Raw genomic sequence first — 72,089 nt, forward strand, 5'->3', positions numbered from 1 at the left:
TATTCCTGTAAGAGTTCTGTTCGATTCAGGTGCATCACATTGTTTCATGTCTAGACCATTTTCTCTTAAGCATGATTTTAATTCAGAAATATTGGGTAGACAGCTAGGTATCTTTTCTTCGGGTTTAACCATGAGAGCTATTTCGGTGATTCCATATGTATCTGTTAAGATGAGCAGTTATTACTTCATGGCTTCTCCTTATGTTCTTGGAAATTCATATATTGATCTAGTTCTTGGCATGGATTTTCTCGTGATGAACAAGGCTTATGTCCATTGTTCAGCGAAAGAAGTCATATTGCCTCATCCTTTAGAAAACATGATCATTTTTGCTGCTCGCGATGATACGATTCGTCTATTCTCTCAATGAGAAGGGTGAAATCTCAGTCATTTCTCAAGTTCATGTTGTCCATGAGTATGAAGATGTCTTTCCAGAAGAATTGCCAGGAATGCCTCCTCACCGGCCAGTAGAGTTTGTGATTAAAATTGAGCCTGGAACTGAACCGGTTTGCAAGCATCCTTATAAACTTGGTCCCGAAGAGCTGAAAGAGTTGAAGAAACAGCTAGATGAACAAGAACGTCTGGGTTTGATCAGACCATGTCCCTTCGGTTTGGAAGCGTATCACCCCTCAGGGCCTTGTGCTTTGTATTAATAGAAAGTCATGGCTTACAAGAAACAGGAGATCGCTAGGATTCATCCTGGAGATTTACACTAGGTCGGTAGAGAGATTTGGAACAGAAGAAGGAGAGATATAATCTAATTACAATTAAACAAATTTCATATCTCTAACATACTATTCTAACTGTACTAAGTTATTGATTTCTCCTTTTTGTATCGCGAGTAAATGCCATTTGAGAGTTTAACTACACCCATATCTTTTATTTATATTAAACTATTTTACCTCTTTTATTTCTAACCTATGTTTCTGACATATGATCTTAACTAGTATTTTTGTAATTAAATTTAGCAACTTTCTAATTGTACAACTATTTTAAATTTTGGGTTTTTGAATTGACAAAAGATAGTATCCTTTATGAACCCACATTGATAACTACGAAACTGCATTTTTCTTTGATAGGTAACTCTAGTTTTTATCACTGCACATGTTTTCAGCTAAAATGAAATTATACTTCCACAATGTTAGTTTTTTTTCGTAAAATTTAGTGTGGGGCTTCTTAAAGATAAAACAAACCAAATCTATGCCTTTATAACTAATTTTGAGAATGCGATAATCAGAATTCTTCCACTAATTAATTCATATTACTTATATACATATTTATATTTATATCTATTAGCAGTGTTTTTGGTGTTAAATATTGGTTGAATGTTCCATGGAGAATAAATATCTCAATTGATACTTCTAGAGTTTTTGTTGTAAGCAAATACCCCGTACCCTTATTTTCCACTTACTATCTTTTCCCACTTTTTTGAGTTTTTCCGCAGCTTTAATCAAGCAATCATGGGTACACAGGGCCGGCCCTGAGGGGGGCAGGGGGCGGCCGCACTGGGCCCCAAGTATGTATTTCCTTGCATTGGACCTATAAATTCCTGGTTGCAGTAAAAGAAAGAAAAGGTCGTTGGGGCTGGCCCATCGTACAAATAGTAGGAGCGGTTGATACATCGTCCTAACTCACGCAACGAGTAATGCTACATCTACAAAAGCTTACTTAAAGATTTTACGTATAAACTGATGTGTAGGATTGTGATTGATAATTGGGAGATGAGGGGCCTCATCCCCACTAAAAATCAGCAGGGAGAGAGGAATTAGTTTGAAAGGTTAAGTAAACATTTGTAAGTCTTTGTAGGTCTAGCATTATTGCTCACGCAACAACTCGTGGGATCCATCAGGAATCCACACATGCATCGCCATCATGTACGCAGCAGCCTCCTCCTTAGCTCCTCCTGATGCCCAGATTATGGCACATGAATCAAGAGAGCATGCTCAAGGAGGGGTCGGGATATCAAGGGATGGGTGCGCCGGAGATAATTGTCTATAACACGTTTCGCGGGATCCATCGCCTTCCATAGCCGGACAGCGTGATCGCGGGTGCAGAAAAACATCAAATGAGCCCTCCGCCTCCCTACCACACACAGGACATGTCGTGATTATCTCTAGTTTTCTCTTTGTCTTGTTCAAACATGTTGTTAGTCAATCAATACCGAAATGTCGTGCAAATATTTGTATCTTTGGGGGTGCACTGGTCTCTCAAATATAATTCAATCCTTCCCTTGTACCATCAGGACGAGTACGTACTACTGTTGTATAAATGACATAATTGTCTATAAACAATACACGGGATCAACCTTGAAAATAAGTTCAATCCGCAAATAACAATAATTATATAGTGTGTGATTCTACCATGACCTATTTGATTATACGGTTTTCTATGTTTGACTTGTAGCTGCGAGCGCTTGTGCTGTACAGTGGGGTCTGAAAATTGGAACGATCACTTTATTTTGCATAAATTGGACCCTCTACTATCTTGTACTCCCTTCGTTTCTAAATATAAGTTTTTATAGATATTTAACTAATGGACTACATACGGATGCATGTAGACATATTTTAAAGTATAGATTCATTCATTTTGTTTCGTATGTAGACACCTAATAAAATATCTTAAAAGACTTATATTTAGGTACGGAGGGAGTAGTTCCATCTTACTTGGTTACTACTTCCTCCGTTCCTAAATATAAGTCTTTCTAGAGGTTCAACTAATGGACTACATACGGATGTATATAGACATACTTTAAAGTATAGATACATTTATTTTGCTTCGTATGTAGACATCTAGTAAAATATCTTAAAAGAATTATATTTAGGTACGGAGGGAGTACGTGCGAAGCCAGTGAAGATTAATAGTGTTCCCCAGAGCATTGAAATAAAGTAGTTCCATTTCCGTTTTTATTTTTCGAGAATTAAACAAACAAGTGTCATGCGTGCAACCAAATAGCAACCGGGTAAGTGGGCCGGCCAAACAGTGTGCGTGCTTGCTCTCCGAATAGCAGGCCCGATAGAATAGGTCCCACGGAGGAGGACCCCGTACCCGGCGTTCCTGGAGAGGCCTGCGGCCTTTTTACCGCGTGACGCGCCGGTGGGTCACGGCGAGAGTACGCGTGGTGCGTGGGCGCGGCTGGCATGCGGGCGAGCGCCTCGTGCCACCCCCGTCCCCTCGGCCGTCCCGCACGCGCCGGATTCCCTCCCTTTCCACTTAGGGCATGTACAGTCATGTCCAGTCAGTCATCTGTAATACAGTCCACCTAGGAAATTAGATGATGTGGTAAAGGAAGAGAAAAATAACGGCTTAGCCTGTCTGTAGAAATAAAGACGGCCTGGTAGCGTGAAAGTCGCTGCTTACCAACAGCCTTTCTGCCATTGTACGGAGAACTGGTCAGATGGGATCCCATCTTTGAGGAAAGTTACGTTTTAATTTCTCATAAAATTTGGTTGTTAGTGACAGGCAAATGGACTTACTATTGTATGAACCATCGCTTAAGCTTTCTATACGTGACGCGGAGAAGTTTTACAGACACCCATCATCGGAACGATTGTACATGCCCTTACTGTAACGTCACGTTATGGCTCCAAGATTTCGGGGCCTCGCGTGACAACAGGCCGTCCTTTTCTCTATAGCTCGGTAATCAATGGGTATTCAGCGAGACACTTAGAGGGTGTTTGGATCCAAGAGACTAAAACTAGTCTGACTAAAACTAGTCTTTTTATAAGAAGCTAAAGTTCCAGGCATTCCTGACTAAAGAAAGGCTAAAACTAGTCTTGAGGTTAAAATCTTTTAGTCACGGGTACCCCTACTAAAATGTGCATTAGTCATCTATCTCCTCAGGCAAGTTCTCGATTGAAGGGTTTGAAGGATAATAAATGATCATTAACTTGATTTTAGTCTCTTTAGTATTTGGATCCAAGCATGAGTGAAGCTAGCAAATTTTAGTCTCATTACTTTTAGTCATTGAACTAAAACATATCCCAGCACCCTCTTACTAGTATGATCGGTCGCGGCCTGATCTTGACGAACCCCTTTTCGGCTTTCTCCCTTGAGCATCGGCATCGGCATCGGCACACACGGAGGGTGCGGCTGGCACGGCAAAGCGCGCGAGCGCCGCGTGCCGCCCTCGTCCCCGCGCGTGCCCAGCTCCCGCGCACCACGCGCTCTGCCGGGTCGCGTTTCCATCAAGGCATATCTGATATCATATCATTTCATCCCGCCTTTGCGGCTCGGAATCTGCCGGAGCACCGACCGACCGTCGGCCGGGTGCCCGGCTTTTACGCGACCCACTGCCCACTTCGATCCACTCTCTTTCGCGACTTTCTGTATCAGGTCGATTCGGCAAGGTTTTCATACATATACTTCGTCTTCATGCATGTATGCTCGACGTGAGAGGGATATCGTTTCTATTGGGACGAAAAAAAGGTGCTAGAGCATACCTACGTACTCCTGAGTACAAATACAACCGGTGACTGTGGGTTTTCAGAGAACGTCCAAAGATCCCGCCGTGACCGTCGCAGTCATGCATGGTGAAAAAGCAAAGTGTGGTCTTACTCCAAACTAATCAATCAACTGCTGCTTAAATTACTGGTGGTCGTAGCGTGCGTCCAAACTTCAGCTAGCACGCTCAAATCTAGCTTGGCTGTCACCGTCACAGTTGGCATGTCCGTTGTAGCCCGGATTTCTTACAAATGCCTGACTGGTTCCGTTTAATTAATCTGTTTTGTAAAAATCGTCTGAAAACTGAATTTGGGTCAGATTTTGTTTGTGAAGTACTCCTTCCGTTCCAAAATAAGTGTTTCAACTTTGTACTATCTCTAATACAAAATTATACTAAGCTAAAGACAGTTATTTTGAAACGGAGAAAGTAAGAAGGAGGCGCACGGAACGTCAAGGCTGCCGTACGCGGCCGCGCCCGATGGGGGAGGCTGAGAGGAGGGTGGGCCGGCCGTACGAAGAAGATTGGACACAAATCTATTTTTTCAGGAGGGGAGACCAGAGGAAGAAGACATGTGAGTTGAACCGCTCATGTTTTATCTAATGACTTAAATTGATCGTAGCAAATCGACTCACCCAATTTAAGTTTTCAGGCGACTTGCGGTCAGTCAGTCCTTTAAGTAATAGCCAGCAACCATATGACCAATTTGGTTGATCGGTCATAAGCTCGCAATGGCTACAAGTTTTTGTAGTACTCCACAAAACTAGGTATGAGGAGGTTGATATGGTGGTGGTGGACGCTCACCAATCAATCCACAAACGTTCGTGAACCCATTAACTCAACCCTTAAACATACATCGTATATTTTGCTTGTATTTTTGTCAGCTGGTTCGTAAGTTTTCTTCGAGAGTACGCGCATGGATCGGCTGCATGATTCAAGGCAACATGTAGCACATATATTAAAAAATATATTTCAATATGAATCTTACTTTGCGATAGGATTTCAATAGGCCTTCAAATATGTCGGATACCGATCGAATGCATGACAATCGTTCTCGCAAAAAAAAAAAGAATGCATGACAATTGTTTTTTCTTTTTTTTACTTCTACGCTACACGACAATTTTCACTATAGAACATATCAAATACTTAGACATAAATATGACATTTCTATCTATTTTTGCATGACAATTCTGACTAGATTTTTAGAGCTAAAAACTGTGGTCTGAATTTTAACATTTCCACAAATTTAAAGACCTAAACAGGTCATCAAGTTCATGCATGTTCTCAATATGCCGGTACCTGCCATTGTCTTTTATGTGACCCATCGAGCGGCCACGTCCGCATGGATTTTTGTTCGTTTGCTGACCCTGGATTGAGCTGTGATTTATATTCCGTCAGTGGTCGACAGGGACCTTCCGGGTCAGGTCTATTCAGGGAAGCGCATATGCTCTAACGTAAGGGAATACCTGCCATATTAGTATTTCTTTTTGGCCCCATGTGCATTGCTAATTTGACTGGCATACCAATATAAATTAGTTTAATCGATTGTAGTAACCATAGGTTTCCCAGAGGTTTCCACTCGGAAGCAATCCAAGATCCTGCTAGCTATTGCCGTCATGGTGAAAAGCAACAGGGTTTTATACCAAAGTAATGACGAGCTGCTTAAATTACTGGTAGCTAGCACTGTTGTCACCGTCACCGTCACCGTTGACATGTTCGCCTTGTATCGCAGCAAGCGTCATATGCCCATGCATAATGCCATTGCCATGCACGCATCATTGACCATCGCATCAATGTACTCCCTCCGTTTATAAATATATGTATTTTTAGAGATTGTCCTAATGAACTACATACAAAGCAAAATAATTAAATCTACGTTTTAAAATATGTTTATATACATCCGCATGTAATCTTTTAATAAAAAATTTAAAACTATTTATATTTAGAAACAGAGGGAGTAGTTTGATTATGAGCTCGGACGACGTTACCCGCCACACATGCATGAAAGAGCGTGCTGGCTAATATCTGAACAGTCACCCTCTTCGAGTAAGATCGACGACATTGCTAGCCCGCGTTTCGAAAAAAAAAAACAGAAGATATTGCTGGCTAGCTTTGGTGGGTAACAATAGTTTATTTTATCTTGAAGCCGTTTCCATTTAGTATAAGACGCACCCGACCTAAAAAGGTTATCCCGGGTTGCACTTTAGAAGGATAGCACGTTGGGCAGCATGAATACATGCACATAGGTCCATTTCATGACCTAACCACCACCACCGCCCAGGTTAATTATCAAAAATCCAGGGCACATGCAGCTACGACGTAGAGCATGCACTAGCACGTGGATGGAGCCCTTGCCGGACTAGCTAGCATAACTGTTAATTAACCAGCTGAGACGATGTCCTCTCTGCCATGCAATGGGTTTAATTACATACCCACGCCTCGGTTGGGAGAGCACACGCCGCCCGTACCCAACACAAATAATAGTTATCGATCGGTTAACCTATCTGTCTCTCCCACTATCTGGCCCGACTAATTAACAGTTGCACCTGCCATCTGCATCTCAATGACCATCACAGAATAGGGTAATTAAGCTAAATTAAGCACCCTTTGGGCTCGCGGAGGAGGCAAACAGGGCGCGCTGCCTTTCCATTCATGGGATCCGACGAGGAGCTACGTATGGTTGTTTATCTTAAATTTCTTGCATGATTGAGGAGAGAAACGCTTGATTACCTGCTGTCTGTATCGTCGCCGTGTAGCTAGATTCGGTTCATGCCATCGATAGGATTACAGTAGTATATCCTGGGCCGATTATAGATCGTGCGCTGGCTAGATCGGCTCGGCGGCGCGACACACGCCTTCCTTTTTATGCTACTACGACGACGATCCAAGGAGCCATGGCGGTGTGCATGGATTTGTCCCCAAAAGAGACTTAATACATGCTTTCTTAACACTACCAGGCCATAGGATAGTCAGGTTTGATTAATGTTGACAATGCGGCATTTACATATGCCAATATTTGTCTCCTTGCAAAAAAATATACTCCTTTCCTCCGTCCCGAAATAACTGTTTAAAGCTTAGTATAATTTTATACGAAAGCTAGTACAAAGTTGCGACACTTATTTTGGGACGGAAGGAGTATAAGCTTTTTAGAGTTTTTTACTAGAAGACTACATATGGATGTATATGGACATACTTTAAATTATAGATATTTTTATTTTGCTTCGTATGTAGTCTTTTAGTGAAATTTCTAAAAAAAATCATATTGAGAGACAGAGAGAGTAAAATCCAACGCATTCGCCTATGACCAAAAAATAATATGGATCACAGGGGAGCTCTATTTTTTTTTTTATGAACCAAAAACATCCCTATATAAAAGACATGAGGACGCGGAATTAAACATCTTGTTTTTGTACGGAACTGCATTTTGTGTTTAACCATTGTATAGAGTCGAAATATAGATGCACCGCATGACAGCCCAGGAAAAAAACATGGAGATGGGGGTAGAAGGGTCAAAGACAATGAGTGCACATTTTCTCACCTCAAGAAATGCAATCTCACTGGCTAGTGGGACCACGCAGGCCCACGAGCCCACAACGGACACTGGCGCCGTTCCACGTCTGATTGGCCACCACCACACAGAAAAAGCCCAGAAAACCACACGAAACTGCACGAGAGAGAGAGAGAGAGAGAAACCCACCCAGCCAGCCAGAGCCAGACGCCCGTACACACACCGAGCAGAGAGGAATGGCGCCGACGCCGATGGCTGGGGACGGCCCGATCGCCGCGGTGGCCCCGCGCACCCCTCCCCCGCCCTCCTCCTCGGCCGAGGCGTCGGCCTCCGGCTCCGGCTCCGGCGCCACCGCGGGGTCGGCGGCCGAGGCGCCCGTGCTGATATTCGTCTACTTCCACAAGGCGATCCGCGCGGAGCTGGACAGGCTGCACGCCGCGGCGGTGCGGCTCGCCACGGAGCGCGGCGGGGACGGCGACGTGGCGGCGCTCGACACGCGCTGCCGCTTCCTCTTCTCCGTCTACAGGCACCACTGCGACGCCGAGGACGCGGTACGGTTGTTTATCCATGGCGCGCCCCGAGCCTCTGAGCTCGCTCTCGCGTTCCGATTACTTTTGTCAGCGAATTTGCGGCGGATAACTGTGCTGCGATGTGTTGGAATGCGAAATTACGGCTGTGCAGGCGTTTAGGTCCGCGGAACTGTGGGGTAGGTTCCGAATTCTCCGAGGATTTGGGGTTTGATTCAGGGTTCAGAGCGAGGCGTAACACTGCCGTTATCTGAAAGTGGATGGAGTTTGTGGGTATGGTGTCATGATGATATGCTCAAATAATATGGGGCACGCTTACGATCTTGCATATACTTCACCGTGTGATAGTGAACTATTCCCTGCATTCTACATTATCCTTTTATTACTGCATTTCCTCAATTTTACTAGCATTTTGTTGCAAACGCCTAGGCATGTCTTAAACTGAACCGTTGAACCATGGCCCTTGAGCGACTAATCACAGGAGTCCATCTCAGAGTACATAATTTTCTCTTTACATTTGTCATCTGCAAAAGTAAAGGTTGCGCATTTAATAAATTGTTCACTTGGTATGGCCGTATGGGTATGAGTGTTTTAACTGAAAATGAATTTTCCTGGCATTTGCTTCACTTGGTATGGGATGTGCCTGTGATACGTTAACTGTTCAACACATATTTTACGGGGAAGGGATGTGCCTGTGATATGTTCATTGTTCAGAGCATGAGCTTTACGGCCTGGTATCATTTACTCTAGACCGACTTCCTATCTTATATTGATATATTTGTGAAATTTTGTGAGCCAACTTTAATTAACTATATGTTTATACTGTACTGAAATTTTGGAGCTAATATTTGCCTTTGATGATTGCAGGTTATCTTTCCAGCACTCGATATTCGAGTAAAGAATGTAGCAGGGACGTATTCCCTTGAGCACAAAAGGGAAAATGATCTCTTTTCCCACCTATTCGCTCTATTACAGCTTGATGTACATAACAATGATGGTGCCCGTAGGGAGATTGCATCCTGTACTGGAGCAATTCGAACATTTATAACTCAACACATGTTCAAGGAAGAAGAACAGGTTTGTCCATTTCCTTGTTCTGCTATTTTTACGCTGTTTGTTGAAATGACACTCAAAGGCGATTTCATTTCTCTATCAGGTAGCAGTATAAGATTTGTTGCCATAGTTGTAACTGGCTAACTGGATGTGGTATGAAGTTCCGTATTAGGAAGTTTTGAGTTGCCGAATCAAACTAACAAATTGTAATTCAAATCATATGCTGGGAAGTGGGATCTTGGGATGTACTTTTGCCTCAAGGGCTTTAGCATTGAGAAGACGTTATGTAAGAGTAGAAGCAATAACATACGTATCTAGTTACAGCTGCTGTTAGTTATATCCACTCCTTTTTTAGGCATTTATGCCTTTGGCACTCTTTAGTTACTTCTACTGCTTCTGTAGTAAGGTAGTTTTCCTTTTTGTCTACTCTAATTTACATTTACAAACAACATAGTGAACTACGGGACAAATATGATCACCATTTTGTACAAAACGATAGAAGGTTAGGCACATGTCGGATGATGTTTCTAAGTACTATTTTCCTGCCAATTGACAATCTGCTCTGTATCCACCGTTATGCTCTAATATAAGGGTCACATCACGTCACTGGGTATGCAGTATGCTGGTATAACAAAACCTAAACGCTGCTTCCAAGTATGCATGCAACTTGTGGTCTGCTGAAAAGACTTCATAATCTGGAAGCCACCTTTTAGAGTACTATAGTATCTCTAGAATAACAATATTGCTGTGCCCTGTATAAGAGATTTTTTTTTGGCATTATGTGCTCTCTGTGCCTGCTTACCGTACTGCACAGCTGTGTAAAGCCATGTCCTGGTAGGAGCTTTGATTAGAGTGTCTTTTACAGCTCAGAGAACTCAATGGTGAACTTAACTGTAAATACGGAAGTTCACTATGAGAAATTTCTCTTGGGCTTTTACAATGCTGCATAATTATTTTTGGTTATGTATTCGATACAATTTATCACTCGTGCTATGTCTTCATTAAATCATTATATTAGTGTCTCCTCTGTCATTATTTGTTCCTTTCAGCATAGTGGCATACAGTTTTGGTTTCTAATCATTGGAGGATGTTTCAGGTCTTCCCATTGCTTATTACAAAGTTCTCATATGAAGAGCAAGCTGATTTAGTCTGGCAGTTCATATGCAACATCCCTGTAAATATGATGGCAGATTTTCTTCCATGGCTTTCATCTTCTGTTTCATCTGACGAACACCAAGATATTCTTAACTGCTTACAGAAAATAGTTCCTCAAGAGAAACTTCTCCAACAGGTAAGCATTAATTATCGTGCATCTTCTAATCACTGTGATCTTTATGTTATTTAATTTTAGTTTCAAAATTCTTATAGGTTGTATTTGCATGGATTGGAGGGAAGGCAATAACAGTGGTACAAGATTTTGATAATCCTTGTACAAAAGGCAGTTATAGATGTGAGGGTATCTCTTATCAAACAGACAAGAAAATATGCTCACATGAGAATTCTACAATTGGAAAGAGAAAGTATGCAGAATCTGATCATAGCCAACTTGTAACACATCCTATAGATGAGATATTGTATTGGCACAATGCTATTCGGGAAGAATTGAGTGATATAGCAGAGGAGACAAGAAGGATCCAGCAGTCTGGAGACTTCTCCAATATATCAGCCTTCAATCTGAGGCTTCAGTTTATTGCAGATGTGTGCATCTTCCATAGGTGTGTGTGGCTTTGAACGTCGACTCATCTGCACCTTTGTTTCAAATCTTGACGAGTAGCCAGTCATCGTAGCTGATAATGATCTCTTTCTATTATGTTGGACATATTGGTACCTTGTCAGTTATACATCATTGCTTACACAGAATTTGACAACAAGCTACTTTTATATGAACAAGTTGATTTTATATTCATCATTGTGTACAAATATAGATGCATCTAGCAAAATGTCTTGACATCAAGTGGTGCTTTAGGCACGCAACTCATGTGAATAACAGTGAAGTTGTGAGAACACGAGATACTAGCAAGCACAGTGAATGAGCAGAATCACGAGCATTGTGAATATGTTCTTGTGTTCTTTGCTTTGAAGTTTACATTGTTTTCCTCAAAACAACTGGTTCTTTATAGATCCCATTTATCAGTTTTTTATTTTATCATGTGAAGTGGCCTAATCTGGCATCCTTTGTTTGATCAGTTGTTTCTCTCTTTTGTTCATCTGCAGTGTTGCTGAGGATCAAGTTATCTTTCCTGCAGTTGATGGTGAAGTGTCCTTTGAGCAGGAGCATGCTGAACAAGAACAGCAGTTTAACAAATTTAGATGTTTAATTGAACAAATCCAAACTGCTGGAGCCAGATCAACGGCGGTGGATTTTTACTCCGAGTTATGTTCACAAGCTGATCAGATTATGGAGGAAATTGAGAAGCACTTCAGCAATGAGGAAACAAAGGTTATTTTTTTAAGAAACAAAAGTATAGCCTAGTAGTTGAGAAGCTGGGACCATTTCCCTCTCAGTCAGAATATTGCATGGTAGACCAAGTGATTAGCAGGGTCTCATCTGTAGTTCAACTTCTTATCTAGGTTCTTCCTCAAGCTAGGACAAATTTCTCACCAGAGAAACAAAGAGAACTTCTGTATAGAAGTCTTTGTGTCATGCCGCTGAAGTTGTTGGAGCAGGTTTTACCATGGTTTGTATCAAAGCTGGATGATGTAAATGGACAGTCTTTCCTTCAGAATATGTGCTTGGCAGGTACCTTTTTACTTTAAGTTTACAATTTGTTCTATGCCTCTATACCACACTAGATCTTTTAAAACATATCATTTTTTGCATGAAACAGCACCTTCCTGTGAAACTGCACTGGTTACTCTTCTCTCTGGCTGGGCGTGCAAAGGTCGTTTTAAGGATAAATCCAACTTGGGTAAATTCATATGCTTGCCATCAGGAGCGCTGAGCTGCCCATTGGATGGAGACGGGTTAAAAAGATGTCAGTCATTCTGCCCATGTTCATTGGCCAGCTACGGAACCTTTTCAGCACATTTGCAAACAGAAAATGGTTCAAGGCCAGTCAAGCGAGGAAATCATGCAGCATCTAGTACCAATATTAATGGAAGTCACTGCTCACAAATTACTGACATTGAAGAGTCCCGATGTGGCAGCAAACCTTGCCACATTCCCGGATTAAGAGTAGAAAGTAGCAACGTTGTTGCTGATTCATTTGCTTCTGTAAACTCTTTTCGCTCGCTGTCTTGCAGTTATTCTGCACCTTCGTTATACTCGAGTCTTTTTTCATGGGAGACAGATACATCATTTTCCAGTCCAGATAACATCTCTAGGCCAATTGATGCTATATTCAAATTTCATAAGGCAATTCGCAAAGATTTAGAGTTCTTAGATGCTGAATCTGGAAAGCTCATTGATGGAGATGAATCTTGCCTTCGCCAGTTCGTCGGAAGATTTCGCCTACTGTGGGGTCTTTACAGAGCACATAGCAATGCTGAAGATGAAATTGTCTTCCCTGCTCTTGAATCGAAAGACGCACTACATAATGTCAGTCACTCGTACACCCTTGATCACAAACAGGAAGAAGAGTTATTTAAAGATATATCGATCATACTGCTTGAGCTTTCACATTTGCGTGATGATTCAGGTCATCCCACTGACGAAACCGATGAAGCTGGAAAAGGCCATATTTGTTCATACAGTGAGATTGATTGGTCCAGAAAGCATAATGAACTTTTGACAAAGCTCCAAGGAATGTGCAAGTCTATCCGGTTTACCCTGTCTAATCATGTGCATAGAGAAGAACTTGAGTTGTGGCCACTGTTTGATAAACATTTCTCTGTAGATGACCAAGATAAGATTGTAGGCCGTATAATTGGATCTACAGGAGCTGAGGTTCTACAGTCAATGATACCTTGGGTTACGTCAGCACTTAGTCTAGATGAACAGAACAAGATGCTGGATACGTGGAAGCAGGCAAGTAAGAATACAATGTTTGATGAATGGCTAAATGAATGGTGGAAGAGTTCACCAACTTCATCTGGACCCTCAAATGAGAGCTCCCCTTCAGAAGGTCTACTCAGTTTTTTTTCTTCTCTTCAAACTCTTTCACCATGTTTTTGTTCGGTGTATTTACTATTTACTTTCTTCCATCTGGTAGTATATTTTCCAAGTCAAATATGTTATCCAGGACCCACGCTATGTTGTTTTTGATAAAGCAGATAGTTAGATGCTCTGTTACTTAAGTAAGACATGCTACCTATTTTTCCATAAATAATGGTGACACGGTTGAATACTAAGTTACAAGCAGCATGTTGGTATGAATGGTTTGCATGGACAAAGGGAAATATTAGAGAAGATTCCAATTTAGGGCAAAGAAGATGGGAAAGGTATATTGATGCATCTCTTTGCAACAACTAAAACTGACAATATGGACTCCCTGGTTTCTCTGAGCTATTTCAGTGATCTAATCTAGACATTATACAAATCATGTCTGATGTAAATTTGTGACAAAAGGGAACATTCAATGAGAATGAAGTTGGACAAATCATACATAACAGCAACTGACTAGAAAAACACTAGTCAGGGAAAACTAAAATGATGTGATTGGGGTGTACATTTATGATGAATGGAAAAAATAATCCTCTACACCTCTACAGTTTTATTATAACACTGACCTTTTCTTTTCTTTTGCCCTGTAGAAACTCAATTCGAGGAAAACCTTGACCAGAGTGACCAGATGTTTAAGCCTGGTTGGAAGGACATCTTCCGAATGAATCAAAGTGAGCTCGAGGCCGAGATACGAAAGGTTTCTCAAGATTCTACACTTGACCCAAGGAGGAAAGCATATCTAATCCAAAATCTAATGACGAGGTTTGTCATTTTAAAGTTGCAAAAAATAAGTTGTAGTGGCTATCGCTGATGTTTTGCCCCAATTTTTTTCGTAAAGTAATTGGAATGACTGTTGTATATTTGATATTGTTAATTACATTGATTTCAGTCGCTGGATAGCTGCTCAGCAGAAGTCACCACAACAAAGACCAGAAGATCACAGTGGATCCACTGAAATACCTGGATGTTCTCCTTCTTATCGAGATCCAGAGAAACAAACATTTGGTTGTGAGCATTACAAAAGAAACTGCAAGCTTGTTGCTGCCTGCTGCAATAAGCTGTTCACGTGCAGGTTCTGTCATGATAAAGTTAGTGATCACACAATGGAAAGGTAAACTTAGTACAACCAATGTCTTCTGTGTTGTGCAGTTTAATACTCCCTCCGTCCCAAAATAAATGTCTTAAACTTAGTACAACTTTGTATTAGAGCTAGTACAAAGTCAAGACAGTTATTTTGGGACGGAGGGAGTAATTCTTACAGCAGCAGGATGCTCAACACCCATTTTTAACACATGATCAATAAATAATGAGATTTAGATAAGCTTGCGGTTAATTTGCTCTCGTTTAAAGCAGCAAGGTGACATGATTAAATATTAATTTAGGCGCTTACTCATCATGGCTCTTGTACTATCTTTTCTTTTTTCTCTTTAATCTGTGTGTTCCCAAAGTTCCATTCACATGGAAAAAATTGTTTGAAGAAGCTTCAAATGGACTAAGATTGGCCCTGTGAACTTCTTAGCTTCCCTGTTTGTAGCTTTTAATTGCTGTGCCATAGCTATGTGGTAGTCTATAAAAATGCATTAGCTATATAAGGGCAGAAATCATATTATATTGCATACCTTTTCTGTAGTAGCATTGGTTGTTAGATTTGTTGTGAGATAATAAGCTAATATGATATTGCTCACTTTGCGGTACTGCAAATTTTAGGAAAGCAACTTTGGAGATGATGTGCATGCTATGTATGAAAGTTCAACCAGTTAGTCCAAATTGCCGAAGTCCTTCTTGCAATGGGCTATCGATGGCAAAATATCATTGCAGTATATGCAAGTTTTTTGATGATGAAAGGTAAAGACTTAACTTGTTTGCTAGGTTTCAGTTTATCTTGCTGAGTTTTTCCTTGTAAATGAATGTTCGCTCCACCATTCGCAGGCTAATGTAGTCTTTGATTTTGGGTGATTATCTCTATCCTCACATATGAAACCAAATATTGCACTCAACCATGAATATAATATAAGGTTGGACATAAATATATCAATATGATATTAGTTAACGTTGTTAAGTTTCATGCACTAGCCAACACAACCAAAAGTCCGAACTGATGGAAAGGGTTAGGCAATCTACATATACACTCCAACGTCCCCTCTCACGTGTGACGTGGGAATTCAACACGTGGATAAACTCAAAGGTATGGTTCAAGAGGCCTATATGTGGACACAAAGGGGGGAACGCCAATTTTTAGATAAATTATGAAAGCCAGGACTTGAACTCAACACCTTGGACCCTGATACCATGTTAAGTTTCATGCACTAGGCAACGCAACCAAAAGTCCCGAACTAATGGAAAGGGCTAAGCAATCCACATGTGCACTTTAACAAATATGACGAGGCATCTATTGTAATTTTGGGAACTAGTTAATCTCTAGAGGGTTCACTAATTGTAGGAAGACACTTATACCACCTCCTTTTCTTGTTCCCTGTCACTCCCTAAAGCCAAAATGTGGAATACCTTACTGATGGATGGTGGCTGAACTGTAATTACCAATCCTCAAATACTTACCACTTCTGTTAGCTTGCTTGGAATTATACATCACAATAATGCATCATCTTTGTAATGTAGATACATTTATGCTATGATAAATGCATCATGTGGCTCATGTCTGCCTTTTTGTCTGCAAAGTAGTGCTTTCTTTTCTTTAGACTCAACAGTTCAATCCTCCTGTGCATACCCTTTTGAAGTTTCCATTCGGTCCAAAAGTACAAGCTAGTCACTAGTAGGTTCCGTTTGGTGTTTTATGTAACGTGCTGTCCATCTCCATAAAATATTTGCAGACGCCTAATTACGTGAACTTTACAGGAGTGTGTATCATTGTCCCTTTTGTAATTTGTGTCGTCTTGGAGAAGGATTAGGCACCGATTTCTTCCACTGCATGAAATGCAATTGTTGCCTCGGCATGAAACTGAAAGAACACAATTGTCGGGAAAAGATGCTTGAGATGAACTGTCCAATCTGTTGCGACTTCCTATTCACATCGAGTGCAGCAGTCAGAGGGCTTCCTTGTGGCCACTTCATGCATTCAGCTTGCTTTCAGGTATGATAGTCTAGTCAGTCGCAAGTAACCCGAGGCGTTCTTTTCATGTAAACTTTCTGGGATTCTATCCTGACAATATTTGTCAACTGTAGGCATATACTTGCAGTCACTACACCTGTCCAATCTGCAGCAAATCCTTGGGAGATATGACGGTAAGTTACGCCACTTGATACCAAGACTGTTTCTGCTTTTCATACCAATGATTAGGTTCGATTTTGCTCTACATCTTCTATCTTACGGCAGTTTGAAATACCAGAAACCATTGCTTTCGTATTAATAAATTATGTCTGTATGAACACCACTTTACCTTTCCAAAACAAAGTCGAACAAAACAATGTGCAGAGTTCTTATCCTCTCGTTTTCTTCATATAGGTGTATTTTGGCATGCTCGACGGCTTGCTGGCTGCGGAGGAGCTTCCCGAGGAGTACCGCAACCGGTGCCAGGTACGCCGTTTCTCTCGTCCTGAATTCGTTCTTCCCATTGACTGAATGAAGGATTTACGCTGCCGCTCCGCCTGATTGTTCCAGGACATACTCTGTAACGACTGCGGGAGGAAAGGGCTGTCTCGGTTCCACTGGCTGTATCACAAATGCGGCGCCTGCGGCTCGTACAACACCAGGGTTATCAAGACCGAGGCACCAGGTTGTTCCACGCCGAATTAGCAGGCGAGGCGTTTTCTGTTTTCTTCTGCTCGATTCTTTTGGAAATCCGCCTCTGTAATGTGTCTCGATACAGAGGAACATTGCATATGTATAGCCGTGGGATGCTTAATGAAGTCGGTTCGGAGCATGAATGTCACTTTTGGTTAGCAGCGCAGTTAATAGCCAGTTTATTTACTGTAGTAAACGCTAATAATTCTACTACTCCCTCCGTACCTAAATATAAGTCTTTTAAGATATTTCACTAGGTGTCTACATACGGAGCAAAATAAGTGAATCTATACCCTAAAATATGTCTATATACATCCGTATGTAGTCCATTAGTGAAACTCTTAGGAAAACTTATATTTACGAACAGAGGGAGTATATAACAGCCATCCGGACCCGTCCCTAGGAGGACAAATTTTGTGTTTTGACCGTTTTGAAGAAGTTGATCCACATCTGACCTTAGTTTGCAAAAAATTTGAAATCTGATCCTTTTCTTACCGCGGGACCCTTTAACGATAGGGTATGACAACCTATCGTCGAGGCCCCTGGCGGTAGGAAAATGGCCTACCACCGTAGCGGCTGGCGGTAACATGTGTAACCCTATCGTCAGATGGTCCAACGGTAGGCACGCACGCGCATTGTATCCGTAACTTAGAATTTTCTTATGGTGACGTGCAACCCTATCGTCAGGGATCTCGACGGTAGGTTGTTATACCCTACCATTATGGACCTCAGCGATAGCAAATGGGTCAGATCTTGAAATTTTTGAATCCTAGGATAAGACTTGGTTGAAGTTCATAAAAAAGTCAAAACACGAAAATTGTCCTCTCTATGAAGGATAATGCTTTAGGACAGTCTGTTTGGCAGTGCAAGAACTGGCAGTCTGGCAGCGTGGATGGAACCGAGGCTGCCTGTCACTGCGCCACCCTGCATCACCCGGGGCCGCGTTCCCCGCTCCAACTGGCCGTTTCTGTTAAAACTAATTATGTAATTAGGGGAAAATCTCCCCTTAACCAACCGTCAAGCGGTTTCCTCCTGCAACGACGGTTCTCTCTCCGTCTCTCCTGGAACCGACGCATCCCTTCCGATTGCGTCTCCTCCCGTTGTATAAAAGGGCAGATCTCTGTCATCATTGAATAAGAATCTCATTTTATTCAAACACGTTATCAGCACGAGTCTACCAGAAAAGGAGCGAATAGAGAAACAGAGAAGGGAAGAAAGACTCGACGCTGGTGAGATGTCGCCCCTGACTACTTTCTTCCTTCGTCTCGTCAAGGAGGACAACCGCCGGAACCGCCTCGTTGCCCGTCGCCCCCGTACCCTCACTGGACGCGGCCTGAACGCTGGAAGCGGCCGGAACGCCACTGCACGTGGCCGGGGTGCCACTGGACGCGGTCAGAATGCCGCCGGTAGCTTCGCACGGGGCGGTTACCGCGCCACCAGGCATGCGGGTGGCCAGCGCGCCACAGAGGACGCCGCCCAGGGCGCACCCGTCGGCCTTGGCGCCACCGCGCCTCCTACCAACGGCCTCAACCCATGGCTGCTCGCCGGCCACGCCGTGCCGATGGTGCACGCGGACCCGCCTCCGCCCCCTCCTCCGCCAGCGCACTGGCTGCCTCCGCACACGCCAACGCCCGCCGCCGAGGATGCCGGCCCAAGTCGATGCCCGCCCGGCTACTTACCTGTGCCGATGCGCCCTGTGACCGCGGAGGAGGCGCTCGGCTTCGTCTCTGCGCCCACCGGTGCCTCCGGTGTCGTCCGCCTCGGAGCAGGAATGGAGGGCGTCGTGGCCAATGCCCCACCACCGCAGGAGATGAACGCGGGCCCGAGCAGCCGCGCGGAGCGGCGCTTCGGCCGCCTCTTTGGGCGCGCCGTCGCTGCCCTCGACCGCCAGGCCGGCCGCCGCGCCGGCTCGTGGGCTCCGGCGAGCCTTGGCCTTGGCTTTGGCGCCACTCGCCTGGACCCCGTCGCCGTTGCGTCTTCTTCTGACGAAGAGGCCCCCCCCGTGGGGCGCCGGTGATTACCGGTGCAGTGACGGGAGGAGGGGCTCTCGGTCCTGGTGCCGCCGCTGCCTGGTTTCTACGGTTTGCTGGCGAGGTGGGAAAGAAGATGCGAGATGAAGAACGAGAGGTGGTGCTGCGGCTGGTCACTGCCTTATCATCTCGATTCCTTCTCCTTCTTTTATTCTATGGTGGTGATGTCCGTGTAATGGCTACAGCCTGGCGCATTCATTGCTACGCTGGCTTCACGCCATGCAGACCCAAGCCGAATTGGCTGGTAGTGTTTGTCTGTTTAAGTACTACTAGTACTAGTTTCGTATTTATGTATGAGCATACCATATCTAGTATTAGTTAGTACTAATTATTGTACATAGTATAGTTTTAGACTATGTTTAGTATTACTATTTTAGTACTACTATTTACACTTAGTCTAGTTCTAGATTTACTCTAGTTTAAGATTTGTGTAATTATAAGTGTGTTTATATTATGCAATGGATTGATGATATAAATAAAGTACCGTATTTCATCTGGGAAGAATGACATGTTCTATGTGTTTACCACATATTCAGTTCGCTTGAACATGTGCTTGCGATTGAAATCATCTTCTCTCGCATCTCAAACTTGCAAATTTTTGAATATTTCTCCCTCGTCTTATTTGGAATCACAAGGTAATGAGTTGTGATCTACTGCACATGTGCAGACTATCCCCTCTTACTGTAAGGTCTACGCTTTGTCAATCTTGACATGCGATTACCTTCAATGTGTATTCCTTTATATCTAAATTGTAGCATACACAAGGTAATGGACATGCAGCCTATTACTGTGAGATCTAAGTGATCTTCAATGTGTTATGTTCACACAATTGAGGTTGAGATTTTTTCAAGTTTTACACTTGACTATCAAATTTTTGCATTCTTATTACACAACCATGATGGTTTTTAATTTACCATCCGTAAATTGATTATCTCTGGTTCCTCATGTAGGCCAAGATGACTGCCAAAGAATTTGAGGAGCTTGCCCTCAATGGCCACAATTACCCTACATGGGCCATGGACATCAAGATCAGTCTTGCGTCCCGTGGGATCGCGTGCAATCCAGCCCCCGGAGACTCCTCTCCCGGCTGGAGCCACGCCGCTGACAGAACAGCAGAACTATGCTGCCTTATACATCATAAGGCACCATATTCATCCAGATCTCAAGTCTGAGTATTTACAGGGGGAATCTCCTAGTACTCTGTTTCTGGCCCTCAAAACGAGGTATGAACAGCAGAAGGCAGTGGTCCTGCCTGAAGCACTCCATGATTGGACTCATCTCCGCCTTCAGGATTTCAAGTCCATTGGTGAGTACAATCATGCTGTTCATAAGATATGTTCCAAACTGCGTTTTTGTGAGAAGGAACCTACTCAGGGGGAGATGATAGAGAAAACTTTATCTACTATGCTCCCTTCTGATAGGATCCTCCAACAGCAATACCGTGCTCGCAACTACACTGTCTATTCCGAGCTTATTCACATGTTACTTCAGGCTGAAAAGCATGATGAGCTACTCGCTAAGAATGGCTCTCAGCGCCCAGTTGGGGCACAACCTTTACCTGAAGTTCATCTGAATGTCGCGAATAGACAGAAGTTTAATGGTACCTTTCGAGGTAAACATTCCAATTCTGAGCACAAGCACAAGCGCAATGGGAACAGAAAATTCAGAAACATGGGCAAGGGCAAAGGCACTGCAAAGCCAAAGTTCGATAAAACTAAACTTTGCAACAAGTGTGGATGCTACTCGCATTCTACTGAAAAGTGCTCAATGCCCAAGCATCTGGTCATGCTGTACCGGCAATCTCAGGGACGCAAAGCACCTCAAGGGAAAAGGCTTGAAGCTAACTTCAACCTACATCCGCATAGCGCAAATGGAGCTGGCGATTCACAGGATATTCCTCCTGGACCAAGCAACGCCAAGATTCCTTATCCTCTTGAGGACCTTGCTGAAACGGAGGCCATGTTACTTGAGTACACCTCAAACGATGTGTTTGGCGACTTTGACTAGTCCCTCGACCTCCTTAGTGATCTATTTAACTATGTCCATTTGTGATGATTGTAATAAGAACATAAGTTTGTTGTTGTCTTTATATTGTATTGTATCAGCGCATTTGATATAATAAAGATTGTATTCTATGTATTAACATAAGGTTTTCTTATTGAAAATTCTCTCGTTTTTATATAGTTTTTCTACGGGGACAATCCGATGGAAGAGGAATTATGCCTTGTGGACAGTGGTACCATAAACTCCATACTGAGGGAGATAAAATATTTCCAAACTCTGAAAAAGATGAATGGAGATATTCTAACTATTGCTGGACGCGATACAGTGATTGTTGGTACTGGACGTGCCATATTCACACTCCCAAGTGGTACACAAGTGATGATAGAGGATGCTTTATTGTATCCTGACTCATCACGTACCCTGATCAGTTATCGAGATATCCGTAAGAATGATTTTCATATTGAAACCCATGAAGACAACAAAGAGGAGTATTTACTCTTTACTAAAGATCACGGATATGGCAAAAAGGTACATGAGAAAATTCCTTCTCTATCGTCTGGTTTGTACTATACGTACATCAAACCCGTGGAACATGTTGCATACAAAGTAATTTTTCAGAATGTTGACGCATTCCAAACCTGGCATGATCGCCTGGGCCATCCCGGAATCGGGATGATGAGAAAAATTACTAGCAATTCCATTGGTCATAATTTGCTTGAGTCAAAATTTCCTCAATCTTCTGATTTTGTGTGCACATCTTGTGCCACGGGAAAGCTAATTTTGAGGCCCTCGCACCTCAAAATACAAGCTGAACCACTTCAATTCCTTGAACGTATTCAAGGAGACATTTGTGGTCCCATTCAGCCATTATCTGGACCTTTTCGGTATTTCATGGTTCTGATTGACGCATCTACACGATGGTCACACGTGTGCCTTCTATCCACACGAAACCATGCATTTGCCAAGATAATGAGGCAAGTCATTAAGTTGCAAGCCCATTATCCTGAAAGTCGAATTAAGACAATTCGAATGGACAACGCTGCAGAATTCTCCTCACGTGCCTTCAATGATTATTGCATGGCTTTGGGGATTGAAGTTCAGCACTCTGTTCCATATGTCCATACACAAAATGGTTTGGCTGAAGCATTGATTAAGAGGATTAAACTCATTGCAAGACCTTTGTTGATGAATTGCAACTTGCCAACCTCTTGTTGGGGTCATGCAGTGTTACACGCTGCTGACTTGATACAATTGAGGCCAACTGCATATCACAGTTCTTCCCCTCTAGAATTGGTACGTGGAAATCCTCCTAGCATTTCCCATCTGCGTAAGTTCGGATGTGATGCATACATCCCGATCTCACCACCACAACGGACATCTATGGGCCCACACAGAAAGTTGGGGATCTACGTGGGGTACAAATCACCGTCGATTATCAAGTACCTGGAACCCCTAACTGGGGATCTGTTCACAGCCCGTCACGCTGATTGCATATTTAATGAGGAACATTTTCTGGCATTAGGGGGAGATTTCAAGTACCAGAAAGAATGCCCGGAAATTGATTGGAATGCTCATACCATTTCATCCTCTGATCCACGTACCCATGAGACCGAACTTCAAGTTCGGAAGATCATTAATTTGCAACATCTTGCAAATAATCTGCCAGATTCATTTACTGATCTAAAAGGTGTTACAAAATCCTTAAATCCGGCCAGAAACGCGCCAGAAAGAGTGGAGGTACCAATAAAAACCACTCAACTCCCTGTTTCTAAAAAGAGGGGGAGTAGTATGGCTTCTGACCTGGAGCTAGCTTCTAGCAAGCAGCAAAGGAAATCGAGGAAAAAATCCTCGGAGTCAGTAAATGCAGGTCAACTCAACGTTGACAAACACCTGATGGGTAGTTCAGACCCAGTGGAAGGGCAACCTTCACAACCCAGCTCCAGTGTGCACAAACTAGCTGGAACATCGGAACACCTAGACTCAACCGTATTGGGAAATCACGAAGAGTCTCTAGGGGTGCAGGAAATTTCCATCAACTATGTTGATTCTGGAGAATCATTTGACCGTAAGACTACGACTGTCGACATATATTTTGCTGAAAAGATTGCAGATACCCTTCTCACTGATCATGATCCAAGGTCTATCGTCGAGTGCCAAAGGCGCTCCGACTGGCCTAAATGGAAGGATGCAATCCAAGCAGAAATTGCCTCACTTAACAAAAGGAAGGTATTCACTGAAGCAATACCTACACCTCCCAATGTTTTCCCCGTGGGATTCAAATGGGTTTTCCTCCGGAAACGGAATGAGAACAATGAGGTGGTGAGATATAAAGCAAGGCTCGTAGCACAAGGTTTTACGCAGAAACCCGGCATTGATTTCAATGAAACATACTCTCCAGTAATGAGTGGAACCACTTTCCGATATCTTATATCTATGGCGGTGCAAAATCGTCTATCTATGCAGTTGATGGACGTCGTGACCGCATATCTTTACGGGTCACTAGATTCGGACATACATATGAAGGTTCCTGACGGAATCTCCGTCCCGAATAACAATGCAAAACGCAACATGTATTGTGTAAAGCTGAATAAGTCATTGTATGGCTTAAAACAGTCGGGGCGGATGTGGTACAACCGACTAAGTGAGTTCCTTCTTCAAAAAGGTTACTCCAATAGTGATGATTGCCCATGTGTCTTCATCAAGAAGTCCTCTATAGGATTTTGCATCATTTCTGTGTATGTTGATGATCTCAACATCATTGGCAGTGCACCAGACATTGATGAAGCACGCAATCACCTAAAGATGGAATTTGAGATGAAGGATTTGGGTAAAACCAAATTTTGCTTAGGTATTCAACTTGAGCACCTTCTCTCGGGAATCATGGTACACCAAGCTGCCTATATCCAGAAAATATTGGAGAAATTCAATATGGACAAATCCTATCCATCTAAAACTCCTATGGTGGTTCGATCTCTAGACGTAGAGAAAGACCCGTTCAGACCGAGGGATGATGGAGAAGAGGTGTTGGGACCTGAAGTTCCATATCTCAGTGCAGTTGGAGCGCTTATGTATCTTGCAAATTGCACAAGACCTGATATTGCATTTGCAGTGAATCTACTTGCTAGACACAGCGCAACTCCCACCAAACGACATTGGTCTGGAGTAAAGAATATCTTTCGATATCTCCAAGGCACAAAGGATCTTGGCCTATTTTTTCAGTTCCAGCAAAATCTGGACTCTGATATGACTGGGTATGCAGATGCCGGTTATTTGTCTGATCCCCATAATGCCAGATCTCAGACCGGTTTTGTGTTCCTACATGGTGGTACAGCTATATCATGGAAGTCTTCCAAACAGACTCTAGTGGCTACATCTACCAATCATTCTGAAATAATTTCATTATTTGAAGCGTCATGTGAATGTGTATGGCTTCGCAGAATGATAAACCACATACAACAGTCATGTGGAATTGGTTCTATTGAATCACCCACCATTATCTATGAGGATAATGCGGCATGCGTTGCACAGATGCAGACAGGATATATCAAGAGCAATATCACTAAGCATATTTCTCCTAAATGGTTTTTCCCCCACAATCTTCAGAAAAGCGGGGAAATAAGCATTCTGCAAGTCAAATCATGTGACAACCTTGCTGATTTGTTTACTAAGTCTCTACCAAACTCAACATTCCAGAAATATGTTCACGGAATTGGTATGCGACGACTTAGAGACTTGCAGGCAACAGGGGGAGTTTCTTCTTGAGATATCCTTGTTCAAATAACATCACATTCTGCTATCTCTTTGTGAGTTTACATTCCAGGTTCTCATCAAAGTCTTTATGAAGAACTTTTGAAGAAGAGTTTTTGAGATGATAAAGCTTCCTGGACAATCATGAAGATAACTCCACATGGTCAAGTGTAGATTAGGGGGAGTGTTAAAACTAATTATGTAATTAGGGGAAAATCTCCCCTTAACCAACCGTCAAGCGGTTTCCTCCCGCAACGATGGTTCTCTCTCCGTCTCTCCTGGAACCGACGCATGCCTTCCGATTGCGTCTCCTCCCGTTGTATAAAAGGGCAGATCTCTGTCATCATTGAATAAGAATCTCATTTTCTTCAAACAGTTTCGACTTTGCGTCTCGACTCTTTTGTACTAATAAATGACCTTTGAAAAAACTTATTTCATGGTAATGACCCTCTACAACCACGTCAAATAATCTGACACTTATAATACACTACATGCTGCCGGTCAATCTGATGGGAATAGATCTGAGGTGACAATCATGCCTATGATCCTTAAAAAAAAGACGGTCATGCCTATGTGGTAAGAAATTTCAAAGAAACCAAATCTGTAGGCGTGTCATACATTTTTTAGAACCTATGTGATATATGTAGAAAGATTTGGCGTCTTTGATTTTTTTTAAGTGCATCTAGTGTCCCTTAATGACTTTAATGTATCAAAAATTTATAGGTTAAGTGATTAATATGTTTGTGAGTGTATATAGGTTCTATAAGTCGTTGAGGAGTTTGATATATCCGAAAAAAGTTGATCCCTAAAAATGAATATCTTTAACTGAAGACTTTGATATTTTCCTGAAGACTTTGAAAATGAGGAATTTGGTGTGTCCTTGAAGACATTAATGCGAGGACTATGAAGCGTGAAGACTTTTGTTTTCGTAGTTTTAATTCCTTTTGAGTCATATAAACAACGTATTAAGGAAAAAAATTCAAGTGATGCTCATCTCAAAGCCTACACATATTCAATTCTTCGAATGAAGCCTTTAGAAATCTTTTACAGTTCAATCAAATTCTTTAGTGATAGAAACGATGTTCTTCTGGTCTCTGAGAAAATTAATCTGATTGAGAAGTTGGGATTTCGCGTGTGCGAATTGCCTACAAGTGAGGAACATGATAGATCTGACGACTTCCATAGTTTAAAGTTTCGGCCGTTGTTGTGCTTCGCGCTAGCTGTCCCTAAGATCTTATCCACATAACGGTCATATCATCGAAGGCATTTATGTCTTATCATGTCGGGTCATATCATTGGCATTTATGTCTTATCATGTCGGATTGCATCCTGACTATAAATAGCTACCCTCTACAACCACTAGCGGGTTGGATGCTCCGAGAGAGAACTTAACAAGTGTCATTTGAAAGCAACACATCCTCCGAGGACTTTGAAAGAAAATCATCAGCAAGGAAAATCCCAAAATCCAGACACCTGAAACCCAAAGTGATTGAGCATCACTAAAGAGATTTTTCCTATGTGAAACCGACGCTTGTTACATTTAGACCGTGCATCTTTTAGATAATTAAGCGTCATGGTCTAGAGCATCCAAGAAGAAATTGTGGATTGTCGGATGACCGAGTTTGTGATGGTTTGGAATAAAACGTGAGTACTTATTCCGCAACATGTACTTCGTCACTTAGCAAATTCCTCAACTAGTAATGCTTGAGCGACGAATTTATAAAAATTGCCTATTCACCCCCTCTAGTCGATATAACGCACTTTCATCTTGCTAAGTAGGCGCAACTGTCATCTCGGATCTATTGTCGTCAGATTGACCGGCGGCACGTAGTGTATTAAATATGCCATACAATTTAGCGTCTTTAGAGGGGTCACGCCATGAAATAAGATTTTTTGACGATCCTTTAAGGATCATTTAGTAAAAAAAACTCTTGTTTTGCGACGATCGGAGTCAGAGCAACGCCCATGCCCGTGTTGCACGGTATGCTTCGTGGGCAGCTCGCGCCCCAAACTAAACCCGGGAATGAGCAGCTAGGCCCGAATCCGGCCCGGGCCAGATCAGGCTTTATTTTTTTTGGCCCGCCATGTATTTCAGACCGGACTCGGGCTTCATAAATTAGGTAGTTTACACAGAGGCCCGATCCGGTCCGATCCGAAACTGCTCTTTTTAGTCCCTTGTGACTGGGTTTTTACCTATTTTTCGTTCGTTTTGATTGGGTTGGGCTTGGCTCAGGTCCCTTTTCTTGTCGTGCTTATAAGCTTGACCCGAAAACCGACCCCGAAAACCGACCCGGTCCGAGGAATGGCCAGGTTTACCGCAGACTGCGGAAGTGCGGAGGCACTTCATCAACCGGCCGATGGATGACGATGGTGGAGTGAAGTCTAAAATAAACCTTGAAGTTGTAGGCTGTGACTGAAACAAACCTTGAATTTCAAATCCCTGAAATATGTACCCTATCTCATTGATCCAGATCGATTTGAACCTTGAGGTCATATCCAAACAGATGGTTCCTACATGTCAACCGAAAAGACCGGAATTGCTGAGTCAGCCAACACCAGGTGGGTGCCATGAAATTGAACCCCGTCAGCCAACTGCGTCACCGTAGAGGGCGATGCACTACTTGGAGAATAATTCAACCTCCTCGTCGAGAAGCTCATGGAAGCGGGAACCGTCCGACGATGACGAGCTAGTCTCCCAGCCGGGAGTTAATTGCAAAAGACTACCACAATTCGGGCCGTATTCACAAGTTGGTGCCATCTTTCAAAATTTTTGCAAATATGTACCAAGATACAGGCCGTATTTTGCGGATCCTGTATTTCTATGTATAGATGCTCTTTCTGACACACATGACCCACCGGTCAGTCTCTTACAGGGAAAACCGGCCCGGACCGCTTCGATCCGGGAAAAACCGACTCTCTCTCTTCAGCCGGACCGGACAGGCAAAAAAGAAAAACCCTTCTTTTCCTCCAACCGAGCCCACCCTGCTCCTCCACCCCGCCTCCCCCTCACCGCCACCACCGCCACACCCTGCCGGCCACTCCCTCCACCCCACCGCGTCGCGCAGGGCCAGCCGGGGTCCGACCGCGTCTTGGCCTGCCTCGCCGCCGCCACGCTGCTCGGCCGCATCGTGGATGGGTGCGCCGGGGTCATCGTCTCGGACGAACACCAGGGCGGCCACGCGGCCGCCGTGCGTCCAGTCCTTGGCGTCCATGGTGCTGCAGCGCAGGTCGTGGAGCACGGCGAACACCTCCGCGAGCAGCCCCGGGCGGTCGACGCCGATGAGCTCGAGCAGGCAGAGCGCCTCCTTGGCGGGCGGCAATGCGTCGGGCGCGGCCGCCGCGGTGGCGAGCGAGGACTCGAGGCGGACGAGCCATGGCTAAACTGGACTCTGAGACTTGGTACGTGCGTGCGTGGGTGCGTGCGTAGATAAGTGGGCGGGGTTCGCGGCGAGGGTGTCGGGCGAGTGGGATGGCTTCGGCGCGGACTTCACGGTGGCCGGCGAGCCGGTGGAGCTGCCGGCGAACGTGGTCCCGGACGCGTACCGCGAGTGGGGGGTGCAGGTGTTGGACTGGCAGACGGAGTGCCCCACGCTGGCCGACCCGGCCGCGCCGGGCGCACTCCACTACCGCCTCGTCCGCCTCCTCCCCACCGTCGACTGCGAGGCCGACGCCACCGCCGTGCACACCTCGCACCAGCGCCACGCCTCCTCCGCCGCCGCCTTCGCCTACGCCGGCGAGGGGGGCTCCTACGTGACCACGTGGCCCAAGGGCCCGGCGGCCGTGCTGGAGGTGGAGCACTGCATCTGCCACCCGGACAACGCCGAGGTGCGGGTCAGGCTGGTGCAGACGGTGGTGCTCGCCAAGGACGTCGCCCGGCTGCGCGGCCTCAAGGACGCCGCTCAGAGGGGCGGTGCTGGTGGGGGTGGAGGGAGTGGCCCGCGGTGGTGGCGGTGAGTGGGAGGCGGGGTGGAGGAGCAGGGGAACCGCCGGCGGTGAGGGGAGGCGGGGTGGAGGAGCAGGGGAGATGGGGAGATGGTGGGCTCGGTCTGGAGATGCAAGATGAAGTTTATTTTTTGCCTGTTCGGTCTAGATGAAAAGAAATAGTCGGTTTTTCCCTGATCGAAGCGGTCCGGGCCAGTTTTTTTGTAAGAGAATGACCGGTGGGCCATATCTGTCAGAAAGAGCATCTATACGTAGAAATACAGGATCCGCAAAATATGGCCTGTATCTTGGTACGTATTTGCAAAAAAATTGAAAGATGGCACCAACTTGTGAATACGACCCGAATTGTTGTAGTCTTTTGCAATTAACTCCCCAACCGGCAATGGTCTTTGTTGCTGCGTGAGGCAGCTCCTACACGCGGTGGATCATACATGACCATGCTAGGATCACCGGGTGGTGTACTAGGACCTGTTTGTTCCTGGTGCTAGCCATGGCGGCACAGACGGCTACCTACACCGGCGAGCGAGCTGCCGGCCATCTCATCGGCTCCTGTATCGCCTGGGCTGTCGTGCGTCTCGTCGACCACCGTCCGCGCTGCCGCACGACGAGACACAAATGCACGATTCAAGCAACCCTTGGAGCTAATCGGTGCACAAGTACACAACAAAACATACACGTACAAGCGAGTAAGCTGCGGGACCGATCCTATCTACCGGCTAACGCCTAAATGCATGTACTGGCGTGCTTGTGATCTACTCGATGAGAAACACTCAAACACAGTCGCTATGCAGAAGAAGTTGGTTGAAAGGACGTGGATGTCGCCTAGAGGAGGGGGTGAATAGGCGCTTTAAAATAATTACGGTTTAGGTTTGAACAAATATGGAATAAAACCAACGTTTAATTTGTCAAGCACAAAACCTACAAGAACTAGGCTCACCTATGTGCACCAACAACTTATGCTAAGCAAGATAAACAACTAAGTGATAGCAAGATATATGACAATAAATAATATGGCTATCACAAAGTAAAGTGCATAAGTAAAGGGTTCAGGTAAGAGATAACCGAGGCACGCGGAGATGATGATGTATCCCGAAGTTCACACCCTTCAGGATGCTAATCTTCGTTGGAGCGGTGTGGAGGCACAATGCTCCCCAAGATGCCACTAAGGCCACCGTAATCTCCTCACGCTCTCGCACAATGCAAGATGTCGTGATTCCACTAAGGGACCCTTGAGGGCGGTCACCGAACCCGTACAAATGGAAAACCTTGGGGCGGCCACCGATACCCGTACAAATTGCTCAGGGCAATCTCCACAACCTAATTGGAGACTCCCGACGCTTGCCCGGAGCTTTACACCACAATGATTGAGCTCCCAGACACCACCAAGCTTCTAGGACGTCAAAGCATCCACGAAGAACAATATCTAGGATACTAAGTACCAAAGGTAATAAGTTTCTCAAACTTCAATTCCACGTATCACCGTGGAGAACTCAAACGATGCAACTAATGCAATGGCAAGGGCACATGGAGTGCCCAAGTACTTCTCTCCCAAATCCCACCAAAGCAACTAATGCTATGGAGGAAAATGAGAAGAAGAACGAAGAAGAACACGAAGAACTCCAAGATCTAGACCAAAGGGGTTCGCCTCACTTAGAGGAAAAAGTGATTGGTGGAAATGTGGATCTAGATCTCCTCTCTCTTTTCCCTCAAGAACTAGCAAGAATCATTGGAGGGATTGAGAGTTAGCAAGCTCGAAGAAGGTCAACAATGGGGGAAGAACACGAGGTAAAGAGATATGGTTCAATGAGGAAGAAGACCCTCTTTTATAGGTGGGGAAAAAATCCAACCGTTAAGCCTCAGAGCCCGCGCACAGCGGTACTACCGCTCATGGGAGCGGTACTACCGCTCGGTAGGTTCATCAACCATGCCGAGGATGCAAAAAATCCAACCGTTAAGCCTCAGAGCCCGCGCACAGCGGTACTACCGCTCATGGGGGCGGTACTACCTCTCCGGGGCGGTACTACCGCTACAGGAGCGGTACTCCCGCTCGCACCAGGAGCGGTACTACCGCTGGATACTGAAACTGCTGTAACTTTTGCATACAAACTCCGAATTCAACGAAACCAAGTTTTTTGAAAAGCTAACGAAATGGCCTAACACAATCTTGGTAGAAATATCAATAAGAAGAAAGTGACAAAAGTCCCATAAGAAAATGGTGAGAACCCTTCTTCGAATAAGACCGGTAAAAACTCCCAACATCGAAAACATCATAGAAGATGCATATGGACTCCGTTTTCGATGAACTCGAGCGTGTCATGAAGATGACCATAAGCTATAAAACTCACAAAGAGAAATACCAAACAAGAACCAAGAAGTATGATGCAAAGATGCAAATGGTTTGAGCTCTCAACGAACGATACGATCAAGTTACTCACTTGAGAGCCCCCCTTGACAGTACGACAATCTATCCTAAAACAGAAAACATATCAAGGGCAAACCTATACCTTGCACCTCGTCCTCTTGAGCTAGATGACGATGATCTTGGCTTCCTAAAGATGGACCACCTTTCTTGATTGCGTTGGCTTGATGAAGACTAGTTGATTGCTCCCCCATACACACTATGGGTGACCCGCTCTTTAGCATATCTTCACAAGTCCATTGCCACCATCCTCCACCACTTGACGTCATCCTTCATGGGTTGTATGAGATCTTCCTCTTGACGCAAGCCCATGGAAACACAGCTAACCCCACATAGAACTCTCACGAAGACCATGGGTTAGTACACAAAGACGTAATGGACAATGCTTACCATACCATGGGATCACTTGATCCCTCTCGGTACATCTTGTACGCTTTATGTGTTGATCATCTTGATTTATTCTTTGTCCGACGATCTTGATCAACCTTGTGTCTCTATGACCATTCTTTGGATAATACCTTGAATACCATCTTAGTCATCATATAACCTCCTTGAACCCAACAGATGGACTTCAAGAAGTGTCTATGGACAAATCCTATAAATATAACTTAAGGCAACCATTAGTTCATAGGAATTGTCATCAATTACCAAAACCACATATGGAGATATATGCTCTAACATTGATGATGATGATTTAGAGGATGAAGCACTGGACATGTATTTTCTTTTCTTTTTGTGGATACACTCGACATGTAGATCATTAGAGGATGAAGCATGAACATGAGGCAGCGAAGTCGTACGGGCGGCCCTCCGACGTAGCGTGGATAGCCAACGGTGGTCAAATGGACATGGCGGCGGCTTGCAGGTGAGCATATGAAAGTCAGTATTTGGTCAAAGTCAGCAATCCCAGCCTCACATTGCCATGTCACCAAATCCCGTCCTAAAAATGGCCCAAGGTTCAAAACGACCGGGATCAAAGAGGTTAAGGTATCAATTTCAGGGATTTAGATGTCGGAGTTTATTTTAGCCGAGCTCTATAACTTCAGGATTTAGTTTAGACTTCACTCACGATGGTGCCTACCCGCTCGGCACATCGTAAAACGTCGGCACTGTCGCACTGCGGACGTGATGGCAGTAGCGGCAGCCAGCAGGCAAGGTATCATCACACAAATATGGAGAATGCATGCAACCACGAGTCATGTGCCACTATCACGATTTCAAACGTCGCTGCCTATCAGCCCGTCACTAGTTAGCCAACACTTTTTCGGAACCTTTTCAGCGATCATTTCCGCGTGTCGTCATTTGGCGCGTTTTCAGCCGACGCTACATGTCGCGTTTTAAATGTTCTCTTTGTATTTTGCTTTCTTATTTTTCGCACGTGTTTTCGGCTTTTTAGAGTAGTTTTTTCTAGATTTTTTTGGTGTTTCGGTTTTTCACCGGTCTTTCATAATTTGTTTTTTTATGAAAACAACGTGTTTTCTGTTTCTTTGTTAGTGGCACGGTTTTGTCTTCACGTGCCTCTTGAAAAGAGAAAAAAATGCGTTTTTTTGTTTTTTTTTGCGAGAGGCATGGTTTTGCTTCTGCGAAAAGCATGATTTTGCCTTTACGAGAGGCACGCCCGTGCCTCACGGAAAGGAAAAAAAAATGTGTTTTTTGTTTTTTTCTTATAGGCACGGTTTTGCTTTCGCGAAAGGCATCATTTTGCCTTCGCGAGAGGCACTCCCGTGCCTCTCCCGAAAGGGGAAAAATGAGTTTTTTATTGTTTTTTTCGAGAGGCGCGGTTTTGCTTCCGTGAAAGCCATATTTTTGCGTTTGCGAGAGGCACGCTTGTGCCTCTCTCGAAAGGGAAAAAACGCGGTTTTTGCTCTCTCTTTTCTCCGCAATAGGCACGGTTTTGCTTCGCGAGAGGCACGACACGTGCCTCTTGGAAAGGGAAAAACATGTTTTCTGTTTTTTTTCCTATCTGTGAGGCACGGTTTTTCGTCCGGTTTTTTTCTTTCAGTTTTTTTCACGAAAAAAAGTTCGTCAAAACCTATCAACATGGGATATAGTTTTGAAGATCTCGAGGGGAGAAAGCCAACAGTGAAACCGGTTCGAGATTTGAACACACGGTTTAGGAGATAAAACGTTTTGAGAATATGGATCTACGAAAAAAGGGAAAATCCCAGGTTGCGACAAGTGACACGCATGCAGTGCGCCACTTGTCGCAACCTGTGGAGGTGGGAGTAATCGTTGGAAGGTGTACTCGCTAACTAGTGATTACGCCGCTTTGAGCAGGCCCCGCTTGATCTGCTCACTTATCTGGATTCGGGGGCCCATACCGACGGCCGGCAGAGCGAGGAGACTCATAATATCAGTACCTTGGATAAGAGCAACTCCAACGAACCGATCCGTCAGTTTGAGTCAAAACATATAAAAACATCGGCCCAACCCATCGATCCAATCCTAAACCGTGTTCGTTTAGACGTATTTTAGGCTTAAATTTATGCCTAGTTCGCGTCCACACATATACGAAAAGGACACAACGTGCATTCTCTCAGTGTCCATTGTGATCCCATTTGTCGGTCGTTCAACCATCGTTCGCGGTCGCCCGCCGAGCAATGGTTGGAAGCCGCCGCTCGTCGTCCTTTTTAATGAAAGTGTGTGACGGGACCAGCCTCATCCATTTCTCTCCTTGGTCCACATATAGCTAACCTTGCGCCCTTGTCGGTGAACGCAAACCCTAGTTTCCCAAGCTCGCCTAGTTCTTCCAGCACAGAGTTTTTTAGAAGGGCAATGTGACGCCCCGGTAGTTGAGCTACAGTAATAACGCGCTAATAGTGTCATGTCATCAAGGTTAACTAAGGCAAAGTTTCCGCTTGATGAAAATCAAAGCCATTTTGAAATTATAAATAAAGTTTAAATTTGTTTCTTCAAACTGTAAAAGAAAATCTTGGTTGGTTTGAAACTAGTCTTTAACTATCTGTAAATTATTAAAGGTTTTAAATCACTTTATATTAAATCCCAAACTTTTTGTGACTGTGTCTAATATTACAATAATAATATTGGACGAGCTTTCATATTTTTATAACTAATTTCTATTCCCAAATTACAAAACATAGTTTAAAAAAATGAAAGCAGTGTAAATAAAATGAAAAAGAAAAGGGGCCTAATCTACTAGACACTTGGCCCATCTAGCACAAAGGCCGGCCCAGCCCACACACCCCTGCTATCCCTAACCTCACTACAGGGACGGGGGGCTGGATCCACGCCAGGGAGACGCCACGGCCACGCGTCGGACATCAGCGGCCGTCGCCCCCTCTATAAGACGCCGGCGACCCCTCCCCCACGAACCCTAACAAAATCCCCTTGCTCCTCCCTCTGCCGCTCAAGTGTGTCAAGGAGCTCCATGGCCATCGCCTTCGTCTTCCCCGCAACTGTAATTGAGTCGGGGTCATCAAGGTCGTCCCCCGCGTTGTTCCCCTCCACCGACATCCGCCCCGGCCAGCTCGTCGGTCCGCTCCACCCCGAGCCGCTCCGGTCGTCCCCAACCCCTCCCTCGAGCTCGCACGCGACCTCTCCTGTGAGCTCCACCCCACTCGCCCCTGCGGCTACTGCTACTACTGTTTCTGGTGTTTGTTGTTCAGCCCCACCTGCTGCTGCTACTACTACCCGCGCGCCACTGCGCCTGCCTGCTCGCCCAACCGCATCCCTACGCACGCCCCTGCTGCTGCTGTCCGTAGCTGTCGCGCCCGCCTCCGGCTGAGCCGACCGCGTGCACGCCCGCGCTTATGGTGCCTACATTGTTGTTGCTTCTTGCTTCTCCTGTTGGCTGCTCCCGCTACTCCACTGCTGATGGTAGACGTTGTTGCCGCTCCTTGCTGCTCCCGCTGGCCCTGGCCGCTGCTACTGGGCTGCTGCTCCTGTGGCGTTGGTGCTGCTGTTGTACGCGCCCGCGCATGGCCTCGTCGCGGCTTGCTGCAGCTGCCCGATGCTCCGCTTCTCTGCCGCTGTTGCTGCTGCTTAGACTCTGCTATTTGCTGCTCCTGTGAAGCTGCTATCGTTGCTTAGTTGTTGAGGCCGCTGCGTTACAATTGCATGCTATCGCTGCCCCGCGTTGTCCGTTCGGCCGCTGCGCTCCCCGTCGTTGCTGTTGGCCATGGCCGAGTGCGTCATGCTTGTGTGTGCCGTGTGTGTACATGCAGGCATGGCTCGGTGTGCCACCGGCCAGCCCGTGTTTAATTAGATTGGCTAGGCTTAAAGTTAGTCTAGTAGTACATGACATGTAGGCCCTCAAATTAAATAAGTTAGATATATTTAATTGTTTAGATATAATATATGACATGTGGGGCCCATTCCTTTTAGTTTAAAAAGATTTTAAAAACAAATATGTTAATAAGTTAATTAATTAATTAATTAGTGATCTAATTAATTAGTTTAATTAATCTGGGTAGTCTATGACACGTGGGTCCATTGACTGTGTTGAGTAGTCAATCTTTGACTGGTCAACTGCTGACAAGGCATGCTGACTGGACCCCTAGTTCCCACTGTCATAGACTATGGCTTGATTAGCACTAGTTGAGAAAAAATACCTAGTTTATTTTTGAGTTAAATAATTTTAGAATTTTGTTAAATCTTTGTAAAACCATAGGAAAATAAACCATAACTCCGATGAAAATATGTTGTACATAAAAGTTGATCACAAGAACGAGACGAACCCGGATACACGGTCCATTCGTCTGTCACGTGTCCCCAGCATAGCAAACATGGAACATTTCCATCGTTTCCAGTATGACCGGTAGTAGCCCGAGACCCGGAAAATATCGTCAGATATTCTTCCGACCCGTCTATGACGGATGTTGCTGCGTTAGCTCATGTCTAGCCTGCATCTTGCCATGTCATGCTTTGTGTTGCACCGTTGCTATTATTTATTGTTTCTTCCCCCTCTTCTTACCGGTAGACCCCGAGACTACGCTGCTGCCGGGTACATCTACGACCCTGTCGATCAGTCCTTTGCCGCAGAGCAGCAAGGCAAGCAAACCCCCCTTGATCATTCCTATATCGCCTATGTCTTTCTTCCTACTGCTTGCATTAGTATTTTGCTACTGTTGTAGTTAGCTCCTATATCTGATGCATAGGCTGTTTTTGATGAACTGCTACTTTCAGTCCTGTACCTTTAAATCTTCTTAGTATAGGTGGAGCAGTCATCCCCTCTGACCCCGTAGTCCACTTGCCCCGCTTGTTTTAAAATCTCGATCTCTGATCGATGAGCCAGACCCGACACAGCACATACACCCCCTTCGTTGTACGACGCTACAGAGATACTATCGGGTACCGAGGGTGACACCTCGCTAAGTACTCCTGATGATATCTCTGTAGTATAGCTAGTCGGTCATGGTTATCGAGGGTGATTCCTCTTTCACCATTCCCGATGACGCCTCTGTCGTGCAACCCCTCAAGTGTGGGACCCCCGAGGGTGATTCCTCTAAGCCCACCTTGACGGGTACATCGTTCGGAATCCAACGAGGGTGATACCTCGGATTCCCCCCGATGTTACAACCACACAGTTACTCGACCATGTTACTGGGATCTTTGGTGATTAGTTGTAAGACGGGTGGATTCCCGTGAGACTGTGTTGATGGCCTAATTAAAATGTTAATAGATTTGGGTATTTGATCTGGGTTGGTCGGAGACCTTTTCGCACTAACCGGCTACGTGGGAAGAATTATGGGTACTCGGCGTCGCGGTATCAGCCGAAGCTTTTCAGATGTCAGCAAATGTAGCAGCGCGCGCCCGACTGGTCCCGAGATGCATCGCTCTTGTGATTAAGGGATGCTAGGACTGACGTGGACCGCCCACGCCACGTGCAGGAGCGTGAAGGGGAACTGGGCCCACGAACCCTTTGTGCTTAGGAGTTAGACCGGCGGGCTGGCCTCTCTGATTAGTCTTAGGTGGGGCTGCAACGTGTCGATATTCCGAGGCCGGGCAGGACCCAGAAAAGTATGTCCGGCCAGAGTGTTATCGAGCGTGACGGGACATGTGGTGCACCCCTGCAGGGATGAAATTTAACTATTCGAATAGCCGTGTCCATGGTTACAGGACGACTTGGAGTTGTGCCCCGATCTTTTACAACTACAATTGTTACTTAACTCGATCATTAGTTTGCCTCGGGATTGCTTCCTCGCAGGGAGTCGAGGGAGGATCTTTAGGCGTGACCTCACTTTAATATTGCTGCAACAATATGACTATTAATGTTTTACCCGTGTTCTACTCTCGTCTATTGCTACAAGACCCTGAAGATGCTAGTCTTCGATAGGACTAGGCCTTCTCTCTCTATTCTCGCATTGCTGCAGTCAGTCCACATATAACCCCCCTTCTTTGATACTGGTGCATATTTAGCATAGTTCTGATGTAAGTCTTGCGAGTACTTTGGATGAGTACTCACCGCTGCTTTGCTTCCCCCTTGTCCCCTTGATCCGTTTGCTGCGACCAGATGATGGAGCCCAGGAGATGGTGTTTCCTGCCGACGCCTGTCGCCCCGTTGGTGTCTTCTTCATGGAGGCCGCTGAAGATAGATGTAGTTTAGGAGGTTCCCAGGCAGGAGGCCTCGCCTCGTTCGATCGTTGTATCTTTTGTGCTAGCCTTCTCTAAGGCACCCCATGTTTTATGTCTGTACTCAGATATTGTTGCATCCGCTGACTCGTGTGTTTATCGAGCTTCTGTATTCTAGCCCTCGAGGGCCCTGGCTTGTAATATGCAGCTTGTATTATTGTTTTTTGTGTCTAGAGTTGTGTTGTGATATCTTCCCGTGAGTCCTTGGGTTTTATCGTACGCATTTATGTGTATGATTAGCGTACGATTAAACCGAGGGCGTCACAGGCAAGGGCAAGCTCACGCCCGACACAAACTCTTCCAGGACGTGGCCGCCACAAGAAATGGAGTGTTTGTAGATCCCAGTGCACCAGAGTACCGACAGGCGCTGACCTATCCGGACGTCAACCTGTAGAATGGTTGGCCTCTAGATCCCCACCGCATCCCCGTGTCGGTGGTGTCACGATCGACGCACACGCACACCGAGAAGGTGCGCACACGACGTGAGTTGCTGACGCGGGAGCAGCAACACTATCCTGCTTACATGTGAGACTCCCCCAGCTGGAAGATCTGGTTTGTCATGGACCACGAGCAGGAGCCCCTCTAGGACGTCCATCTCGATCCCTTCGTCCCATCATCGCCCCATGAGATGAAGCCAGAGGAGGAGGCGAAGGAGGTGGCCTAGCAGGCTGTGCTTAAGACGACATTGCAGCGCGCTATCAAGGAGAGCAGGTGCCACGAGGACGCACACTCAGATGGCCTAGAGGAGGCCCTCATGCTGTCCACGGCTGACGACTACATCGTTCCTTCGCTTCCGTCGTCGCCTCAGGCACTTCCGGAGACCAAAGTCAAGGCGCCGCAGGATCCCGAGCCGGTGTTGTACCACGCCTCCGCGTCGCAGAAGATAGAGATAGATCGGTAATCCAATCGAGGAGAGGCGAACGGATTTATGCTATGCACGCACATGACGTGGTTGGCTTCAATTTAGGGCATCTCTAGCCGTTGGAGCCCCAAGAACACCACCGAACCAAAAAAGTTGGTGTCTTGGGGGACAAATGCTTTATCCGACCAAAATTAAAGTGCATGGGAAGGCATCTTCCCAGCCACACTCCACCCAAACCAAAAGTTTGTGACGAAAATGATTAAGTGGGCCAAGAAAAAGGGCATGTGGGGAGACATGATTCGTCGAAACTTTCGTCGACGCCCCCAAGAGCCTCCGAGCGCGCTGGGTTTTCCTGGGTTTGCCGACACTTTTAACGTCCTGGGGGAGGGGGCGCTGGGGAAGTGGCTGGGCCGTTTTTCGGCAAAAAATGTCCCCGAGCCTAAAAAGGTGTCCTGGGGGGCATCAGGGGTGGGTAGAGATGCTTTTATACAAGTTATTTATTTTCGAAAGGAGGAAAGACCCCAAGCCTGTGCATCAGGATGCATGTGGCTATATTATTAAGAAAGAAAGTAAATAATCTTTAAATATGGATACAAGTTTAGCCAGGCTGAAATGAGAATAAATAAAGATAAAACAGTAAAACACCACAACCAACAACAGTACGTTAAAATAACAAAACACCTAGTCTATTATTGGACTGTCATTTAAACCGTTTGCAGAATTCCTGAGCTATCAGATAGACCCAGGAACCACCCCCCACCCCCCCTCCCCCCTCCGTAGGAGTGAGTACCTATTATGTACGAATCTAAGTAGTGACCCTGTCGATGACCTTTAATAAATTAATCCGAGTTTGCCTGTTAAAAAACCATATCATTCATACAGTTTCATATAACCTAAAGTAGCGCACATATTTCTAGTCTGGTTCACGGGATGAAGCCAATCATTCCATCTGTCGACTACTACCGATCTACGGAAGGTTTTTCCAATGATGAACTTTGTACTATGGAAAAAAAAGTTGATTTCACTTTCACCAACTCTTTTTAAAAAGGTGAATCATTTGGTCTTAACGGTTACCTGGGCAAAGAAAAAAAAAGGATTCGGGGGAGTAGAGTAGAGGGACTGGATTCCTTTAATTTTCTGAAAGAGTATTAGGATCCGGATTACTAAACCCGCGTCGCCGCCCGGTAGAGTCTGTCGCCGCCGCCGGCGAGTGGGCGCCGGTGGAACGCCGGCCAGCTCTGCAAGTGTCACGGCAAACATCCAAACGAAACATCTTCATCACAACTCCTCCTATACCAATACCGTTACCACGAAAGAACAATTCCTTTGCTGTTACAAGTTTACGGCAGCTGCTCTGAGCATGTCTTGCCCGACCTCGTGCACCAGCTCCTGCACCAGGTCCCGCTCGATCAGCGCGCCGATCCGGAACGCCTCGCGCGCCACGCCGGCCGCCACCGCGCGCTCCACGTCGCCGGCGGCAAGGTCGTCCAGGGCCTGCCCGGCCATGGTGCCGCGCCTGGCCGCCTCCCTCCATACCTCCGCGGACAGCCGCTGCTCTGTGCGGATTGTCACGGCGAGCCTCGTGAACGACATGAAGCCGGAGTCGCAGAGCTGGGTAGACATCGACTCCAGGCACTCCGTGACCAGGCCGACCGCGAGGCTCCGCAGCGGGTTCGCTCCCGTGGCCTTGGGTCTGCTGTTGTTGTTGCCGGAGCTTCTCGGGGTCAGGGTGGCGAGCACAGATTCAGACGTCCTCTGGAGGAAGGCCTCCTTGGAATTTTGTACGCCGGACGAGCAAACGCTCGTTAGCAGCAGGTCGACGGTCGACGTGACCTCTCCAGGCCCAGCGTGCGCTGGCTTGCTGCCCTGCACCGCCGGTGCAAGCCGGCGCGCGCCATGCTGGCCTGGGTTAGGCTCGGCTCGCCCGGCATTTCTCTCGGTGGTCGCGTCTCGCGCGCTAGATGGCGGCGCACAAGTCTCTGACAGGCGTCTGTCTTCGAGTTGAGACTCTGTTCCAATGGATGGGGACATGAATGATAGAGTTAGCATGAAAGCCAAGATAGTGCTACTCAGCCTACTATTTGATCTATGCATTTTACAAAAATATGCCGAGAGCAGGAGGGGTAAGATACAGTTTGTTGGCCAAATTTTTTGTCAGTCGGCCCAAACTGTACTACAAACGAAGTGCAGAAAGAAACTAGCCGTATATCTAACATGCACAAAATGATAACTTCTGTTGATTACCTTTAGTGTAGTTTGAGTTGCCAAAAGTGCAGTTCTCATCTGAATATGTAGGTCGGAGTCTTCCTCGTTGTCGGTTGCCTCCAGGTACAGATCGAGATGTATCATTAGCTTTCCCGTTGGCCTGCAGATGGTAGCGACCAAGGAGTTGTCATCAGATAAACAGAATGCTTGATGTTATTGTGATCTACTCCTAGTATATAGGAATAGTAATCCCAGCAATGTTAACATACATGGTGGAGGACAGGGAAGAGCAGAATTTACCAACCTCGAGCTTTTTATGAGTTTCACGCAACTCAACAGAATTAGGAAGCTCTCCAAAGACATGCATCAGGCTGTCTAGCTCCCGCAGAAGTTCCTCGCTTGACGATCTTTGTAGGACAGGAACATCACTAGCCTGCTCAGACCATGAAGAGGTTACTCTTACTCTGTTTCCATGAATATCTCTGTTCTTCAGCTCGTCTCGATTAAAGCAAACTGATTCCGCAGTCTCCGTGCTTGATGGGCCTTGTAATTTTTCCCTGTAAACCAATTCCTTTTCTGAACAAATATTTTGACTGTCCCTATGAGAGTTCCTTTTAGGACCATTTGCAGATCCCAGAACAGCACTATTATTTTTGCTGGGCAAAGAAGAAGGGATGGCCTTCATTGGTGAGCTGAAAGTGAAAGAAACAATGTCCGAGTCGTTACACCTGGAAGCATTGCGCGGCTCTACCGGTCTCAGCAAGTCGTTCCTAGCATAGTTTGCACTGGCAGTCTTTGGCTTCTCGCTAACCAACCCTGCGCCTTTTGCAATTACCATATCTTTCTCCATAGCCTTTGGTGATGCACTCCTTGGCTTTGGCTTGTTAGAGCTATCGCTACGTAGGCCACTGGTTCGATGGCCTTTTGTGCTCAGGTTCTTGAGCTGTGCATTACTACGTGGCAGGCGGATTTCATCCATTGCTTTTCCTTTGGGCCTCAAAGATGTACTGCTGTTCATACTTTTGTTTAAAGAAACAAAATCTTTCCCTGTGCTTGCCACATATTGCTCCCCACTTCTATGTTTCTGCCTCTGATTCATATGTTGTGGGTCTTCTGTTCTAGAAACTGTAGGCAATGCATTCTGCTTCAGGTTGTTCTGCTTGAGAGGGCCAGAAGCAACATTCCCACGGGATACGTTCCTCGGCTCGACTTTTCGGACGTCTTGATGTTTACCAGCAGTAGCATTGAAGATCATCTCATCACTCTCCTTAACTCTAGCCTTCTCACTCGAGCTGCTTGCAGCCAAGACCTTAATGTTTCCTGCAGGTTGCCCTTGCCATGGTACATTCTGCTTTGGCTTCCTATCAGCAGCAATCTTCTTGCAGTTCTGTTCAGACCACTGACCAGAAGTAGAATTGTACAGAGAGGTAGCTCCTATGTTGCAAGCATCTGACGTTGGTGCATCAACATCACGCGTATCCCTCGAGAATTGATCAGGCAAATTACATACGACAGCAACAGCAGTAGTCGCCACACCATCGCCGTTACATGGATACTCCAAGCGTGCATGTCGCTGAGCCCGGTGGCGATTCCTGGACTGCAGACCGGGTTCCAGAACCCTGGCAGCCGCTTCAATCAACCGAGCCTTGTTCCTGCTTGAAATGGACCTTGGGCTCTTAAGAGGTGAAGCAACCTTGTGATTCTGGTGCCTCCCTGACCACAATGCCTGTGAATCTGCGCTGAACTTGCCGGTATTTTCATGCCATTCATCCATGACCTGCCCTGGCTTCTGCTGCCGCTGATGCAAGCTGCTCATGCTCCCTGAGCTACCAGGCAAACTTTGAGAGCATTCATTCCGGTGACCGTCGACATCGGAGGCGGAGGAATCAGTGGCTCTGGCTGACCTTTCATGGCTGATAGCCGGCATTGAGCTGAGGCCCATTAGCCGGGCAACCACACCCGGCGTGCACATTTCACTGGAATTGCTGTCTTGGGTTGGCGGTGGCAAGCGATTGGTGTCATGGCTTTCACTTTTTCGCCTTGCATAGTCTGCAGAATCAAGCTGGGGGGAAAGCAACATGGATGAGCTAGCAATTTAGCATACAGTTAAACAGATAGGAAAAGGAGATGATGAAAAGTTGTAAAGGAGGCAAGGGAAAGGTGCACAAAATGCTAGATGCTGAACCTGCACAGCTGGGGGGGGGGGGGGGGGGGGTAAATAATTGAGAGTCTTGGCCAATCAGGTACAGATTAAAAGGGAGAACTACTTTGTTTAGGAACATCTTAGGAACTAAAATCATGGATGTAAAAGTAATGAATTTAGGTGAAAATTTGGGGGGCTCAATTCATTACAGCAGACCAACAGCCACGATTTTTTTTCCTTTGTCTAAACAGATTGCAAGGAGGGGAAAAGGAAGGAAAATGCAAAACCAAGAAGAAGAAAATTATTGACTTGGGGTTCATGAGAGGTGGTGGCTTGGCGAAACGCTTACTTCATTTTGAGGCAAAAAAAAAAAATGGGGAAAAATCTACTAGAATTCAGAACCAAACTTACTGAGCAGATTTCTAGTAAAAGGTGGAGTAAAGTTGTACTGTACCAGGAGAGGCCTCTTCTTGGCCACCGGCGTCTTCTCCCCACCATCGCCGCCGCCGCCGGGTGGCCTCCCCGGCGAGAAGAACCTCTGCTCGCGCGCTGAAACGGCAAAGACACAGAAGAAAGCTGAGGAACAGCACAGAAACATAGCAATGCAGCTACTCTGTCCGCAATCTCATCTCACCTGGGGCAAGCAGCTTGGTCTTCTTGGAGGAGGAAGAGGAGAAGAGCTTCCTCTTGGCAAGCATCTGGAACAGCGCCACGACGCGCGACGGCGCCGGCTTCTGCCGCTCGGTGATCGCCAGGCCGCCACCGCCGCCCCCGTTCGCGGCCGCCGAGGAGGAGGAGGAGGAGGACCCGCCTCTCCTCATGCCTCCGCGCCCACGAGGAAGAAATTCAAACCCGATTCCTCGCGAGTTCAACACGCACCCGCTCCTCCTGAATCTTGAATGGATGCCACTCTTCTCACGGGCGAAAATCAAAATAAATGCAGCAAAAGAACTTGAGACCGGCCGCTCCTGTATTAATGGCTACATCTAGTTCTTCGTGAGGCGCCGAATCTTGAGCGGATGACGAGCCATGGAGAGGGACAAATGCTAGAGAACAAAGAGAAAACTGGTACACCGCTCCATGCGAATTCCTCTGCCTACTCATGAAACCGGCCAAGACCCAAAGACCCTCTGCCCGGCTCCTCTCGTAGAAACTGCCATAGCAAACAAAGGGGAAAAGAGATCTAGAGCGAGAGGGGGGCAGATGAGCCAAGCTTTGGGGTTGGGAGATTTGGGAAGGGGAGGGGGCCTGGAGGTGAAAAGAAAGGGCTTTTGTGGGAGGGAGGAAGGAGAAAGGGGCGGGGCCTCTTTTGCAGAGAGGATTCAGAGGAAGCGACATGTCAAGGGCTGCTTTTGTTTAGCGTCTGCTCCGTGTGATGGAGATACTGATGTGCATGTGTAGCTGTGTCAGAGGAGAAGCTTTCCATTGCTGTGCTAGCAATGCTTTTGCTTCGCTCGCCAGTCTGGGACTGGTCTAATCTTTGATTAATTAGTGCCACTATATCCTATACAGCTATACTTCACTTTCACTATACTACTTTGGACTGGTCCAATCTAGATTGATTAATATCCTCTGCTAAGAAAATTTGGCCTCTAGTAGGAGCCGAAAAACGATGCTTAAGATGCTGAAAATCTCCATGCTATGACAGTGTAATTATGTCTACTTTAACCTGTGTTACATGTTACTGACTGAAGATGAGTGGAATCTAAGCCAGGGAAAAAAAAGAGAGGAGAAAATCACTTTGCTTGCGTGTAGCTAACATAGGCGCCGACAGATGGTAACATTCTACTTACTTAACACACGATTGGCACCAGCTTTGAGCGGCTGCCCTGCTTGTGATGCACACTCGCTTCCTTCAGTCAGAGTGACACATCCATGGTGGTATGATGGCGGGTGTATGTGTATCTACCTCTGGTTGCCATGTGAATCTGTTGTGATGATGATGGTGGTGGTGGTGATGAATGAGTAGGGTCAAAGTGAAGAGAAGGTGGTTGCTCTGCATACGGACGGGCGGACAGCTCAACGGGTGACCCAAATGGAAAGTGCCTTCCGTTTTACTGCTCGCCACCTTACCACCACGCACCACGAGACACACATCCTTGCGTCGATTCTCGTGTCGGCGAGTTTGAAAAAGGCGGTGCTCCTGTGTTGCTCTCCACGAATTATTAAGAAAAAAATCAGGTTGAGAAACGCACTTTGAAATGCCACTAGTGCTATTTGTAATCTTCTTGAGATGGCGACGGCAGATGATTAAGCGGTGATGGAATACGATGGGTTGAGACATTGGAGCGTGAGTGTGCGCAGGACAAGAGAGCAGATGGGGCTGAGGTTGTTCTTTTTTAGTGACGTTAAGAGACGTCTAATCTTGAGTTCTGAGCCCACCTGATCTGTGATACTACAATAATAAACTTAATCAGATATCGCTAGCTAGCGTACAAAATATAGCAGGTCACTGGGTCAAACCTGGCATGGCACTGGTGGGATTATTTTTGACATGTTTTTCTTTACAGACATTCCAGGGTACTACGATACGATGTTGGCCAGTCGACCTAGAAGCGATTTAAATAACACAGAGATTTGCATTTGAACTGTCACCCGAGCAGGAACTGAGGGACTCGTTCCAAATCAAAACAACTAACTATGAAACTATACTCACAGGTCTCTAAGGACGTGTTTGGTAGGTGTAGTTGTTGGAACTGGTAACCTTTCCGACGCGATGATGAAATTATCACCACGGCTTCGGAAAGAACACACGTAACCGAACATAATATTGTGTCAGAATTTAAACACACTAGTTTAAATGGAAAGCAGTTCAAGATTGAACCAAAGAGCAGTTGGAGCATGCCGGGTTGTCCTAGGGGTTCACGGGGAAGGCTTCCTGGTGCTTCTTGCATCTGATCACCACTTCAATGCCATCGTCATTGAACACGATGACCTTGAGCATGTCGGGACTCAACAGCTTGAAGATCACTATGAAGCCTATCTTGATCTGATGGACGGCGACGAAGGCGGCCTAATCCTGATCAAGGGTGACCCTGCCATTCAATAGCCGGACAGTCACCTTCCAGGAGCAGCATGTGTCCGTCTTCATCTTGAATTCGTGTGGCATAGACGGGAAGTGCTTCGTGTGAAGTCCAGCTACGTAGGTATGGCCTCCAGCTGCGGGACCATGATCACCTCGCAGAAGTTGGTTGGCCGTGCCAGCTCATGGTCGTGATCGTAGTTCCAGCGCTTGCTGCTAGGGGGCTCCTCCGACCGTTCGTCGTCCCTGCCAGGGGTCACCTCCGAGGGCAACACCACATCCTTACCCTTCTCTTGCTTCTTTGGTGGCACCACCTCCTTCCCCTTGCTCTTCACGCCGATCTACAATATGAAAGGTTCAAACAGTCAGGATGTGCAATATAAACGTCGCAACATCGTCATTAAAATCTATCACCCAGAACCCCCTTTATTTATCCAACCTAAACTCCGGTCACCACTCCACCACTCCACCTATCTGTCTCTCACTCTTCCTCCAACCCATCCACATGAACTCCAACTCCAACCCAAACGCCATCACCAACCCCTTCCCTTGGGGCATTGGATGGAGGACATTCTTCCCAGGGTGCTCGTTCGGTGACCACATCAAGTTTGAGAACATCATGAAAGTGTGTTCAAACTTCAACAACATGGAAGAGCTGCACAAAGAGTCAGACGCTATGGTCAAGAAGGCCACACTGGAGGAGTTGAAGACATTCATTCCCGACCCACCAAAGGGCGCTATTTCAGTGGACATACTCCGCTAGTTCATGAATCAGGCCGACTCTGGCAACGCTGGACAAAGGACAAAGTGTGCCAAGTACAGATAGTACCGGCATCCTCATGACCATCGTGCGTCCATGTATTTCACCACAAACACCATGATGAAGCGCCTTCCATTTTACTACTCACAATCTCACCACCACACCATGAAAGGTGTAGCGCTTGTGGAGTAAGATTTTCTCGTGCTGTCAGTTCTCGTGTCAAGGAGTTTCAAACGGACTGCGGTGCTACTATTTCCACAAATTAAAAAAAACAGCTTGTAAAATGAACTCATGGGGGAAGGAGAGGAGAAAGTGGGGAAGAAATGGGGAAAGAGGCCGACGTGGACTGCGGGATCGATTGGATCGAGCGACGCTCGCAAGACTGGCGGAAAACTTTAGCCGGACTGTCGTACCTAAACGTCTCCCGATGATTAAGTGGTGATGGAATTATTGGAATACGATGTGTTGAGACATTGGAGCGTGAGTGTGGACAGGACAAGAGAGCAGATGGGGCTGAGGTTGTTCTTTTTTAGTGACGTTAAGAGACGTCTAATCTCTAGTTCTGAGCCCACCTGATTTGTGATAATAAACTTAATCAGATATCGCTAGCTAGCGTACAAAATATAGCAGGTCGCTGGGTCAAACCTGGCATGGCACTGGTGGGATTATTTTTGACATGTTTTCTTACACACATTCGAGGGTGCTACGATGTTGACCAGTCGACCTAGAAGCGATTTAAATAACACAGATTTGCATTTGAACTGCCACCCAAGCCGGAACTGGGGACTCATTCCAAATCAAAACAACTAACTGTAAAACTATACTCGCTAGTCTCTAGGCCAACTTCAACGTGCAACCTTAAACGGGCGTCGGTTTTGTCCAAATTTCGTCCGTTTGAGATGGTTACGGGTCATGTTTGTTTGAATTTATGGATGCGCTCGACATATGCGTGCAATGTGTGATCGCATCTGATTTGTAAGCATGTAAATTTGAAAAAAAAACAAAAGATGTAGCTAAATGGCAACGGTCGCGGTTTACACCAGTTCATGCCGACCGGCAACAAAGTGAACGGCCTACAGAATGGTCATCCTTAGTTTCACAACGGCAACAAAGTCAGCGACACGCATACTAGCCAACCTTCAAAACGGACATGTTTTTACGCCGGCAACAAAGCGAGCGACCGGCACACGAGACGGCCTTTAAAATGAACAAGTTTTTGGTGTCGGCAAGAAAGCCACCGCCCGGCAAACCACCTAGCCTTCAAATATACGACCATGTTCCACGGTTGAGGTCTCACCTAGTTCAAGCCGTCGCGGGCGAAAATCTCCTTATGTCAGTTTGCGAATCAATCCTTCCTCTCCGATGACATGTTTTCCTCTCAACCCTCATGATCGCGAGTGCCACATCTTTTGCTTTGGTGTCGGCATTGGTGTCCTCGATCTCGAACTTCTTTAGTTCCATGATCTCCTCGATGTCTAGCTTCCTACTCCTCCATGTGAAGCTTCTACGTTTGGAGCTCTAGGTATATCTTCATTTTCTCCTCTTCTCTTTGCTCCTCCTATCCTCACACACATCCTTTTGACTCGTCATGTTCTCCAAAGTTCCTTGCAAGGCCATGGAAGATGCATGACACTTCTCCTCGGCCTTCCAGCTTGTCTTGCCCCTCTGCCTCTTGAGCAAGTCTCCCTCATTAGCCACGGGCGTCTTCCGTCCTTTCTTCGTGCGAGCGGCATGTTGGTCTTTGAACTTGGATCAATCTTTGATGAGCGGCCAACAATGTGTGAGAGTAAATGACTTGTTTCTTGTGTTGGCCTTGAAGGCTTCCAAAGATTGAAATGCCTACACAATCAAAGATGCACCCGCAATTGTAACATAAAAGGACACAAGATGCATAACACATGGCATGACAACATGAAAGAACACAAGATGGAAAAACAAGAGGTTCATACCAAGTGACCAATGCCTAGGCCACTCACGGGATAGGCTTCGATGCTCTCAAGCGCGGCACAATACTTGTTGCACTCTTGTTGAATAAACCCGCGGCGATGCACGATACCCCGGCGTCTTGATACGTCTCCAATGTTTCGATAATTTTTTATTGCTCCATGATATTATATTATCAATCTTGGATACTTTATATGCAATAATATGTTATTTATATTATTTTTTTACAAACTAACCTATTAACCCAGTGCTAATTGCGAGTTGTTGTATTCTGCTTGTTTTGATTTTTCAGGAAATCAGTACCAAACGAAGTCCAAATGCTACAAAACTTTTTGACTATTTTTTTGGACAAAAGAGACCCTAGATGTTTTGAAAGGAGACCACACGACAGACTAGGAGACAGAAAGGCAACAGGGTGTGCCCAGGGCGGTGGGCGCATCCTGATGCCTTGTGTGCCCCTCGTGGCTCCGTCTGGCCTAATTCCACCTTCATAAACCTTACATTCTTAAGAAGTTGGTCCCAATTATCTCAACATGCAAGGTGTCCACCTCATCATTCCAGTAAGCAATGCTTTTAAAATCCTTTTTTCCACTAAGCCATGCAAAGTGCTCCACATAAGCGCTCTTAACATGCAAAAGTGTCCACCTCAACATCCCACTAAGCAATGCATTTAAGTATTTTCTCCCACTAAATTATGTAAAATCTTCCACATAAGCAAGTCACAAATTAAACTTGTAAATTACAACTATTTTTTGCATTAGTCTATGCATGTAAAGATGCCACATCATATATTCATGTTCGTCATCCTTCACATTTTAGTTTGAAATGACATTTTTAGTTGTAGTTCAAACAAAATAGACACTTTATTTTATTGATTTTTAAGTTCATACTTTCTTTCGTTAAATTTAATAACTACTTACGTATGTTCTTAACAAAGTTATTGCGACAAAGGACGGTGAGAGAGTCATCCTCACTAGTCATGTCATTCTTCACATTTTAGTTTGAAATGACATTTTTAACTGTAATTCAAAAAAATAGACACTTTATTTATTGACTTTAAGTTTATAATTTCTTGCGTTAGATTTAATAACTACTTACGCATGTTCTTAACAAAGTAATTGCAACAAAGCACGGGGAGAGAGTCATCCTCACTATTCATGTCTAAATTTTCCTTAATGAAAAAGACATCCGTGTGGACAACTCCAAGAAATTTAAACTCACATTATGCTACATATGTTCCAAAAATATTTTACAAATATAAACTAATCAAGTGTAATAAAGCTCACACATGTGTATTTTCCTGCTTAAATTGTTAATTTAATATTCACATTCTACATAAGCAAGTATCATCTAAACATATTGCCAACAATTCCTGCGGCATCGCACGGGGAATTGTCTAGTTATCTAAAATTGGGAAACCAATATAGGGCCACCACAAACACCTTTTTCGCCGCCGCAAGCTTCTTTACCGACGTGATCCCATCTAGAGACATTTTGCGTGCCCTGTCGGAGGGGGGATTGATCACACATGCCATCTACATCAACCTTGTTGCCTCCATGATGATGTGTGAGTAGTCCACCACACACCTACGGGTCCATAGCTAATACCTAGATGACTTCTTCTCTCTCTTTGATCTTCAATACAAAGTTCACTGCGATTCCTGCGGTGATTTATCCGATGTAATCCTCTTTTGCGGTGTGTTTGATGGGATTTGATAAATTGTGGGTTTATGATCACATTATTCATGAATATATGGTCTTCTCTGAATTATTTTATGCATGATTGGTATACCTTCGTATTTCTTCCGATTTATGAGTTTGTTCTGGCCAACTAGATGGATTTATCTTCAGTGTGAGTGGTGCGCAATAATGGGTTCAATCTTGCGATGTTCAATCTCAGTGACATAAAGGAACATGACACGTATTTATATTGCTATCATTAAGGATAGAACGACGGGTCTGAACATATTGCTTGTCTTACTTGTCTACATCATCTCACATTGCTCAAAGCATTACTCTGTTTCGTACTTAATACTCTAGATGCAAGCCATATAGTGGCTGATGAGTGAAGTAATAGTAGTAGATGCTACCAGGAGTCGACCTACTTGTTTATGGATGTGATGCATATATACAAGATCATTGCCATGAATAACATATCATAATTGTGCACTATTCTGTCAATTGCTCAAAAGTAATTTGTTTACCCGTCGTATGCTATGTTGAAGAGAGAAGTCTCTAGCGAAAACTATGGCCCCCAGGTCTATTTAAACATATTTACTAAAACCTTATTTACCTTGCCGCAATTTATTTACTTTCATATTTATATTATATATCTATCAATATTTAATCCTTGTAAGTAACGACTTTAAGGGGTTTGACAACCATCTTGCCCGCGTTGGATGAAAGTGTTTGGTTATGTGTATGTAGGTGTTGTCGAAGGGGGTTTACTTGAGTCTCCTATTCATTCAATAACATTGGTTCTCACTGAGGGAAATATTTATCTCTACTGTGCTACATCTCCCCTCCTATTCGGAGAAAAACCCAAGGCAGTTTACAAGTAGCACGTCTCGGGTGTGACGACGAGCTCGGGGACTCGTGCTAACGATGACGAACGGCCGAAGAGCATGTGCTAGCCGTGGCCAGGGCAGCGACCAAGAGAATAGACGGCGCAGGTCGGCACAACCCTAACATGAGGATGGCATGCGTCTTGGAGACGACGTACTCCTTGTCGTCGACGTGCGGTCGGTGCCGCAGGGCCGCCTCCACAGTGTAGTCAGCAGCGACCTTCTTTTCCACCACCTTCGTCTGTCGGTTCCTCCTCTTGGCTGATTCAGTGTCGAGCTTGGCGAGCTCCGTCGACGTGAGATCCGACTGCAACTTCTTTGTAGCCTTCTTCTTTGCCACGGTGTGCACGACCATAACCGGGTCGTCAGGATTCGTCGAGCCGCCAGCCATGAAAGAGGGAGGGAAGGGGGCGCGGGAGGGTTCTGAGCAAAATGAAGAGAAAGTGGGCAGGTTTGTCCCCGTCGGGCGGGCCAAGAGAGGAAATGGACGTGCGTCTTGCCCGTCCATGCGTTGTCCGTTTTGACGCAAGGGAGAAAAAATTGGGCGTTGAAAACAAACATTGGTCCACTTGTTCTAGTGTGTTGGGCCGCCTGTTCTGTCGGTTTACCCCCAAACGGATGCAACCGGACCATTTGGGGTCGTGTGTTGGAGTTGCCCTAAGGGCATCTCATCCGTTCGTACTGCAAGGTTTGGATCCTGAAATCCATCCAACGCTAAATCCAACCTTTGGAGCGTGTTTTGGATCATAATTGTTCTGAAACCAAAACCAAACATGCGGGGGAGGGGTGTTTGCGAAAGTCCGGACACGAGAAATGTTCGACTCTGACCCCCTGGCCTACCCAAAAGAAGGCGGAGCCCACACTTTTGTAGTAACCCGTAGTGTTTTCGCGTCAAAAACCCCTACTCTCTTCTTTCGTCCCCGCCGCTCTCCACCTAATTCCCACCCTTTTATCCCACCCTCTCCCTACTTCCACCGCCGACACATGGAATCGGGGGAGAACCCGTCGTAGATGAAGGTGGCGGAGGTGCAGGAGGATCCGAGCAACACGCTTGCCCAGAAGAACAGCTCAACTATGCGGCAAACTCGTTGTGCCAAAGCGAAGGCCACAAATAAGGAAAAACTCAAGATGCAGATGGTCGTCGTTGGGCGTGGTGGTGGCGGTCCTGGCGTCTTGTGTGGTGGTCACGGACTTGGTGGAGGTCACGGGAAGGCCGCGGTGCCTCGGTCATACAAAAGGTATCTTGGTCGGAGCATTACAAGTCTCTGTACTTCTACGTCGCCAAGCAGCTCGAAACCGCCGTGTGGAAGGTGCCTTTCATCTTCGACCTAAACATGATGTCACTCTTCTTGTAGTGTTCTTTGTCGTAGCCATGAATTAAAGTCCCTCAACCATCGATGATACACGATCCAAGAGGCCGCGTCGATAGGGGACACTTGAAGCATCTCCTCGCACGATGACCTAGCAGTGCACAAATCACCGAGCGGGTAGGTTGATCACTAGTATGATATGAATAGTACTATTGATCACTACTCGGACATGCATAGTTTTGTTGCTCTCTAGCCGAGTATGCATAGTTTTCTTGATCACTAGATACATATGCTTAGTTTCGTTGCTCACTGCATAGTCTTGTTGATCGCTAGTCGGACATGCATGGTTTTGTTGGTCACTAGCTGGATATGCATAGTTTTGTTGGTCACTAAATGCATATGCTTAGTTTCGTTACTCACTAGATACATATGCATAGTCTTGTTGATCACAACACTGGTATACATATCATTTTGTTGATCACTAGCTGAATATGCTTAATTTTATTTCTCCCTAGCCGGATATGCATGCAATGTTGACAATGTTTCACTTTGTAGTATTCTCGTGCTTGTTTGGTGTTCAAGAAGTTGAAGAAGAAAAACTTCTCTCCATAACCGGTGACCCTACCGGCCCAACCCAAGAACATTAGAAGAGTGTTCCTAAGAAAGAAGTGGGGAGGGGGTAGTGAGAAGGTGTGACTGCCAAGTTGATGGAGAGGTTCGAGGACATCTTGACAAAGGAGCATCCATACGTAACACGGTCCAGCATCAAGGAGGAAAATAAGATGGAGAGGTTCAAACTATTGATGGAGGAGACCAAGACAAATCTAGCACTTGAAGAAAGGAGGAACATGATCAAAGAGAGAAAGGCCGCACTCGAGAAAAAGAAGATGAAGATAAGATGTTGCCTTTGAATGTGGCCTCTTTGGATCCTGATGTAAGAATGGTCGTGCAATCAGTTTGCTATCAGATATTGCAGCGACAGAAAGATGAGTTGATAGCGGTAGACAATGAAGACGCGCGAAGGCGCCGGAGGAAGCGCAACCATAAACGACACCGTGATCGGGGAGTAGATGGTTGGGTGTGTACATTTGGCATGGTAGAAAAAAATGCACGGATTGTCGGATTGCTGTTCTTTCGAATTTGGGCATTAAAAACTAAACATATTTGTCTCTTTTAGTTGAGATTGGGCATGGAATCCAATGCTCGTGTGATCCGATGCGCGATGTGGTTTCGATTAAATTTATAGTTCAAATTATATGGTAGAATTGAATGGTCGGCTTCCGCATCCGTGACCATGGACTAATATCCTTGTTCGTGTATGAATGCCGAGAAAAATTTATGGATCTTTTTTTTGACATAAAACTTCAAAGATTACTAATGATGGCTATCACTTGTGTGCAGGGTGTACTTGACTTGCCATAACTTTCAAAACTGGCCCTCAACTAAAATTGGAAAAATGCTAAGTTTTTATCCTGTCAACTAGTCTAATCACCCCCCCTCTAAACATACTTTTGATCCTACATATTGGTTCTCACTAAGGGAAATATTTATCTCTACTGTGTTGCATCTCGCCTCCTCTTCGGGGAAAACCCAACGCACTTTGCAAATAGCACGTCTTGGGTGTGACAGACGAGTTCGAGGATGACGAACGGCCGAAGAGCATGTGCTAGCCGCGGCGAGGGCAGCGACCAAGAGAATGGACGATGGAGGTCGGCACAACCCTAACATGAGGAGGGCGTGCGTCTTGGAGACGTCGATGTCTTCTTTTCCGCCACCTTCATCCATTGGTTCCTCCTCTTGGCTGATTCAACGTCGAGCTTGGCAAGCTTCGCCGACGTGAGCTCCAACCAGAACTTCTTTGTAACCTTCTTCTTCATTGCAGGGCACACGACCACGGGCAGGTCATCAGGATTCGTCGGGCCGCCTGCCATGAAGGAGGGAGGGAAGGGGGCGCGGGAGTGTTCTGGGCGAAATGAAGAGAAAGTGGGCAGGTGTGTCCCGGGTGGATGGGCTAGGGGAGGAAATGGACGTGCCTCTTGCCCGTCCACGTGTTGTCCGTTTTGACGCAAGGGCGGACAAAATTGGACCGAGAACGGGTCAAAAACTGACATTGGTCCACTTGTTCCCGCGTGTTGGGCCGCGTGTTCTGTCCGTTTACCCCCAAACGGGTGCAATCAGACCATCTGGGGTCGTGTGTTGGAGTTGCCCTAAGGGCATCTCATCCGTCCGTACTGCAAGGTCCGGATCCTGAAAGCCATCCAACGCTAACTCCAACCTTTGGAGCGCGTTTTGGATCATAATTGTTGTGCAAACCGAAACCAAACATGCGGGGGAGGGGTGTTTGCGGAAGGCCGAACACGAGAATTGTTGGACTCCGACCCCTTGGCCCACCCAAAAAGAAGGCAGAGCCCGCACTTTTCTAGTAACCCGCAGTGTTTTCGCATCAAAATCCCCTACTCTCTTCTTTCATCCCCGTCGCTCTCCACCTAATTCCCACCCTTTTCTCCCACCCTCTCCCTACTTCCACCGTCGACACATGGAATCAGGGGAGAACCTGTCGGAGATGAAGGTGATGGAGGTGCAGGAGGATCCGAGCATCATGCTCGCCCGGAAGATCATCTCGACTATGCGGCAAACTCGCCGTGTCAAAGCGAAGGCCACAAATAAGGAAAAACTCAAGAAGTAGATGGTCGTCGTTGGGCGTGGTGGTGGCGGTTCTAGTGTCTTGCGTGGTGGTCACGGACTTGGTGGAGGCCACAGAAGACCGCGGTGCCTCAGTCGTACAAAAGGCATCTTGGCTGGAGCATTACAAGTCTCTGTACTTCTATGCAGCCAAGCAGCTCGAAACCGCCATGTGGAAGGTGCCTTACATCGTCGACGTAAATGTGATGTCACTCTTCTTGTAGTGTTCTTTGTCGCAACCGTGAATTCAAGTCGCTCAACCATCGATGTACACCATCTAAGAGGCCCCATCAATAGCGGACACTTGCAGCATCTCCTCGCATGATGGCCTAGCGGCGCACAAATCACCGAGCGGGTAAGTTGATCACTGGTGTGATATAAATAGTATTATTGATCACTAATCGGACATGCATAGTTTTGTTTCTCACTAGCCGGTATGCATAGTTTTGTTGATCACTAGATGCATATGCTTAGTTTCGTTGCTCACTCCATAGTCTTGTTGATCACTAGTCGGACATGCATGGTTTTGTTGGTCACTAGCTGGATATGCATAGTTTTGTTGATCACTAACTGCATATGCCTAGTTTCATTGCTTACTAGATACATATGCATATCGTTTTGATCATTAGACGGATATGCATCATTTTGTTGATCACTAGCCGGTATGCTTAATTTTATTGCTCACTAGCCGGATATACATGCATTGTTGACAATGTTTCATTTTGTAGTCTTCTCGTGCTTGTTTGGTGTTCAAGAAGTTGAAGAAGAAAAACTTCACTCCATCTGTTGTTGGTTGAAGTTGAATGAGAACCGACGTGGAACATTTTCATAGCCAAGATTGTCGCCCAAGCCACCGAAGAATAAACCGGTGGCCCTACCGACCCAACCCACGAACATTAGAAGAGTGTTCCGAAGAAAGAAGTGGGGAGGGGGGAGTGAGAAGGTGTGACTGTTGGAATTATGCCCTAGGGGCAATAATAAATATAGTTATTATTATAATTCCTGTATCAAGATAATCGTTTATTACCCATGCTATAATTGTATTGAATGAAGACTCATTTACATGTGTGGATACATAGACAAAACACCGTCCCTAGCAAGCCTCTAGTTGGCTAGCCAGTTGATCAAAGATAGTCAGTGTCTTCTGATTATGAACAAGGTGTTGTTGCTTGATAACTGGATCACGTCATTAGGAGAATCACGTGATGGACTAGATCCAAACTAACAGACGTAGCATGTTGATCGTGTCATTTTGTTGCTACTGTTTTCTGCGTGTCAAGTATTTATTCCTATGACCATGAGATCATATAACTCACTGACACCGGAGGAATGCTTTGTGTGTATCAAACGTCGCAACGTAACTGGGTGACTATAAAGGTGCTCTACAGGTATCTCCGAAGGTGTTAGTTGAGTTAGTATGGATCAAGACTGGGATTTGTCACTCCGTATGAACGGAGAGGTATCTCGGGGCCCACTCGGTAATACAACATCACACACAAGCCTTGAAAGCAATGTAACTTAGTGTAAGTTGCGGGATCTTGTATTACGGAACGAGTAAAGAGACTTACCGGTAAACGAGATTGAAATAGGTATACGGATACCGACGATCGAATCTTGGGCAAGTAACATACCGAAGGACAAAGGGAATGACATACGGGATTATATGAATCCTTGGCACTGAGGTTCAAACGATAAGATCTTCGTAGAATATGTAGGATCCAATATGGGCATCCAGGTCCCGCTATTGGATATTGACCGAGGAGTCTCTCGGGTCATGTCTACATAGTTCTCGAACCCGCAGGGTCTGCACACTTAAGGTTCGACGTTGTTTTATGCGTATTTGAGTTATATGGTTGGTTACCGAATGTTATTCGGAGTCCCGGATGAGATCACGGACGTCACGAGGGTTTCTGGAATAGTCCGGAAACGAAGATTGATATATAGGATGACCTCATTTGATTACCGGAAGGTTTTCGGAGTTACCGGGAATGTATCGGGAATGGCGAATGGGTTCCGGGAGTTCACCGGGGGGGCAACCCACCCCGGGGAAGCCCATAGGCCTTGAGGGTGGCACACCAGCCCTTAGTGGGCTGGTGGGACAGCCCAAAATGGCTCTATGCGCCAAGAAGAGAAAATCAAGAGAAAAAAAAAGGAGGAGGTGGGAAGGAAGGGGGACTCCCTCCCACCAAACCAAGTCCAACTCGGTTTGGGGGGGGGGGAGTCCTCCCCCCTTGGACTCGGCCGACCCCCTTGGGGCTCCTTGAGCCCCAAGGCAAGGTCCCCTCCCTCCCACCTATATATACGGAGGTTTTAGGGCTGATTTGAGACGACTTTTCCACGGCAGCCCGACCACATACCTCCACGGTTTTTCCTCTAGATCGCGTTTCTGCGGAGCTCGGGCGGAGCCCTGCTGAGACAAGGTCATCACCAACCTCCGGAGCGCCGTCACGCTGCCGGAGAACTCTTCTACCTCTCCGTCTCTCTTGCGGGATCAAGAAGGCCGAGATCATCGTCGAGCTGTACGTGTGCTGAACGCAGAGGTGCCGTCCGTTCGGTACTAGATCGTGGGACTGATCGCGGGATTGTTCGCGGGGCGGATCGAGGGACGTGAGGATGTTCCACTACATCAACCGCGTTCACTAACGCTTCTGCTGTACGATGTACAAGGGTACGTAGATCACTCATCCCCTCTCGTAGATGGACATCACCATGATAGGTCTTCGTGCGCGTAGGAAAATTTTTGTTTCCCATGCGACGTTCCCCAACAGTGGCATCATGAGCTAGGTTCATGCGTAGATGTCTTCTCGAGTAGAACACAAAAGTTTTTGTGGGCGGTGATGTGCGTTTTGCTGCCCTCCTTAGTCTTTTCTTGATTCCACGGTATTGTTGGATTGAAGCGGCTTGGACCGACATTACTCGTACGCTTACGAGAGACTGGTTTCATCGTTACGAGTAACTCCGTTGCTCAAAGATGACTGGCAAGTGTCGATTTCTCCAACTTTAGTTGAATCGGATTTGACCGAGGAGGTCCTTGGATGAGGTTAAATAGCAACTCATATATCTCCGTTGTGGTGTTTGCGTAAGTAAGATGCGATCCTACTAGATACCCATGGTCACCACGTAAAACATGCAACACCAAAATTAGAGGACGTCTAACTTGTTTTTGCAGGGTATGCTTGTGATGTGATATGGCCAATGATGTGATGTGATATATTGGATGTATGAGATGATCATGTTGTAATAGAAATATCGACTTGCACGTCGATGGTACGGCAACCGGGAGGAGCCATAGGGTTGTCTTTATACTAACGTGTGTGCTTGCAGATGCATTTACTATTTTGCTAGGATGTAGCTTTAGTAGTAATAGCATGAGTAGCACGACAACCCCGATGGAAACACGTTGATGGAGATCATGGTGTGGCGCCGGTGACAAGAAGATCGTGCCGGTTCTTTGGTGATGGAGATCAAGAAGCACGTGATGATGGCCATATCATGTCACTTATGAATTGCATGTGATGTTAATCCTTTTATGCACCTTATTTTGCTTAGAACGACGGTAGCATTATGAGGTGATCTCTCACTAAAATTTCAAGACGAAATTGTGTTCTCCCCGACTGTGCACCGTTGCTACAGTTCGTCGTTTCGAGACACCACGTGATGATCGGGTGTGATAGACTCAACGTTCACATACAACGGGTGCAAAACAGTTGCGCACGCGGAACACTCGGGTTAAGCTTGACGAGCCTAGCATGTGCAGACATGGCCTCGGAACACATGAGACCGAAAGGTCGATCATGAATCATATAGATGATATGATTAGCATAGGGATGCTTACCACTGAAACTATACTCAACTCACGTGATGATCGGACTTGAGCTAGTGTAAGTGGATCATGAACCACTCAAATGACTAGAGAGATGTACTTTTTGAGTGGGAGTTTAGCGAATAATTTGATTAAGTTAAACTCTAATTATCTTGAACATAGTCTAAGTCCACTTTGAATATATTTGTGTTGTAGATCATGGCTCACGCGACAGTCATCTGAATTTTAATACGTTCCTTGAGAAAGCTAAGTTGAAAGATGATGGAAGCAACTTTGTAGACTGGGCTCGTAATCTTAAGCTAATCTTACAAGCTGGGAAGAAGGATTATGTCCTTAATGCTGCGTTAGGAGATGAACCACCCGCTACGGCTGATCAGGATGTTAAGAACGCTTGGTTAGCACGTAAGGAGGACTACTCAATAGTTCAATGTGCAGTCTTGTATGGCTTAGAACCGGGACTTCAACGTCGCTTTGAGCGTCATGGAGCATTTGAGATGTTCCAGGAGTTGGAGTTTATCTTTCAGAAGAACGCCCGGATCGAGAGGTATGAGACCTCCGATAAATTCTATGCTTGCAAGATGGAGGATAACTCATCTGTCAGTGACCATGTGCTCAAAATGTCTGGGTACTCAAACCGCCTACCTGAGCTGGGGATTGAACTCCCGCAAGAAGCTATCACTCACAGAATCCTTCAATCACTGCCGCCAAGCTATAAAGGCTTTGTGTTGAACTACAACATGCAAGGGATGAACAAGTCTCCCGGCGAGTTGTTTGCGATGCTGAAAGTCGCAGAGTCAGAACTCCGTAAAGAGCATCAAGTGTTGATGGTGAATAAGACCACTAGTTTCAAGAGAAACGGCAAAGGCAAGAAGGGCAATTCGAAGAAGAGCGGCAATCCTGTTGCCAATCCGACGAAGAAACCCAAAGCTGGACCTAAGCCGGAAACGGAGTGTTACTATTGCAAGGGTATGGGTCACTGGAAGCGCAATTGCCCCAAGTATTTGGCAGATAAGAAGGTAGGCAAAGAAAAATCAGGTACATTTGATATACATGTTATTGATGTGTACTTAACCGGCTCTCGTAGTAGTGCCTGGGTATTCGATACCGGTTCTGTTGCTCATATTTGCAACTCGAAACAGGAACTGCGGAATAGGCGAAGGCTGGCGAAAGATGAAGTGACCATGCGCGTAGGAAATGGTTCCAAGGTTGATGCAATCGCCGTCGGCACAGTGTCACTTCAGTTACCGTCAGGATCAGTGATGAACTTAAATCATTGTTATTTAGTGCCTGCGTTGAGCATGAACATTATATCTGGATCTTGTTTATTGCGAGACGGTTACTCCTTTAAGTCAGAGAATAATGGTTGTTCTATTTCTATGAGTAACATCTTTTATGGTCATGCACCGAATGTAAGAGGATTGTTCATATTGAATCTTGATAACGATACACATATACATAACATTGAGACCAAAAGAGTTAGAGTTAACAATGATAGCGCCATATTTTTGTGGCACTGCCGCTTAGGTCATATTGTTGTAAAGCGCATGAAGAAACTCCATGCTGATGAACTTTTGGAGTCACTTGACTTTGATTCACTTGACACGTGCGAACCATGCCTCATGGGCAAGATGACTAAGACTCCGTTCTCAGGAACAATGGAGCGTGCAAGTGACTTGTCGAAAATCATACATACCGATGTGTGTGGTCCGATGAGCGTGGAGGCACGCGGCGGATATCGTTATTTTCTCACCTTCACTGACGATTTAAGTAGATATGGTTATGTCTACTTGATGAAGCACAAGTCTGAAACATTTGAAATGTTCAAGCAATTTCAGAGTGAAGTGGAAAATCATCGTAACAAGAAGATCAAGTTCCTACGTCTGATCGTGGGGGTGAATATCTGAGTTTCGAGTTTGGTGCTCACTTAAGACAATGTGGAATTGTTTCACAGTTAACACCGCCTGGAACACCACAGCGTAATGGTGTGTCCGAACGTCGTAATCGTACTATATTAGAGATGGTGTGATCTATGATGTCTCTTACTGATTTGCCGTTATCATTTTGGGGCTATGCATTAGAAACAGCTGCATTCACTTTAAATAGGGCACCATCAAAATTCGTTGAGACGACACCATACGGACTGTGGTATGGCAAGAGGCCAAAGTTGTCGTTTCTTAAAGTTTGGGGATGTGATGCTTATGTCAAAAAGCTTCAGCCTGAAAAGCTGAAACCCAAAGCGGAAAAGTGCGTCTTCATAGGTTACCCAAAAGAGAGAGTTGGGTACACCTTCTATCTCAAATCCGAGGGCAAAGTGTTTGTTGCTAAAAACGGAGCTTTTCTCGAGAAGGAGTTTCTCTCGAGAGAATTGAGTGGGAGGAAGATAGAACTTGACGAGGTTGTCGAACCTCTCATCCCTCTGGATGGTGGCGCAGGGGAAGGGGAAACCTCTGTCATTGCGACGCCGGTTGAGGAGGAAGTTAATGATGATGATCATGAAACTCCAGTTCAAGTTTCTGTCGAACCACGCAGGTCGATGAGACCACGTGCTGCTCCAGAGTGGTACGGTAATCCCGTCTTATCAATCATGTTGTTAGACAACAATGAACCTGCGAATTATGAAGAAGCAATGGTGGGCCCAGATTCCAACAAATGGTTGGAAGCCATGAAGTCCGAGATAGGATCCATGTATGAGAAAAAAGTGTGGACTTTGGAGGTACTGCCTGAGGGCCGCAAGGCCATTCAGAACAAATGGATCTTTAAGAGGAAGACGGACGCTGACGGTAATGTGACCGTTTATAAAGCTCGACTTGTGGTAAAGGGTTTTTCACAAGTTCAAGGAGTTGACTACGATGAGACTTTCTCACCCGTAGCGATGCTTAAGTCCGTCAGAATCATGTTAGCAATAGCTGCATTTTTCGATTATGAAATCTGGCAGATGGATGTCAAAACGGCGTTCCTTAACGGTTACCTTAAGGAAGAGTTGTATATGATACAACCCGAAGGTTTTGTCGATCCTAAGAATGTTAACAAGGTGTGCAAGCTCCAGCGATCCATTTATGGACTGGTGCAAGCATCTCGGAGTTGGAACAAACGCTTTGATGAGGTGATCAAAGCATTTGGGTTTATACAAGTGGTTGGAGAATCTTGTATTTACAAGAAAGTGAGTGGGAGCTCTGTGGCGTTTCTAATATTATATGTGGATGACATATTGCTGATTGGAAACAACGTGGAGTTTTTAGAGAGCGTAAAGGATTACTTGAATAAAAGTTTCTCTATGAAGGACCTAGGAGAAGTTGCTTACATTCTAGGCATTAAGATCTATAGGGATAGATCAAAATGCGTGATAGGACTTTCACAAAGCACATACCTTGATAAAGTTTTGAAGAGGTTCAAAATGGAACAGTCCAAGAAAGGGTTCTTGCCAGTTCTACAAGGTACGAGATTGAGTAAGACTCAGTGCCCAGCAACTGATGAAGATAGAGAGCATATGCGCTCCGTCCCCTATGCTTCAGCCATAGGTTCTATCATGTATGCGATGTTGTGCACTAGACCGGATGTTAGCCTGGCCATAAGTATGGCAGGTAGGTTCTAGAGTAATCCAGGAGTGGATCACTGGACAGCGGTCAAGAATATCCTGAAGTACCTGAAAAGGACTAAGGAGATGTTTCTCGTGTATGGAGGTGAGGAAGAGCTCGCCGTAAAAGGTTACGTCGATGCAAGCTTTGACACAGATCCGGACGACTCTAAGTCGCAAACCGGATACGTATTTATTCTTAATGGGGGTGCAGTAAGCTAGTGCAGTTCCAAGCAAAGCGTCGTAGCAGATTCTACATGTGAAGCGGAGTACATGGCTGCCTCGGAGGCGGCTAAGGAGGGTGTCTAGATGAAGCAGTTCATGACGGATCTTGGAGTGGTGCCAAGCGCACTGAATCCAATAACCTTGTTCTGTGACAACACTGGTGCCATTGCCTTAGCAAAAGAACCACCGTTTCACAAGAAGACCAGACACATCAAACGACGCTTCAACCTCATCCGCGACTACGTCGAGGGAGAGGACGTGAATATATGCAAAGTGCACACGGATCTGAATGTAGCGGACCCGCTGACTAAACCTCTTCCACGGCCAAAGCATGATCAACACCAGAACTGTATGGGTGTTAGATTTATTACAATGTAATTCACATGGTGATGTGAGGGCTAGATTATTGACTCTAGTGCAAGTGGGAGACTGTTGGAATTATGCCCTAGAGGCAATAATAAATATAGTTATTATTATAATTCCTGTATCAAGATAATCGTTTATTATCCATGCTATAATTGTATTGAATGAAGACTCATTTACATGTGTGGATACATAGACAAAACACCGTCCCTAGCAAGCCTCTAGTTGGCTAGCCAGTTGATCAAAGATAGTCAGTGTCTTCTGATTATGAACAAGGTGTTGTTGCTTGATAACTGGTTCACGTCATTAGGAGAATCACGTGATGGACTAGACCCAAACTAATAGACGTAGCATGTTGATCGTGTCATTTTGTTGCTACTGTTTTCTGCGTGTCAAGTATTTATTCCTATGACCATGAGATCATATAACTCACTGACACCGGAGAAATGCTTTATGTGTATCAAACGTCGCAACGTAACTGGGTGACTATAAAGGTGCTCTACAGGTATCTCCGAAGGTGTTAGTTGAGTTAGTATGGATCAAGACTGGGATTTGTCACTCCGTATGAACGGAGAGGTATCTCGGGGCCCACTCGGTAATACAACATCACACACAAGCCTTGCAAGCAATGTAACTTAGTGTAAGTTGCGGGATCTTGTATTACGGAACGAGTAAAGAGACTTACCGGTAAACGAGATTAAAATAGGTATATGGTTACTGACGATCGAATCTCGGGCAAGTAACATACCGAAGGACAAAGGGGAATGACATACGGGATTATATGAATCCTTGGCACTGAGGTTCAAACGATAAGATCTTCGTAGAATATGTAGGATCCAATATGGGCATCCAGGTCCCGCTATTGGATATTGACCGAGGAGTCTCTCGGGTCATGTCTACATAGTTCTCGAACCCGCAGGGTCTGCACACTTAAGGTTCGACGTTGTTTTATGCGTATTTGAGTTATATGGTTGGTTACCGAATGTTGTTCGGAGTCCCGTATGAGATCACGGACGTCACGAGGGTTTCCGGAATAGTCCGGAAACGAAGATTGATATATAGGATGACCTCATTTGATTACCGGAAGGTTTTTGGAGTTACCAGAAATGTACCGGGAATGACGAATGGGTTCCGGGAGTTCACCCGGGGGGGGGGGGGGCAACCCACCCCGGGGAAGCCCATAGGCCTTGAGGGTGGCACACCAGCCCTTAGTGGGCTGGTGGGACAGCCCAAAAGGGCTCTATGCGCCAAGAAGAGAAAATCAAGAGAAAAGAAAGAAAAAAGGAGGAGGTGGGAAGGAAGGGGGACTCCCTCCCACCAAACCAAGTCCAACTCGGTTTGGGGGGGGGGGAGTCCTCCCCCCTTGGACTCGGCCGACCCCCTTGGGGCTCCTTGAGCCCCAAGGCAAGGTCCCCTCCCTCCCACCTATATATACGGAGGTTTTAGGGCTGATTTGAGACGACTTTTCCACGGCAGCCCGACCACATACCTCCACGGTTTTTCCTCTAGATCGCGTTTCTGCGGAGCTCGGGCGGAGCCCTGCTGAGACAAGGTCATCACCAACCTCCGGAGCGCCATCACGCTGCCGGAGAACTCTTCTACCTCTCCGTCTTTCTTGCTGGATCAAGAAGGCCGAGATCATCGTCGAGCTGTACGTGTGCTGAACGCGGAGGTGCCGTCCGTTCGGTACTAGATCGTGGGACTGATCGCGGGATTGTTCGCGGGGCGGATCGAGGGACGTGAGGATGTTCCACTACATCAACCGCGTTCACTAACGCTTCTGCTGTACGATCTACAAGGGTACGTAGATCACTCATCCCCTCTCGTAGATGGACATCACCATGATAGGTCTTCGTGCGCGTAGGAAAATTTTTGTTTCCCATGCGACGTTCCCCAACAGTGACTGCCAAGTTAATGGATAAGTTTGAGGACATCTTGGCAAAAGAGTAGGCATGCGTAACGCGATCCAACATCAAGGAGGAAAAGAAGAGGGAGATGTTCAAACTATTGATGGAGGTGACCGAGAAAAATCTAGCGCCTGAAGAAAGGAGGACCATGACCAAAGAGAGAAAGGTCGAACTCAAGAAAAAGAAGATGAAGATAAGATGTTGCCTTTGAACATGGCCTCTTTGGATGGTGACGCAAGAATGATCGTGCAATCAGTCTGCTATTAGATGTTGGAGTGACACAAAGATGAGTTGATAGCGGTAGACAATAAAGAAGCGCAGAGGCATCGGAGGAAGCGCAGGCGTAAACGACACTTTGACCGGGGAGTAGATGGTTGGGTTTGTAGATCCGGCATGGTAGAAAAATGCACGGATTGTCGGATTGCTCTTCTTTTGAATTTGGGCATTAAAAACTAAACATATTTGTCTCTTTTAGTTGAGATTGGACATGTAATCCAACGCTCGTGTGACCCGATGCGCTATGTGGTTTTGATTAAATTTATAGTTCAAATTACATGGTAGAATTGAATGATCGGCTCCAGCATCCGTGACCGTGGACTAATACCCCTGTTTGTGTACGAACGCCGAAGAAAATCAAAGATTACGGATGATGGCTATCGCTTGTGTCCAGGCCTGTTCAAAACCGTCCACGACGTAGATCACAAGCCGCAATCGACTTCCGACGGGTTTATGACGTACCACCTCATGATAAATCGTGGCGCCTGTACCGTGTACTTGCACTGATGGAGACCACGGCGCCGGCGGGTACACGATTCGATCGGAAAACGATACGGTGGTACGAGCAGGAGCGCGAGGGCCGGGCTACTTGGCCGTCCGCTGGGAGCCGCATTGAATTTTGACCTGTTGCAAGTTTCGTGTCAGGCTGGAAGCCCACACGTTCCTGTTTGGGTTCTTTTTTTTTTACTACCAATCCGTCCAGCACGGCGCAGCACAGCACAGGCAGGCGAACTGCAGCACATTGATGGACTGATTGTGCTCTCCCTCCCACCCTCCCGCCCCGGGTCAGGTCAGGTCGTGGCTGCCGGCACGCCTCTCAGCTCACCCAACTTTCTTCTTTCCATAGTTGACTCGAGTGATTCCACCATTGTACGCTTTTCATACGGAGGTCTGCATGGAGCACCCGATGGACGGGAACAAAAGTCGAACGAGCGAGCATGCACATAGTACATGATACACGAGCTGGCCAAGTGGCACATGCACACGGGAAAGGCACGGCACAGAAGTTGCGGCCGTAGCTGCACGTACCCGTCGGGCCCGTGTGCAGGCCACTTGCGCCCACGGCTGGAAAGCGTCGCGGGCTGGGAGACCTGCGTGCCGATTCCCGCCATTGCTCAGGTGTCGGCGCCGCCTTCCGCCCACGATCAGCCGGGCCACCGCGAACAGCGTAATGGTTGCTCAACCTCATGGGTCAGGGTAACCCTAGTAATCAAAGATGACACGTCATCATAATTTTTATACAAATTTGTGACTCAATACACATACATTTTTTTACAAAAAGAATGAACCGTTTCAAGTGTTTATGCCTCGTCGTGCATGCACATGTGCAATGCATGCTTTGCTTTGTTTAATTCGGTTACGGCATCCACTACATGCATGGTTGTTCGCTCAAAAAAATATAAAAAGTTTAACTTCGTTTCCTCGATTGCACCGAGCGAAAGGAGACAGATCCATTTCACGTGAAGGTTATGAGAAATGGAGTTTATAATTCTGGTGCGCATACACCGGATAACCAGTATACTATAAATAAACAGTAAATTTTCAAAACATTCTAAAGAACAGATAAACATTAACGAGTGTTTCATGTGCGTGTCAAAGTCGTGTCGTGGAGGTCTAGGCAGAAAAATAAACAAAATCGATACTCGAATAGATTAATTTTGATATCATTTTGGAGCATTGATTTTATTCCACGTCCACGGATGTCATTTCATCATACAAATTTTGAACGTGGGGATAAAACTAGGAAATGTTTGTTTAAAAAAAATTATTTTTAAATTACTTTTCTACCTTTTAGATTTTACTATTTATTTCATGCATATACGAACTCGATATTAGAAGCACACTTGTAAAGGTAACAATACTACTCTAAGATACGGTAGGTTAAAGTGAAAACATCTCAGCTCGTATGGTATCAATATTTTGTGTCTCAAAAGTACAACACATATGATGTGGTGCATCCCATGGACTTTACCATGAACCCTTCATCACCCATAAGCTTTTAGCGGACCAATGACAAGAGCTTGCACACGTGCTATTCAATCTGAGCCAACATCTTTCCTACTTGGTTTGCCTATACATCTGAATGAACAATGGCTTCTATCTCAATCAGGAATGCTATTTATCATCACATATGAAGGCATGGACCCTTGGGAAGCAAGGAAGGAAGCACAAGCCACAAGGAAGGAGTGGAGACTCTAAGAAGAAGAGAAGAGGAACAACAATATATAATTTGCAGTGCGAGAGCTTATCGATCTTGACTTTCCAGTCTAACCTTGGTACCTGTGCCTCTAACAAAACCTTGTGGACCGGCCAAACTATCTGCTTCGATCCAACCAGTTTGTCTGGTCCCATGCTGAAGGATGTTGAAGCTTACACTACCGGACTATACTGTCATCGCGGACCAGACAGTTCATTCGCTCTTTCCGTGCATCAATTTTGGGCATGAGCCCGTGTATCTCGCATACTCCCGTACCCCTTTCATGCATAGACTATAAATATTTGTATTCCGTTTTCTATGGTTAGAAAAATACAAAATAAAACCTTGAGAGAGCTTTTGTTCAGTCTAGCCCTTCCATTGGAGATCAACGTGTCTTACGTCAGAAGAATATCTCCGGATTATCAAGGCTTCTTGTGAGAGAAGAATCCCTATGGATTAACAAGGCATCCATATCCATTGGATTGGGGGAAAACTATCCACCTTTCAATACCAAAACATCACATAGAGATTTGGAAAGAACTACCTAGTTATTTTCTACCTTTGTTGTTGTTGGATCTATGGGTATCTTGAGTTGACTTTATATTATGAGGCTTATCTTTGTGTGTACCTTTCCTTGAGTATTTCTGGCTATTGATCCTCCCTTGTGTTCTTTGTGTTTTCCCCAAATCCACATCTAATCATGAAGATCGGGCCACCTACACGGCTAACCTTGTATCGTATAGTATCATGAGCTAGGTTCCCACGATTAGACCCCCTCACTTTTCTATTATTGTTTTTATTTTCTCTTATTTAATTCAAAAATACCAATAAAACTAGACTCATCCAATTTCTTGCATTTTGTTAGTTCTAGTGAAATTTGGTTAGTTTTGGTCTATGAATTCAGTGTTTTACTTGTGGATATAGTTCCCTTTGTGTTGCTTTAGCCTTTCCCCTCCTTTTCCCCTGATTTTTTTCTTTTCCACCAATTTTTGAGATGCAAGTATTCCTGAAGTGTCAAAATTAATACTACCACAATGTTTGGTTGATTCAGACCATATTATTTGGTCCTATTAAATGGGGCAGATTTGGGTTTGTGTCTTCACCTTCGCTCATATTTTTGGATTCCTAGAACAATCAAGTCCACCCTCCTCTATTATCACTCCAACCACGACCACTACATCCCTTTTGACACCAATACTAGAAGCAAGGCCGACACCCTCTTGTTTTATCAAGATAGAGGTGTCGACGAAGTATATCATCGTATCATACACACTTTACCTTACTTTCCATTACCCTTCAAAGACCCACTATTTTATGCAAATAAATTTCAGCATATCGTGACTAGCTATCCTAGAATTGTCGGGTCTCGCTAAATTGTGCACTCTAGTGATAGTTTCGCATCATATCATGTCTTGCATATTTAATCAAGGCTCAAGGAAAGTGGTGATAGGAAGAGAAAGTCAAAAGAAGAGGAAACAAAGAAAAGATACAAAAGAGCTTATAAGCAACAAATTCATCAACAAGATAGTTGTGACAAACATAATTGGATAGGAAAATGTTACACTTGTTCTTATAGGTTTGCTCACAAGTTGTCAATCTAGTCCACAAGAGAAATCACGCTAGCGTCTCTCCTTGCATTTGTGCAATGTGATCATTTGTAGGGAATTTTTATCTTGGTCTTTCCTTCGGTTGCACTAGCCCCATTATCTTTGCATGTGTGTATCCTCCTTGCTCACTCTACACATTGACTACTTGTATAACATTTAGAATCATTTGGGTCTTACCCAACTTTTTCCATATCCTGATCCACTTGTTGCATGAAATTGTTCCAATAATCCCTACCAAGATAGTCTATAAGGCTTTCTATGTAGGTATGATATTGGAGAAGTTTCATTGTCAAGTGCACTCATTACAAATTGTCAACTCCAAGATTGCTTGATCCATCACCAACATCTCTCACATCTATACTTACACCCTCCTCGAGTGGTATCATGGATAAGGAAGACACCTCTCATTTGGTCTTCGATGACTAAGAAGATGCCAATGGATATGTTACCAAGAACCACCAATTCGGCCTTTCTGATGGAGAAAGCTCTTTCATCAGGTACTTTGGAGGCACTCATGTAAAATTCACGTCCTTCGGCTCTCTCTGAGAACCACACAATAACCATAAATGGGGCATTAATGTGGTAATGAAAATTTCTCAAAGTCCTCATGTGGAAATCCCTGAGTGCTTGTGTGCATTGATAAACATTGTTGAAGCACAAGTCCTTACACAATTAGTCATGTAGATCAGCCAATGTCTCATCATACCATACCTAAGGATTAATCTTTTTAGATTTTCTTTTCCTTCCACTAGGTAGTTGGTATGCTCCTTCTGGCTCATCTTCTTCATCAGTCATGCTAAAATCCACAACAAAGCAAAAATCATCTTATTTAGGCACCCAATCTGAAAATCTTTGTTTCTCGGGTTCATGGTAAGATATGTCGGTGGGACCATAATTTCTCACTACCTTCAGTTTTTGTTGCACTACTCCGTCTGTTGTTGCAGGTCACACTTTATAGGAAGAGGAAGGCTCTACTTTCACATGTTCAACATCTGGATCTTACTACACTTCATTGAAACTAAATTCAGACATCAGTATCCCCTTCAAAATGCCTCGAGTCTACCTGTCTATGAATCCTACTATTCTTAAGCTTGACCTTACTATTGTTCCTAATCTTCTTCATCTTAGTTTCCTCCTCCCCCCTTTGAAGTGCGTTTGTGATGTGTGTTAATGCAATGTTCATCAAAGAAGCTATCACTGTTTGCATCTCCTGAACGTGGTTCATGAGCTTTCACCGTGATTATGTTCAAAAGCTAGTCATGTTGAAATAAGTTCAACATTTGGTGCACAACATCTTCACTACCTATATGCTCTACCCATTCAAGGTCCTTTTTTCTCATCCTTCATATAGTACATGTAATCATCAACTCCACAACCCCCACTCCCAATCATGGACAACATAGTTAAAAAGGATATGTTTGACTCGTAAATTCATCTAACCACAATATCTCTCCCGTGGAAATGTAACCTTATTTCTGATTGTGTGTCATCCAAACTAACCCAGAAATAAGTTATCTAGTTAAATCTTCAACATAATGTACTCCACCATAATAAAACTATCCATGGGATCTCTCAAGCTCTCAATGTAGTGCAAAATGCATATACCAGAAAGCACACAATTTCAACTGGTTTAGACATGTACTGAAACTTGGTGCATACATAGAGAAATGCTCATGTTTTAGACAGTTTCAATTATCTATATATGTCAAAGGTCTCAATGTTGTTTGAGGCCCTAACAACAATTTCAGTTTTTTACAATAGTTTCAAATGATAATAGAAATGTTTATGTTTCACGTAGCAACTTGGTACATACTAGCAAGTTCTAGTTCACATGGAAATGTTCTTGTTTGAATCTACTATAGCCCTACCCTAAATATCTAGCCACTTAACAAATTCGATGTCGCTAAGACGGGGAGGAGACATGGGCTGACCATAGTTATCACCGCTAGCGGGAGAAGCAAGCTTGCCCCCGCCACTAAGTTAGCTCAGAGTCATCGAAGGCAGTGGCGCTCGTGACAACATGGGAAGCTTCTCACGCGGTTGTTTCGCAAAGCTAGCACTCCCAAGCTAATTGTCAACCTCGGAGAAAACTCATCACCCATTGATTCGCCACCGTCCTTGGGATTTACCGTTGCCATGGCTGTCGCTCGCACTATCTAGTGCTAGGGTTGCTAGTGGGTGAGACCAGTGGGAGAAGAGATTTAGTGAGGTAGGGGAAGAAGGAGCTCGGGCCGGCCGCTTTGACATGTTGCGACTAGGTCGAAGTGTGTGCCGACTCTAATGGCTCTCAGGTGGGTGTCGTCTCGCTTCGGCAGGCGTGACACCTGAAGGGGGGCTGACCTGTTATAATCGGGTTTAAAACCACTAAAGTGGTCACCAACTAAAAGTTATAGTTTTTAGTAAAAGTTCAGAACTAAATTTGCAGGTTTTAGTTAATTTTTTTAAAGGGGTAGTTTTCTGTAACGTAAACCCCAAAAGTGTTATTTTTTGTCAATTACTCGGTGACGGCAGATAATTAAGTGAAGAAG

General features: G+C 45.5%; 2 protein-coding genes across 2 annotated transcripts; one reads left to right on the forward strand and one right to left on the reverse strand.

The window, feature by feature from the left end:
* The first annotated feature begins 8,164 nt into the window (after nucleotides 1-8,164).
* LOC123449282 (zinc finger protein BRUTUS-like) lies at nucleotides 8,165-17,507 on the forward strand. The gene is made up of 14 exons (XM_045126440.1): nucleotides 8,165-8,494; nucleotides 9,338-9,547; nucleotides 10,620-10,814; nucleotides 10,892-11,238; nucleotides 11,738-11,963; nucleotides 12,095-12,263; nucleotides 12,352-13,587; nucleotides 14,216-14,387; nucleotides 14,515-14,736; nucleotides 15,333-15,470; nucleotides 16,479-16,713; nucleotides 16,806-16,865; nucleotides 17,086-17,157; nucleotides 17,242-17,507. The coding sequence occupies exons 1-14, from the start codon at nucleotides 8,180-8,182 to the stop codon at nucleotides 17,374-17,376; spliced, it is 3,732 nt and encodes a 1,243-aa protein (XP_044982375.1). The 5' UTR covers nucleotides 8,165-8,179; the 3' UTR covers nucleotides 17,377-17,507.
* A 22,558-nt stretch (nucleotides 17,508-40,065) lies between these two features.
* LOC123449292 lies at nucleotides 40,066-44,642 on the reverse strand. Its single transcript, XM_045126452.1, has 5 exons — nucleotides 43,942-44,642; nucleotides 43,762-43,856; nucleotides 41,469-43,226; nucleotides 41,204-41,324; nucleotides 40,066-40,968 (listed from the first exon to the last, which is right to left on the reverse strand). The coding sequence occupies exons 1-5, from the start codon at nucleotides 44,126-44,128 to the stop codon at nucleotides 40,292-40,294; spliced, it is 2,838 nt and encodes a 945-aa protein (XP_044982387.1). The 5' UTR covers nucleotides 44,129-44,642; the 3' UTR covers nucleotides 40,066-40,291.
* Between the last annotated feature and the right edge of the window lie 27,447 nt (nucleotides 44,643-72,089).

This window comes from Hordeum vulgare, chromosome 1H (assembly GCF_904849725.1).
Source record: "Hordeum vulgare subsp. vulgare chromosome 1H, MorexV3_pseudomolecules_assembly, whole genome shotgun sequence".
Lineage (NCBI taxonomy): Eukaryota > Viridiplantae > Streptophyta > Magnoliopsida > Poales > Poaceae > Hordeum > Hordeum vulgare.

What these genes read in the sequence shown, in the direction of transcription:
- LOC123449282 (XM_045126440.1), top strand. Translation starts at nt 8,180, where the DNA reads ATGGCGCCGACGCCGATGGCTGGGGACGGCCCGATCGCCGCGGTGGCC. An exon ending in ATCCAAAATCTAATGACGAG is followed by an intron (nt 14,388 to 14,514) that starts GTTTGTCATTTT and finishes CATTGATTTCAG; the next exon opens with TCGCTGGATAGCTGCTCAGC. An exon ending in AATCCTTGGGAGATATGACG is followed by an intron (nt 16,866 to 17,085) that starts GTAAGTTACGCC and finishes TTCTTCATATAG; the next exon opens with GTGTATTTTGGCATGCTCGA.
- LOC123449292 (XM_045126452.1), bottom strand. Translation starts at nt 44,128, where the DNA reads ATGAGGAGAGGCGGGTCCTCCTCCTCCTCCTCCTCGGCGGCCGCGAAC. An exon ending in GACCAAGCTGCTTGCCCCAG is followed by an intron (nt 43,857 to 43,941) that starts GTGAGATGAGAT and finishes TTGCCGTTTCAG; the next exon opens with CGCGCGAGCAGAGGTTCTTC. An exon ending in CAACTCAAACTACACTAAAG is followed by an intron (nt 40,969 to 41,203) that starts GTAATCAACAGA and finishes CCATTGGAACAG; the next exon opens with AGTCTCAACTCGAAGACAGA.